General features: G+C 47.5%; 2 protein-coding genes across 5 annotated transcripts; one reads left to right on the forward strand and one right to left on the reverse strand.

The window, feature by feature from the left end:
• Window positions 1-12,045: 12,045 nt before the first annotated feature.
• On the reverse strand, window positions 12,046-18,218 carry LOC128415483 (beta-1,4-galactosyltransferase 3-like). The gene is made up of 2 exons (XM_053391722.1): window positions 18,215-18,218; window positions 12,046-12,536 (listed from the first exon to the last, which is right to left on the reverse strand). The coding sequence occupies exons 1-2, from the start codon at window positions 18,216-18,218 to the stop codon at window positions 12,046-12,048; spliced, it is 495 nt and encodes a 164-aa protein (XP_053247697.1).
• A 23,572-nt stretch (window positions 18,219-41,790) lies between these two features.
• LOC128416591 (ammonium transporter Rh type A-like) lies at window positions 41,791-52,124 on the forward strand. Of its 4 annotated transcripts, none has more exons than XM_053394526.1 (3): window positions 41,791-41,909; window positions 46,920-46,994; window positions 49,431-52,124. In XM_053394526.1, the coding sequence occupies exons 1-3, from the start codon at window positions 41,814-41,816 to the stop codon at window positions 50,877-50,879; spliced, it is 1,620 nt and encodes a 539-aa protein (XP_053250501.1). In that variant the 5' UTR covers window positions 41,791-41,813; the 3' UTR covers window positions 50,880-52,124. The 4 variants fall into 4 exon arrangements, with proteins under 4 accessions (XP_053250501.1, XP_053250504.1, XP_053250502.1 ...); XM_053394527.1 differs by lacking the exon at window positions 41,791-41,909 and adding an exon at window positions 43,937-44,160; XM_053394528.1 differs by lacking the exon at window positions 41,791-41,909 and adding an exon at window positions 46,408-46,833.
• Window positions 52,125-60,948: the final 8,824 nt, after the last annotated feature.

Genomic DNA, 60,948 nt, shown 5'->3' on the forward strand with positions numbered 1-60,948 from the left:
CCCTTCTCCCAAGAAGCAGGCGTCTTTTAATTTCGTGGCTGCTGTCACCATCTGCAGTGATCATGGAGCCCAAGAAAGTAAAATCTCTCACTGCCTCCATTTCTTCCCCTTATATTTGCCAGGAGGTGATGGGACCAGTGGCCATGATCTTCGTTTTTTTGATGTTGAGCTTCAGACCATATTTTGCGCTCTCCTCTTTCACCCTCATTAAAAGGTTCTTTAATTCCTCCTCACTTTCTGCCATCAAGGTTGTGTCATCTGCATATCTGAGGTTGTTGATATTTCTTCCGGCAATCTTAATTCCAGCTTGGGATTCATCCAGCCCAGCCTTTCGCATGATGTATTCTGCATATAAATTAAATAAGCAGGGAGACAAAATACAGCCTTGTCGTACTCCTTTCCCAATTTTGAACCAATCAGTTGTTCCATATCCAGTTCTAACTGTAGCTTCTTGTCCCACATAGAGATTTCTCAGGAGACAGATGAGGTGATCAGGCACTCCCATTTCTTTAAGAACTTGCCATAGTTTGCTGTGGTTGACACAGTCAAAGGCTTTTGCATAGTCAATGAAGCAGAAGTAGATGTCTTTCTGGAACTCTCTAGCTTTCTCCATAATCCAGCGCATGTTTGCAATTTGGTCTCTGGTTCCTCTGCCTCTTCTAAATCCAGCTTGCACTTCTGGGAGTTCTCGATCCATATACTGCTTGAGCCTTCCTTGTAGAATTTTAAGCATAACCTTGCTAGCGTGTGAAATGAGTGCAATTGTGCGGTAGTTGGTATCAAAATTACAAATACCCAAATACAGACGGTCATTTACCCTTGCTAGATTCACCATGCTGCCATCTGCCTTATAGCAGGGCAGATTCGAGGGTAAACCGTACGTGGAATGAGTCTGCCCCTGCGGCTTGATGGAGGTAGAAACTGTCTCTCATGTCTTGTTATGCTGCCGTTTCTGCGGGGATATACGCTTGGTATTTATCACTCCTGTTATACAAAAATCTCCAAATGGGTCCGAACTTCAGTGTCTAAAACTCCTGGTAGAGGACAAGGATCCAGAGATCACGCTAAGGGTGGCCAAATTCTGTGCGACTGCCATAAAACTTAGGAAACAAGCTGTACCACCAAAATGATTAAGGTTTCAAAAGACAATTTTAGGTTATATTTTAGTGATCAAGATTTAATATATATTTTTAACTGCCGCTATATCTGAGTTGCCTCTGTTATACCCAATTGCAATTCAATGTATTCCTGTTGTGTTTTATGATTTTCCTGATACAGTGGTGCCCCACAAGACGAATGCCTCGCAAGACGAAAAACTCGCTAGACGAAAGGGTTTTCCGTTTTTTGAGTCGTTCCGCAAGACGAATTTCCCTATGGGCTTGCTTCGCAAGACGAAACGTCTTGCGAGTTCTTGCGAGTTTGTTTCCTTTTTCTTAAAGCCGCTAAGCCGCTAAGCCGTTAATAGCCGCTAAACCGCTAATAGCCGCTAAACCGCTAATAGCCGCTAAGCCGCTAATAGCCGTGCTTCGCAAGACGAAAAAACCGCAAGACGAAGAGACTCGCGGAACGGATTAATTTCGTCTTGCGAGGCACCACTGTATTGTAAGTGAGCCGGAACTGGTCTGTGACCGTAATAAAAAAATTCAATTCAAGTTCAGGACCGCCATACCTCAAGGACTACCTCTTTCCATATGAACCTACCCAGACCCTGAGATCATCTTCTGAGGCCCTCCTTCGTGTGTCCCTTCCTTGAGAGGTCTGGAGGGTGGAAACACAAGAACGGGGCCTTCTCTACAGTGGCTCCCCATCTGTGGAATTATCTCCCCAGGGAGGTTTGCCTGGCGCTTTCATTATAAACCTTTAGGCACCAGGCAAAAATGTTTCTTTTCAACCAGGCCTTTGGCTGATCCGATTTACATCCTATGCCCTTTAAAATGTGTTTTTTTGGGGGGGCTATTGGGCTGTTGTTCTATTTTTATTTGTTATCTTGTGGTTTTATATCTTGATTTTATTCTGTGAACCGCCCTGAGACCCCCGGGTATAGGGCGGTATATTCAATCAATCAATCAATCAATCAATCTATGGCCCTCCAGATGTTGTTGAACCGCAGCTGCCATCAGGCTCAGTCAGAATGGCCAATGGCCATGGCTGGGAATGCGGGGAGGGGCATTCAATTTCACTTACATCCAAAGGCAAATCTATAAAATCCACACTTTCTGAAATAATACGTTACTGAAACGAAGCTATCCTTCGAAATTTGCACTCATCTGAATTTAGCGATGCAGTTCTCCAGCCAAAATATATTTTATATTGGGGAAAAGTGTGCTTAAAAATGAATATCTTAGTGACAAAAAGCATGTTGTTGTTGTTTAGTCGTTTAGTCATGCCCGCCTCTTCGTGACCCCATGGACCAGAGGATGCCAGGCACTCCTGTCTTCCACTGCCTCCCACAGTTCGGTCAAACTCATGCTGGTAGCTTCGAGAACACTGTCCAACCATCTCGTCCTCTGTCATCCCCTTCTCCTTGTGCCCTCCATCTTTCCCAACATCAGTGTCTTCTCCAGGGAGTCTTCTCTTCTCATGAGGTGGCCAAAGTATTGAAGCCTCAGCTTCAGGATCTGTCCTTCTAGTGAGCACTCAGGGCTGATTTCCTTAAGAATGGATACGTTTGATCTTCTTGCAGTCCATGGGACTCTCAAGAGTCTCCTCCAGCACCATAATTCAAAAGCATCAAATCTTCAGCGATCAGCCTTCTTTATGGTCCAGCTTTCACTTCCATACATCACTAGTGGGGAAACCATGGCTTTAACTAAAAAGCATACTAAAGCATACAAAAGGCATACAAAAGACATATCTGGGGAAACTGCTTGCAAAATTGTGCGTATTATTAGTCAGAAGTGAATACCAAAATGTGTTTATTAGGCGAAATGAGCGCTAAAACCCTGGTGAATTTTCATAAGTAGGAATCACAGAATGGTAGAGTTGGAAGAGACCTCAAGGGTCATCTAGTCCAACGCCCTGAAACTTCCAAAAAAAGTCACAAATTGTTGCAGAAATCTGGAAGGAAGAATTGTTGGAGGAAATGTGGAGTGATGGGAACGTACAGTCATATGTGGTAGGATTGTCCGCTAGTTAATGAATTTTGGGAACAGATTGGTATAGAAATATCGGGAATTGTGGGTAGGATGGTGGGAATATCTAAATTAATGGTTCATAAAAGTCTGAGTAGCACAGAGTTAAAAACAAAAGAGGAATGTAAATGGGTAAAATTGATGGTAACTGCAGCCAGACAGGTTATAGCAAGTAACTGGAAAAATGCAGAAGAGTTAGGGGTGAAGCAATGGAGGAAAAAACTGAATAATATTATAATTTTAGAATATCTAACTGTGAAGATACACAGAATGAAAGGGTTTGAGGTCAGTGAGAAAGAGGAGGATTGGTTTGAGAAGATATTGAATTATTTGGGCAGGTTTGAACAATTTGGGGCAATTAAAATGTTAAAAATTAAATAAACCTTGTGGACGGAGGCGTGTTAACGTATATAAAATTGTACATGTGGTTGATTTGAATATGTTATTATTGATTATATATACCCAATGTATCAGCCGCCTGGGGGGGGGGTTCACTGTTTGTGTTTTGGTTGATGCTAAAAAATAAAATTTTTAAACATTAAAAAAACCAAAAAAACAAATTGTTGCAGAAATGTGAAGCACTGAATTCAAGATTGGAAACAGAGCACCAGATTGGCTGAGAGAACCAGAACTGCGTCCATCCTAAATTAGGGACTATGGGATTTGTAGTCCGGCAAGAGATGAAGAGTCACAAATATTCCTCTGTAGGTCACCTCTGTCCAAACAACTTTGGCAGGCTTTTGAAACAGAGATCTGAGCAATATAGGAAAGCCTGCTGTTTCTCCATCCGGCCCCATATTGTCTACTCTGGCTGGCAATGGCTCTCTGGAGTGCCTGGGAGGGAAAAAAGGAGGTTTTTCCCACCACCTGCTACCTGACCCTTTTAACGAGAGATGCCGGGAACTGAACCCGGGACCTTCGGCTCACAAAACCTCGCCCTTTGCCACTGAGCTATAGTTCTCCCCCCAAAACCCCCATAGATGGAGTCTTGACACTGTGCAAGATGGATCTCTCACGCTAAGGGGTTCCATTAACGTGGGACCTGAGGTATGGGAGGAACGAAACATTCCAGAGACTTTTATCGCGCCCTCCGCAATCACAGCCCCAATCGGTTTGATTTGCCCCTAGAGACGGAGTCAGTTCCCTTTTGGGTTTGCTTAACCTATAAAGGATGCCATGTCAGGATGGAGGTTTAACACTTCCTGTTTTCCTGGAGGACAGGATGTTCTGCTGCAGCGATGGCTTTTGTGTGGAGGCTGCTGTTCCCAGTTGCTAAAATAATTTCATTTCCCTCCCCGTTGTGTCTCATGTAATGATCTCATGCTTTGTACTAGGGTTGAGAGGGACCCCCCCTTCCCCACCCCCCCTACCCCGCTTTGGGTAATATCTCTCACTTTTCTTAGGTACGGACGGATCTTTCCATTTTGGTTTCTCTCTGTTTCTCATCTTTCCCAGTTATCCACATTCCAGCATCAGTTTGCAATTTCGTTTTCCAATTGCCGCTTTCCCCTAATAGACAACCCCCCACGCAATTCTGCGAAACATGCGTGTCTGCAAAACATTTTCCCCAATGCAATGCATTTTTGTATTCTGTTTCCACCAACGCATGCACCTTACGCAGACTTTCCCTGATCTTACACCTTTTTGGGTCAGAGAGCTACGTCACAAAATTCGGAGCAGTACACCTTTCGAAGGCTAGCTGTGTTTTAGTTCATGTGTCGTTTCAGGAAGTGTAAATGAAAGGGATCCAAATTTCTCTCTCGTGACTACTTTCCACTGAAGAAAGATCAAAAGCTCAATAAATTCATGTTTCGGAAACACAAAGAACTCTTCCTATTCCCAGATCATTGATCTGTCTCTGGACTAGGAACTGATCTCTCATTTTCCCAGGGTTAAATTCGGTTTTCCATGTTTTGCAGCAATTTCCTGTTTGTTTTTAAAAAAATCATTGTGAAAACTCACCAGGATTTTGCTGCAAATTTCTCCAAATAAACCCAATTTTATATGCAGTTTTAATTAACCTTCACATTTTTGCAAGCATTTTCCCCTAATGAAATGCATTTTTCTATGTTCTTTTCACCCATCTCTCCAGTTTTATGCACACTAAACAGATGCATTTTTGCGCACGTTACTTGGCCGGAGAACTGCATTGCAAAATTTGAAGAAATGTAAATTCTGAAACCGACCTGAGTTTTGGTTCTCATGTTGTTTTGGAAGGTGCAAGTTGGATAGGTTCTCTATTAAATGTGAATGGAATTCACCCATCCCTACGCCCTTAGAGATAAAACCTTCTCTAGGTGGCTTGATCTGTCACAATCAGTGGCATACCTTGGGGTCTCAAATTTCAGCGGCACCTCTGCTTGAAACCAAAATTTAATGCCTTCCCACACCTCTCACTTCCCATTCTGCATCATAGTTATGGCGCCCCCTATGGCGCCTCTAAAGCTCTGCACCCAGTGTGATTGAACTGGTCACCCCGCCCCCCCAAATCCACCTCTGGTCTGAATCAGCAGGTTAATAGTTTAGTTTAATGGTTTATTATTTATACCCTGGGACGCTGGTGGTGCTGTGGTCTAAATCACAGAGCCTAGGGCTTGCCGATCAGAAGGTTGACGGTTCAAATCCCTGCAACGGGGTGAGCTCCCGTTGCTCAGTCCCAGCTCCTGCCAACCTAGCAGTTCAAAAGCACGTCAAAGTGCAAGTAGATAAATTGGTTCCGCTCCGGCAGGAAGGTAAACGGCGTTTCCGTGTGCTGCTCTGGTTTCACCAGAAGTGGCTTAGTCATGCTGGCCACATGACCCAGAAGCTGTATGCCTGGCTCCCTCGGCCAATAAAGTAAGATGAGCGCTGCAAACCCAGAGTCGTCTGTGACTGGACCTAACGGTCAGGGGTCCCTTTACTTTTATTTATACCCTACCCATCTGGCTGGGTTTCCCCAGCCACTCTGGGCGGCTCCCAACAGAATATTAAAAACCCAATAAAACATCAAACATTAAAAACTTCTCCAAACAGGGTTGCCTTCAGATGTCTTCTAAAAGTCAGATAGTTGTTTGTTTCCTTGACATCTGCTGGGAGGGCATTCCACAAGGCGGGTGTCACTACCGAGAAGGCCCTTGCCTGGTTTCCTGCAACCTCACTTCTCACATGGAGAGAACTACCAGAAGACCCTTGGCACTGGACCTCAGCGTCTGGGCAGAACGATGGGGGTGGAGACGCTCCTTCAGATATAGTGGGCCAAGGCTGTTTAGAGCTTTAAAGGTCAGCACCAACACTTTGATTTGAGCTCAGAAACGTTCTGGGTTCCTGCCTATCAAAGCACGGGGCAGGTGAAGACTTCTCCCACTGATAAGTTGGCAGCTGGAAAGAGAGGGGGGTCTCTTCTGGAAATAGATGGAGGGAGGGAGAAAGCAGGCAGGCAGGTGTGGAGGAGGGACTGTTAAGCGGGAAAACCCATTTTATGACAGTGCCTGGGATTCTGGGAACAGGCCTGCCTTTTTTGGTATTATTATTGTTATTGTTTTCGGTAATAACTCTTGAGTGGTGATCAGGTGCAAAGAGGGGACGTGTGGAAAGGGACGGCGCAGAGTAGTTTGCGGGCGATTTAACTGCCATTACGGTCCTACCTGCAGCTGTTATGGGACAGAATCTCTCCTGGTTTTATGACTTGAGTACTCTGAAGCTGAGCACCTGATGGGCTAATGCAGGCAGTATGACTGCATTCAGCTCTTAACAGGTCGTTACTGCGGAAAGATGGAGAAGGTATTTGACAGGTACCTTTTTTTTAAAAAAAAGCACAGATCCATTCTGTCAACTGTTTTAGGGGATGGCTAAGGCGTAGGCTTAAAAAGAGTGGATGGATGGAAATCTATTTGGCTGAAAGGGCATCTGGTTCTTCTCAGAACTTGTTGACAACCCAGAAAGCCTTTGCAAGAGCATCCAAAAAGGTGAGCTATCTTTTCTCCGTAAACGATGACCGCATCTGCCTGGCTTCATCTCTTGATGCCCGCTTTCAAAGCACCTCTGACACTGAGCTTTTCACCCAATGGGCTGGCACACAAAACCCAGCAAGCCCTGATTTGGAGAGGGATTGGTTGCACCATCACGCTTCCGCCTGGGAATTCCAAACCGCAGCCGATCCCCGAGAGGCTTGTCGGAAGCACTGGTCAACTGATCTGCGCTTACAGCAAGCCCTGCTTTCGGCAGAGGTCAGCTTCACGAGGGCAGCCGGTTCCAGCAGGGCTTGCTGTCAACCTTGCTTGCCAAGGTGCAACCAGGGGTGCATTTCAGTGCATGTCCCTTTGCTACCGTGTCTTGGCTTCAGGTGTGAGGCAGGTCAGTGTCATCTGGGTGAAATGGCCCTGTTGACAGGAGCGAGTCAGCAGTAGATCACTCCGAGCAAGTCGCAGTTAACTCTTCATTGGCAAAAACGAGATCGGCACAGGAGTGTCGCGCCTAATGAGAGCAGCAACACTTCTTCCGCAGGTCTTGCCTGTGTGAAGCAGTTGCTGAGATTGAAGGTCTCTGCCAAGTCCCCTCCTTGCCTAGGGTTTCCCCCAACGAATCTGAGACTGTGCCTGTGTGACACTAACATCTCCTAGGCCCTCTTCATACCTCTCCTGGTTCTGAGAGACCAGGGGAGAGGAAAGCTTGTCACAGCAGGATTGAGAAACACCCATTCCTCTTCACCAGCCTGTGGGAAGCCGGCCAGCGTTGTGGAAGGCAGTCCCCGCTCTGCTCCATGCTGGTTTAGCATGGCGCACGGAAGCTGACCTAGCAGGCAGCGGGGGTCCCCGAGTGGGTGGTGGGGGTCCATGGGCTGGTTAAATGCCCCCCATGGGCCGCTTGTGGCCCATGGGCCTTAGGTTGCCGACTCCTGAAGAAGAGCATCCAAAAATGCTTATAGTAGGGTAAAGTCTTGATTTAAAAAATGCATGTATTGGGGGAGGGGATAAAAAATGCATTATATCAGGGGAAAGAGCTTTGCATATAATAATAATAATAATAATAATAATAATAATAATAATAATAATAATAATTTATTATTTGTACCCCACCCATCTGGCTGGGTTTCCCCAGCCACTCTGGGCGGCTTCCAACAAAGATGAAAAATACACTAAAATGTCACATATTAAAAACTTCCCTGAACAGGGCTGCCTTCAGATGTCTTCTGAATGTCAGGTAGATGTTTATCGCTTTGACATCTGATGGGAGGGCGTTCCACAGGGCGGGCGCCACTACCGAAAAGGCCCTCTGTCTGGTTCCCTATAACTTGGCCTCTCGCAGTGAGGGAACCGCCAGAAGGCCCTCGGAGCTGGACCTCAGTGGCCGGGCAGAACGATGGGGGAGGAGACGCTCCTTCAGATATACTGGACCGAGGCCGTTTAGGGCTTTAAAGGTCAGCACCAACACTTTGAATTGTGCTCGGAAACGTACTGGGAGCCAATGTAGGTCTTTCAAGACCAGTGTTATAAGGTCTCTGCGGCCAATCCCAGTCACCAGTCTAGCTGCCGCATTCTGGATTAGTTGTAGTTTCCGGGTCACCTTCAAAGGTAGCCCCACATAGAGCGCATTGCAGTAGTCCAAGCGGGAGATAACCATATTATATATTTGCATATATTTGCAAATCTGGAAAAACTGCATACGAAAATGTGAAAAATGCATATATTATGAGAAATTAAAAGGCTAGTGAATATTTAAAGCAATATTGCAAAGTCATATAAAAATGTGGAGAATTGAACGAAAGGTTGGAAAATTGAGACAATGAGAGAAAATGAAATTTACCAATCAATCCATCCTTAGTTCAGGCACCTTAGTTGTGGAAATGCCACATCGCCTGCTCTTTCCGTAGGAACAAATAAGTGCTGGTCTCCCCATCTTTTATCTGGTGGATTCTTGGAAAGGAGAGGGCTTTCATTAGTCCACTGCAACCAGAAGACCCCCTTCTCCTCCCTGTCCTCACGTCTATTATAGGCCCATTACTCTGGCATCTGGCACGGAAGGTTTTCCATGAAATGCACACTCCGGTATTCATAGAATCATAGAATCCTAGAGTTGGAAGAGACCACAAGGGCCATCGAGTCCAACCCCCTGCCAAGCAGGAAACACCATCAGAGCACTCCTGACATATGGTTGTCAAGCCTCTGCTTAAAGACCTCCAAAAAAGGAGACTCCACCACACTCCTTGGCAGCAAATTCCACTGTCGAACAGCTCTTACTGTCAGGAAGTTCTTCCTAATGTTTAGGTGGAATCTTCTTTCCTGCAGTTTGGATCCATTGCTCCGTGTCCGCTTCTCTGGAGCAGCAGAAAACAACCTTTCTCCCTCCTCTATGTGACATCCTTTTATATATTTGAACATGGCTATCATATCACCCCTTAACCTCCTTTTCTCCAGGCTAAACATGCCCAGCTCCCTTAGCCGTTCCTCATAAGGCATCGTTTCCAGGCCTTTGACCATTTTGGTTGCCCTCCTCTGGACACGTTCCAGTTTGTCAGTGTCCTTCTTGAACTGTGGCGCCCAGAACTGGACACAGTACTCCAGGTGAGGTCTGACCAGAGCAGAATACAGTGGCACTATTACTTCCCTTGATCTAGATGCTATACTCCTATTGATGCAGCCCAGAATTGCATTGGCTTTTTTAGCTGCCGCATCACACTGTTGGCTCATGTCAAGTTTGTGGTCAACCAAGACTCCTAGATCCTTTTCACATGTACTGCTCTCAAGCCAGGTGTCACCCATCTTGTATTTGTGCCTCTCATTTTTTTTGCCCAAGTGCAATACTTTACATTTTTCCCTGTTAAAATTCATCTTGTTTGTTTTGGCCCAGTTCTCCAATCTGTCAAGGTCATTTTGAAGTGTGATCCTGTCCTCTGGGGTGTTAGCCACCCCTCCCAGTTTGGTGTCATCTGCAAATTTGATCAGGATGCCCTTGAGTCCATCATCCAAGTCGTTGATAAAGATGTTGAATAAGACCGGGCCCAAGACAGAACCCTGTGGCACCCCACTAGTCACTCTTCTCCAGGATGAAGAGGAACCATTGATGAGCACCCTTTGGGTTCGGTCAGTCAGCCAGTTACAAATCCACTGAGTGGTAGCAAAGTCAAGACCGCATTTTACCAGCTTCTTTACAAGAATATCATGGGGCACCTTGTCAAATGCCTTGCTGAAATCAAGGTAGGCTACATCCACTGCGTTCCCTTCATCTACCAGGCTTGTAATTCTGTCAAAAAACGAGATCAGGTTAGTCTGACATGACTTATTTTTCAGAAATCTATGCTGACTATTGGTGATCACAGCATTCCTTTCTAGGTGCTCACAGACTGTTTGCTTAATGATCTGCTCCAGAATCTTCCCTGGTATTGATGTCAGACTGACTGGGCGGTAATTATTTGGGTCCTCTCTTTTCCCCTTTTTGAAAATAGGGACAACATTTGCCCTCCTCCAGTCTTGATGGGGACCTCCCAGCTACTTCGCTGGGTCTGAAAATAAAATGCACGCACGCACATCCATGCATGCACATGGGTTGGATTCCTTGAGGAGCTGCGGTGATTTTAATGGGGTCTGCTGAGACTGTCTGTCTGCCTGCCTGCCTGTCTCTCCAGACGGCCAGGGAGGTTTCATTGCACCTGCACAATGGCTGTAGGTGAGAGCATGGTGGTATCAGCTGAGGCTGCAAAGCCGCTACCACCTAAGGAGGAGGTGGGGTTGCAGCCCCGTGCGATTGGGGGGATTCCCGGCCGTGTTACCCTCTGGCCAGCCAATCGGCTGGCTCGGGGGTGTGGCCTGCCATATTTAAGGCAGGACACGGCCTGGGATCTCCCTCTTTGCTGCCTGCCAACTGTTCCTGCACTAGAACTTGTGAAACTGAACGTCAGGAGGTGCAGGGTAGATAAATGTAAAAGTAAAGGGACCCCTGACCATTACGTCCAGTCGCGGACGACTCTGGGGTTGCAAACTTTTAGAAGACATCTGAAGGCAACCCTGTTTGGGGAAGTTTTTAATGTTTGATATTTTATTGTATTTTTAATATTCTGTTGGGAGCCACCCAGATGGCTGGGGAAACCCAGCCAGATGGGTGGGGTATAAATAAAGGTAAAGGTACCCCTGACCTGACGGTCCAGTCGCAGATGACTCTGGGGTTGCGGTGCTCATCTCGCTTTACTGGCCGACGGAGCCGGCGTACAGCTTCTGGGTCATGTGGCCAGCATGACTAAGCCACTTCTGGCGAACCAGAGCAGTGCACGGAAACGCCGTTTACCTTCCCGCTGAACCGGTACCGATTTATCTACTTGCACTTTGACGTGCTTTTGAACTGCTCGGTTGGCAGGAGCAGGGACCGAGCAACGGGAGCTCACCCCGTCGCGGGGACTCGAACCGCCGACCTTCTGATCGGCAAGTCCTAGGCTCTGTGGTTTAACCCACAGTGCCACCTGCGTACCAACTGGATCCTCCTAAATTGGATCCTCCTTAATTAGAATCCTGGTTGCGCACAGGCCCCTAAGGCACCCCTGCAGGGTGAGTTGTTTCTGGGCTTGTCCCAAGCCTTAATAGTCGGGCCCTGGGATCGCGCCAAGCTGTTTGGGCCAATCAGGATGGATTGTGTGATTCCTGGGGCCTATAAAAGCGGCAGTGCGATGTAATTGGGGGCACTTGCTTCGGGCTGCCGAACACCCACCCTCCCTCCCTAATTTTAGGTGGTGGTGCTTTGGCCTTGGTTTGGATTGGGCCAGCTGACGCAGCCCTTTGCAGGCACATCCCCCCCAGTGCTGGCCAGGTGGCCATTCAGGGAGGGGGCTGGTGGTGCAGTGGCAAGGCCAACCTGGCTCCAGGGCCCAGACACCCCTGGCGGTGGGCAGAGCAGAGATCTCTTCATGGGGGCACCTAGCTTGCACTCCCTCAAAATTATGTAACCAGGACTATGGCCCCCCTGGCTCTCCCCACGCTACACCCCGATGCGTACTGATCAGCAGGTCAAACCTGTGTGGATTCTCCCCGTTGCCTTTATCTCCCTTATGCTTCACCATCTTGTAGTGGCCGACAGAGACAGGAGGCCATGAGATCTTCATGCCGACCAGGCGCACCCTAGTGGCGATGTCGTCGTCCTCACCTCCCCAGCCCCAGTACACATTGGGGAAGCCGTTGATCTTTAGGTACTGGTCCGGGGTAAGGGCCGACACACCGCCAAAGTATTGCAAATATGGGAGGTTGTAGCCAAATTTGTTCATGGTGACAGAGACGTGCTTGGGACTCCACGGGCCACAGATGTAGAGATTGTGGTCATTCTTGGGAATGAGGTCAACATTGTGGAGGAAGAGGCAGTTCCATTCCTCATCCTTTAGGGCTTCCTTCACGCCCACATTCAGCAGCTTGGCTACACCCCTAGAAAAGGCTGCCAGTGGCTGCTTGCCTGGATGGCTATGTTTTGCTTTTATGATGGGAGGCAGTAATGCTTCTTTGCACCGGTTGTGCAAAGTGCAGGATGGGAGAGTGGCTCTTGAGCTCAAATTCCGCTTTGCAGGTTCCCCTAGGCATCTTGTTGGCCACTATTGCAGATATTAATATCATGCAGTTTGAAGCAACTGGATGCATAAGAACGGACTCCTTTAGGAAGAAATCGTTGTTCAGGCCCATAAAAGTATCATTCAAAGTCTTACTTGCAGAATTCGTCAAAAAACTGAACATAAGCATTGAAGATACATCCAATGTAGTCATGCAAAGTCCTGTGCTGTCCAGCACAAGCTCAGCATCTTAGAAAATATGAAATAACCCAAGCGGGCCTAGAAGCCGAGGTCTGCCTCTCCCCACAGTCTGCGTTCCAGCCTCCATTGGCCTTAGGCTGTTTACTCCCCCTTCAGGAGATCTTCCTGGACATCATGGACTTTTGAGAGACAAAAGACTCAAAGGCAACTCACTTCTAAATGGAGATTTGCAAGCAAATACCTTTCCCACCTGATCTAAGGTTACAACAGTTGAGAGTAACAGAAAACAATAATCAGGTAATCATTAACTCATTTAGGAGCTTAGAGTCCCTTAGAAAACTCCTGTGAAAACCCCCCATTGTTAGCAATACACAGTTTGCCATTTTGCATTTTAAGCCGTCATCAATACACATGCATTTTTCATTTCTGTGTCAATTAGATCTGTTATAATTAACAACTACTGTAAGACCCCTACCCTCACCCCTGGAACCCTCATGCCAATTTCTTGGCAACAATATCTTGAGAGGCATCTGAACTCATAGAGAACAGACAGACAGACAAACCACTTTCCAAATTATATAGATGAGTGTTACTCAAAACCATCAAAAATAAAGAATATCATTTTTAAGAAGGAATTGTTGTTGTTGTTGTTTAGTCGTTTAGTCGTGTCCGACTCTTCATGACCCCATGGACCAGAGCACGCCAGGCACTTCTGTCCTCCACTACCTCCCGCAGTTTGATCAAACTCATGCAGGTAGCTTCAAGAACACCATCCAACCATCTCATCCTCTGTCGTCCCCTTCTCCTTGTGCCCTCCATCTTCCCCAACATCAGGGTCTTTTCCAGGGAGTCTTCTCTTCTCATGAGGTGGCCAAAGTATTGGAGCCTCAGCTTCACGATCTGTCCTTCCTGTGAGCACTCAGGGCTGATTTCCTTCAGAATGGATAGGTTTGATCTTCTTGCAGTCCATGGGACTCTCAAGAGTCTCCTTAAGAAGGAATAGTAACATGCAAATATTAAATCGAGTCAAGTCCCCCTGGTATTTTGCAGTCTGCTTTTGAGGGTCAATGTCTCCATCCCCTCCAACATTTCTCCGATGAAAATAGGGGCGTCCTATTCCATCATCATCATCATCATCATCATCATCATCATCATCATCATTTTCTTATTTAAACCCCACCCATCTGGCTGGGTTGCCGCAGCCACTCTGGGCAGCTTCCAACATATACAAAAACATAATAAAACATTAAACTTTTAAAAATCTTTCCTATACGGGGCTGTTGTCTTTGTCCATGGAGTTTTCTTGGCAGAGATACTGGAGTGGCTTGCCGGTTCCTGCTCCAGGTGGATCACGTTTGGTCAAAACTCTCCACTATGACCTGTCCATCTTGGGTGGCCCTGCACGGCATAGCTCATAGCTTCTCTGAGTTATTCAAGCCCCTTCGCCACAGCAAGGGGTGGGACCAAACTGCGGGAGGCAGTGGAAGACAGGAGTGCCTGGTGTGCTCTGGTCCATGGGGTCACAAAGTTGGACACAACTAAACAACAACAATACCGGGCTGCTTTCAGATGTCCTCTAGAGGTTGCACAGTTTCTTATTTCCTTGACTCAGAGGTCACATAACTCCATACCCTCCAACATTTCTCCAGTGAAAATAGGGACGTCCTAAGGAAAAGCAGGACATTCTGGGAGCAAAACAGAAACTGGGACGGCTTCCGTAAATCCGGGACTGTCCCTGGAAAAGAGGGACACCTGGAGGGTCTGTGTCTCCCGCCTTGCCCTAGGCACATCGCTCCTGGTGGTGATTGTGAGAGAATGTGGGATCTGGCTGGGGCGACATGACCTTCTCTTCTTTGAGCGCTGTGGGGGTAAACCCTGGCAAAGGTTTGTGTTCCTGCTGGAGCCAAAACCTTGCCGACTGCCTGAAACCTATCAAGGAAAGCTGGTCGAGGCTACAATGGGACCATTCTGGGAAGAGATCCAGCCAACAGTTTTGAGGAACGTGGCTTAAAAAAAATAATAACCCCCCCTCTCTCTTTCTCACTTTGGCTGCTGTCCACTGGCCAAACCTCCCATATGGAACACATGTACATTTTCCAGCCGTTGTTTGTGTGTGCGTTTTTGCGCTTTCGAAATATCCCCCTTTCATTAAATTAAAAAAGAAAACCAATTTTGTGCTATGCGGACGCAGGAGATACTCATCGCGGAGGCGTCGCGGCCGTCGGAGAGAAGGGATAGGCCTTTGGCATTCAAGGTGCTCGGACGTATGGTATGCGGCAAATAAATGTGAAGTGTTTTGACATATCTGGTGGTCCCGGCCTCACTCATCGCAAATGTTTGTCCACGTTACACAATAACCGCACAACTCAAGAGTCTTGGCAAACGCTAGCCGGAGGGGGGAAGTGATAGGAACTTGGAGGTCCTGTGCCAAGACGCATGTGTGTAGACAGAAAAGGGTGTGATCCAAGGCTGGAAGAACAAGGAAATGATGACACATGTGCCAGAAGTTGAGGCTCTCGCAGTTGGGCCTCTGCTATTATTAATCATTTCAATAGCACCAACAACGCACAAGGCAATTAAAAACAAACGTTCATTACCCCGTTTAGCTGTGCAACAGCTGTGCGCGCCGGGCCACTGCAGGCCCACACCAGACGTGGCCTGGCATCTGCTCAGTTGCCAGACATGGGGTCCACTCTGAGAATTGTAGAATTGTAGAGTTGGAAGGGACCCCAAGGGTCATCTAGTCCAGCCCCCTACAATGCAGGAATCTCAGCTAAAGCATCCCTGATAGATGCCACCCAACCTCCAATGAAGGAGATTCTGCAACCTCCTGAGGGAGTCCTTTCCACTGTTGAACAGCTCTGACTGTCAAAAAGTTCTTCCTGGTGTTTCGTCAGAATCTCCTTTCTTGTAATTTGAAGCCGGGGGTTCGAGTCCTACCCTCCAGAGCAGGGGGAAACAAGCTTTCTCCATCTTCCATCTGGCAGCCCTTGAGATATCTGAAGATGGCTATCATATCTCCTCTCAGTCTCTTCTTCTCCAGATGAAACATACCCAGCTCCTTCAACCATTCCTCATAAGGCTTGGTTTCCAGACCCATGATCATCTTGGTTTCCCTCCTCTGCAGATTATCAACACCCTTCTTAAATTGTGGTGCCCAGAATTGGACACAGTATTCCAGGTGTGGTCTGGCCAATGCAGGTTTGTTGTTTCATTGTTTAGTCGTGTCCGACTCTTCGTGACTCCATGGACCAGAGCATGTCAGGCACTCCTGTCTTCTACTGCCTCCCACAGTTTGGTCAAACTCATGCTGGTAGCTTCGAGAACACTGTCCAACCATCTCGTCCTCTGTCATCCCCTTCTCCTTGTGTGATGATATCTTTCCCAACATCAGGGTCTTTTCCAGGGAGTCTTCTCTTCTCATGAGGTGGCCAAAGTATTGGAGCCTCAGCTTCAGGATCTGTCCTTCCAGTGAGCACTCAGGGCTGATTTCCTCTAGAATGGATCAGTTTGTTCTTCTTGCAGTCCATGGGACTCTCAAGAGTCTCCTCCAGCACCATAATTAAAAAGCATCAATTCTTCGGCGATCAGCTTTCTTTATGGTCCAACTCTCATTTCAATACATCACTACTGGGAAAACCATAGCTTTGACTATATGGACCTTTGTTGGCAAGATGATGTCTCTGCTTTTTAAGATGCTGTCTAGGTTAAAGTGGGACTATTACTTCCCTTGATCTTCTGTTGATGCAGCCTAGAATAGCATCAAGTTCTTCTTCTTTTGCTGCTGTTACTGCTGAGATTGGGGCTGGCTGGACAACCTCTTGAAATCCCTTACAACTCAGTGATCCTTGACTCTGATAGTGGAGGAGAACCTGAGGTCCCCAGAATAATTCCATGCAGCCATCCGGACATGGCAGCCCCATTTTTGTTCACTGGGCTGCCCGACTGCAAACTGCTTCCTCTACAAATTTTGTGTGCGTGTGTGTTTGTGTGAAAGTAAGGAGGGGGGTTGGGAGGGTAGAGAAGGGGACGCACCTGCCATGCGGTGAGTTTAGGGGTGAGCTGTGGGTGACAGGGGTGTGGGGAGAAAGAAGTGGGTGCAAAGGCAGGGAAGCTAAATAATAATAATAATAATAATAATAATAATAATAATAATAATAATTTATTTATACCCCGCCTATCTGGCTGGGTTTCCCCAGCTACTCTGGGCAGCTTCCAGCACAATATTAAAATACAGTACAGTGGTGCCCCGCAAGACGAATGCCTCGCAAGACGAAAAACCCGCTAGACGAAAGGGTTTTCCGTTTTTGAGTTGCTTCGCAAGACGATTTTCCCTATGGGCTTGCTTCCCTATGAGTCTTGCGATTTTTTTCCGCTCCCCCCCCTTTTTCTAAGCCGCCAAGCCGCTAATAGCCTTTTAGCTGCTAAGCCTTTAATAGCCGCTAAGCCGCTAAACTGCTAATAGCGCTAATCCGCTAAGCCGCTAATAGGGTTGCTTCGCAAGACGAAAAAACCGCTAGACGAAGAGACTCGCGGAACAGATTATTTTCGTCTTGCGAGGCACCACTGTAATGCATCAAACATTAAAAGCTTCCCTAAACAGGGCTGCCTTCAGATGTCGTCTAAAAGTCAGGTAGTTGTTTTTCTCTTTGACATCTGGTGGGAGGGAGTTCCACAGGGCAGGTGCCACTACCGAGAAGGCCCTCTGCCTGGTTCCCTGTAACTTGGCTTCTCATAGCAAGGGAAGCGCCAGAAGGCCCTCGGCACTGGACCTCAGTGTCTGGGCTGAACAATGGGAGTGGAGACGCTCCTTCAGGTATACTGGACCGAGGCCGTTTAGGGCTTTAAAGGTCAGCACCAACACTTTGAATTGTGCTCGGAAACGTACTGGGAGCCAATGTAGGTCTTTCAAGACCGGTGTTGTGTGGTCTCGGTGGCCGCTCCCAGTCACCAGTCTAGCTGCCACATTCTGGATTAATTGCAGTTTCCGGGTCACCTTCAAAGGTAGCCCCACGTAGAGCGCATTGCAGTAGTCCAAGCGGGAGATAACTAGAGCATGCACCACTTTGGCAAGACAGTCTTTGGGCAGGTAGGGTCTCAGCCTGCGTACCAGATGGAGCTGATAAACAGCTGCCCTGGACACAGAATTGACCTGCGCCTCCATGGACAGCTGTGAGTCCAAAATGACTCCCAGGCTGTGCACCTGGTCCTTCATGGGCACAGTTACCCCTTTCAGGACCAGGGAGTCCTCCACACCTGCCCGCCTCCTGTCCCCCAAGAACAGTACTTCTACTCATGTAAAAACACGCTGATTCACGGACCATCTGCAGGCTGGATTGAGAAGGTGATTGGGCCGGATCCGGCCCCCGGGCCTTATTTTACCTACCCATGGTCTACCCCAAGGACTTTGCCCTCCATGTTCCAGCATCCCTTCTCAGGCCACTGAGACATGTGGGGTGGCAAATGCGAGAAGCTCACGTTTGCTACGGGGAGGGCTATACGTCAAAGCTTCAAAGCGGGAGACGGGGGGAGGCATCTTTCAGACCCCCCTGGATGCGGCTCGCTCAGTCTCTCCACGGCTCTTACGAGCTGCAGGCATTCTTAATAAAGACACAAAGGGAATGCAGCCTCGCCACACTCATTCATTAGCATTATTACAATGATGAAACATTTATGTGGAACCCATCGTATTCCAAGCCCCGCTTCTATGAAAGCATCTAGCATGTGTTTCAGGGTTCTACGGGAGTGACGTCGCTTGGCCCCACTCCACAGGACTGGGTGGTTTAGAAACAGATTCAGCGCGAGGGGGGTCTGCAACAAAATGTTGCAGCGTATTCTCCCTCCTTAGATAGGTAGATAATTTATTACGGTCAAAGACCAGCTCACATAACATAACACAATAAAAACAGTGTTCGTAAAGATAAAATACTGTATTGTTTGCTCTATAAGACTCACTTTTTCCCTCCTAAAAAGTAAGGGGAAATGTGTGTGCGTCTTATGGAGCAAATGCAGGCTGTGCAGCTGTCCCAGAAGCCAGAACAACAAGAGGGATTGCTGCTTTCACCGCGCAGCGATCCCTCTTGCTGTTCTGGCTTCTGAGATTCAGAATATTTGTTTTCTTGTTTTCCTCCTCCAAAAACTAGGTGCGTCTTCTGGTCTGGTGCGTCTTATAGAGCGAAAAATATGGTATACAATCGGAGCAGATTGCTGCAATAGCTCATGATTTAAAATTGAGATATATATACATACACCCGTACAACTGAGATTTGGGCTACCATAAAAAATTGACCCCCAAGGCGCCCGAAAGGGCAACTTCAGCATTTCCCTAGTGAGCTATTTTATTCTAGAGGATGATCTGTGCCTACAAATCTGGGTGCAGAATCTGGCTACCAGCCAGGTCGTCTTATGATCGTTGCCTAAGAGGAGAGAATTCAGTTTAGACTTGTCTGAAAGATCAGCAAGCCTCTTCAGCAAAGGATCAATGGTGTCTCTACGAATCTCAAAATAAAAGGACATCTAAAAAATATATGTTCGAGGCGTCCTATTCCCCCTAATGGGCAGGCGCAAAGTCTCTGTGCGTACGGGACCCTTGTATAGGAGCCTTCTAGAACCGGTGAGGGCAAGGCCGAGCTTCTAGCAAGAGTGAAAGCCCGTCTTGCGTTTCTGGACGTGAGGAAATAGAGATATGCTGCTGGAGCGGCTACGTATCTCCTGTTTTTTATGATTTTATAACCAGGGACCCTTGTACAGTCCTGTTGTCTCTCTATGTCCACGATTCTTTGCCTAACCACAGATCTAGCTTGGCCCAGGCCCATAGTTATGAGGGTTTGGGGAGCAAGACCCTCCTTTTCTGGTTTCCAGCCAGCCATTTCCACACACACACCCCAGGGTATTTGAAATATACTCAGAGTTGAGTGTGGATTTCATGCTCTTTATTCAGCTCAGAGTAGTGAGGAATGGAAGTTCCCCCGAAATGTCTGCTTTATATACATTATTTACACAATGGGCCCCACGTGATTGGCTAATTCTGGGATTCTCCTGTAGGCCAATCAGGTTGCGGATTCACTTCCACCTGGAGCTGGATTGGGTGGCTCCTGCGGACCAGTCAGACTGCTGCATTCTGGGTCCTATTGTTCTAGGACCAATCAGACTGCTGCATTCTGGATCCTATTGTTCTAGGACCAATCAGACTGCTGCATTCTGGATCCTATTCAACTCAGTACATAACAGTATTCCACTGTGATCCTCCTTCCTCCATTTTTCTGTTCCTACTGCCACTCTGTTTTGCACGGCTACTGAGGATGTACACCAAGTTGTCTTTTGGGGAGGGGAGGGGTTGTCCCCTTGGTTTCTATTCTGTTTTGTACTTATGCAAACTCCAGAGCCCGCCTCCTAGCCAGGCTGCTGAATCTCCCCTCTTGATTCCCAGTGCCCATGTTTTGGCTACAAGCCCCGGCGTCACTCCCCAGCTGAGTTCGCTATGAGGAGGAGTGGCGCCTTGTTCCACATCTGAAAGTCTCACTGAGCTGCCTACTTCCTGTGCAACCACTTCACTGCGCTGAATTTGAAAGCCATTGTTGGGGGACTTGAAAGGGGTGTGTGATGGGGGAGGTCGTATCCTGTCTTTGCTGCAGTCGTCACCACCCAGAGATGGGAAGGTCGCTCCCAAATGACTGGTACCCACTGCAAAGTGTGTGGGGTGGACTGGGGGGGGGCAGCCTTCCTCCCCCTGCTTTCCACAATGGGGAGAAGGAACTTGAAATATACTCGGAGTCGAGAGCGGATTTCATGCTCTTTATTCAGCCAATGGGGTGATGAGGAATGGATGTTCCCCCGGAATGTCTGCTTTATACACATTATATACACAATGGGCCCCACGTGATTGGCTAATTCTGGGATTCTCCTGTAGGCCAATCAGGTTGCGGATTAGGTGGCTCCTGTGGACCAATCAGACTGCTGCATTCTATTGTATGTCTATTGGTAGACCTTCATCTTGACATTGGTCATTAGCATCAGAATCTGCCATACTCTTTTGGAGAGGCGGACCACTGCCATAGCTGGCTTGCCAATATGTTTCTCCAGCTCAGCATTGATGGGTACATGTTTATGGTAAACTGGGTAAGACAAAGTAATCGACCACCTCAAGCAGGTGGTCACCATTGCTGATGCTTGGAGTGCTGGCGATGTCCTGATCCAAGATGTTGGTTTTTGTCAGGCTGATGGGTGTATTTATAGATTGAATGAACTCCTTCAGAAGGTAGCAAACTCCTCTTCATTGGGGACTTTTAAGCAGAGGTTGGGTAGCCACCTGTCAAGGAGTCTTTAGCTGAGATTCCAGCATTGCAGGGGGTTGGGCTAGATGACCGCTGGGGTCCCTTCCAACTCTACAATTCTATGATTCTTTGACCTGATCAGCCTGATCCAGCTTCTTAATGTTCTTAAGTGGCTACCTGCCCTGGTTAAGAAACAATAGTTTAACATGCCCTTGTGGTCTATTCCAACTCTATGATTCTATGATTCTATGGCTTTGCAATGATGGTTTCTCTCCCAGAGCAAAGAGCAACTTCTGGGAGTGGATGTGTGATTTTTCACCCCACAGGGCAAGGAGAAGTTTAACCCCCCCATTCTCCCCTATCCCTTGTGGTCCCGATCCTGATTGCCCCCGTCCCCACCCGTGGCTGCTGTCAAAAGAGCAAAATAAAGTAACCCTACCAAACCGTATAGTAAAAGCTATGGTTTTCTCAGTAGTGATGTATGGAAGTGAGAGCTGGACCATAAAGAAGGCTGATTGCCGAAGAATTGATGCTTTTGAATTATGGTGCTGGAGGAGACTCTTGAGAGTCCCATGGACTGCAAGAAGATCAAACCCCTCCATTCTTAAGAAAATGAGCCCTGAGTGCTCACTGGAAGGACAGATCCTGAAGCTGAGGCTCCAATACTTTGGCCACCTCATGAGAAGAGAAGACTCCCTGGAAAAGACCCTGATGTTGGGAAAGATGGAGGGCTCAAGGAGAAGGGGACGACAGAGGACTAGATGGTTGGACAGTGTTCTCGAAGCTACCAGCATGAGTTTGACCAAACTGCAGGAGGCAGTGGAAGACAGGAGTGCCTGGTGTGCTCTGGTCCAGGGGGTCACGAAGAGTTGGACACGACTAAACGACTAAACAACATCACCACCACCAAACCACACCGATTTGTTAAATGCAGTCATGCACTTAACATAAAATGTCTCTTATCTTTCGGAAGACGAAATGGGCAGCCTCTGGGAGCGGGCGTACTACCAATCCTGTCCCTTTAGAAATCCCAGAAATTTACAAGCACGGTGGTTACAATTTAACCTTTAATATAGCAAAGCAGAGGAGGAGTCGATGGGGGCGATATCTGCCATTTGGAGGCTCCGGCTATAAAAGCCACCACCACATGGCCCTCCTAAGTGAAACCTCGTAGACCGGGTATATGCTATGGTGCGGCTGTTTGCCTGCTCTCCCATTGTTAATCTGCAGCATTTCTGCAATCCTCTCCCCCACCCACCCACCCCCAACCCCAAACCCTTGCTATTTCTTTAGCTGCAATGGGAACCCGAGATCTCTGGTGTCCTGGCACTGGGAAGAGAGACAGAGTGTAACCATTCCAGATTGCAAAGGGGGCCTCGGAGGCCCCCCGTCCATCTTTCTCCTAGCTTGGCTGTTCCTGCTGAGCTCTCCCTGCCCCCCCCCATAAAAAAAATGTAAAGCAGACCTAGCAGGATCCAAAAGATGGACAGAAATATGGTGTTTTGGCTATGTTCTCTCCTACTCGCCCCCCTTCCTTCTGAACATTCAGAACCGATTAAGTGTGGTGGGGGTACAACAAAGCAGCTGGTTTTAATATCGTGCTCTTCTAGTTGTATTTTATATATATATTATCCCTTCTCTTGAGCCCTTTAAGTGACATGGTTACATGTATTTGATTAAAAAGCTGTAATTCAGCAAGTGCATTCCCTCGTACTGTACGGAACGTCTTAAAGACGCAGGGTTCCTTTGTGGCGGCCTGCCACGGTTTGCGCGATGCGGTGGTGCGGCTTCGAGGGAGGCCGGGGGCCTGTCTGAGGGGGACCTCAGGGGTCATGTAGCTCAACCCTCCTGCGGGATGGAACGTCAGCATCCCTGAAAGATGGACGCTCAGCCTCCGCTTATGCACCTGGGAATTCTCCGCTCAAGCCGGGGCAGAAAAATTGGGAGGAACATTTCACCAAATTTTGCTGGGGAGAGGAGAAATTCTCCAGCCAGGGGTGCCAACTTGGAAAAAATATTGGGGGAGGCGGGTAAGTCCCTCCCTGCATAATCAATCACATGATGCTGTGCATGCGCACCATTTGAATGGCAATTCCCATTCACTTTGGGGAGGCCCGGTCCCCTCAAATATTTTATATTTGATCCCATAGCCCCTAGGAGTTGGCTTCTATGTCCCCAGCAGTGTTTCGAGGGTGGGGCTGACCGTTGGCAATGGCAGCAGAACAGATTGTTTCATTTTCCCCCTGACGGCTTTTTTTAAATTTTAAAAAACAAAATAAAATGCTGTTGCGATGGCAACTGTGTTGGCAGATCGGCCGCCATTTTGCCTCCTCCTCCAACAGGCCCCCAAACCTGGCACAGTTCTTGGGCATTTTACGTATCTCATTTCACCGATGACTCACTTCCCCTACAACATCCCAAAGTGATTTAACAATAAAAATGTCCACAATGTTTACTATTGATTTAATGTATTTATATCGCGCGCGCCCCCGACCCAAGTTGGGTTCAAGGCAGGCTTGGAATATTTAAAAACAGCCTCATGAAATACAAAGTAATAAAAGAAATAGTTAAAATACCATTTAAAACCAGCTTCAAAATCCCGTTTGCCCTGACAGCAGCCTAGTAATCAGAACAGGAAATTCCACAATATGGGGGCCACCACAGAAAAGGCTCTCTCTTGTGTCTCCACCAAGCATGCCTCCAGTGTTTATGGGGAGAGGGAAGGTGCTCACCTGAGGATCTTAACATCTAGGTAGGCAGGTAGGTAGGTGGGAAGGCGTGTTTGTGTGTTACCACCACCTTTGTTCCGGATTCACGGTTTCTGTCGGGGTCTTTACTTATCAGATTTTCCATGGAAACAGTTAATCCAGATTAAATAATAATATGAGACACAATAGTATGAGGCAGCAACTCAACGCAGACAATATCACAACAGATGCCCTGAAAAACATGCCTGCCTGGGCAGAGCTCCACATCCACTGTATGAGTTATTTATTTCATAAAATTTACATACCACTTGATTGTAAAAAAGAAAGGAAAGGAAAGAAACCTGCAAAGCAGTTTGCAAAAAAGATTTTTTAAATAGCCAAATCACATAGAAGATAAAAATACTAAAAACAGATATAAATTGCCTCAACTTTCTAAGCATCATCTAGGTAGGCATGTCTAATCAAACATATTTTTAGCAGGCACTGAAATGAGTACAATGAAGGTAGGGTTGCCATATGTCCTCTTTTTCTAGGACATGTCCTCTGTTTTAGGGTTAACATTTCTGTCCAGGTAGATTTTTAAAATTTGGCAAAATGTCCGGGGTTTTTTGTTTATAGTAACCCAAGAAATTTGTTCTAGCACATTAGACTCAGATCTAAGGCACCCAGCTAAGCTAGTCTGCAGCAGAGAATCGCAACAGAGCAGCATCTTAAACGGGCTACATGCTGCATAAATCCCTTCTCTTGTGGCTGAACTAAAAAGACACTGGCTCAGTTACAAGATTTTGGAGAAGAAGCCTGGAAGGGCGAGAGTTAACATCCCCCTGCCCTTATGAAGAGTCCATATGTACATGTTAAACAGTTTAATAAATTGTTCTGTGCACACTTATGTTCACAAAGATATGAACATGAGTCCAAATACTTTCATGTGGCAAGCGAGGGAGCAATATGTATTATTATTGTTGTTGTTGTTGTTGTTGTTGTTTTGTTGTTGAAAGTTAAGAACATTGCTACTAGCAATATGTCACAGCTTCTATAGCCTACATAGAGTTGGGGTATTTTAAATGAGAGTCGTCATAGTGATCCGTAGTTAAAAGCAGAAGTCAGCAAATGTGTCCTCTTTTTTTGCTCTTCAAAATATGGCAACCCTAAGAAGGCCCCGTGTGATATCAATAGGCAGGGAGTTCCATAGTGCCACACTAAATGATCAGGTTCTTACCAAAGTGGAACTGGTATTAAGTGGTACCTGCATAAAACTGCATAAAGTGGAGGAAGTGGTACTTGCATAAAGTTGCATTAAGTGAAAGAACCATTCACTGTTGGCTCTCTGAAGAAGAAGAGTTTGGATTTGATATCCCGCTTTATCACGACCCGAAGGAGTCTCAAAGCGGCTCACATTCTCCTTTCCCTTCCTCCTCCACAACAAACACTCTGTGAGGTGAGTGGGGCTGAGAGACTTCAGCGAAGTGTGACTAGCCCAAGGTCACCCAGCAGCTGCATGTGGAGGAGCGGAGACGCGAACCCAGTTCCCCAGATTACAAGACTACCGCTCTTAACCACTACACCACACTGGCTCTCAACCAGTATCCTGACTCATACATGCGGAGCTGTGAATTGCAAGCAGAGCATAGTTACGGTATATCGGCAACCAGTGAAACCTGCCCCTGTTGCAAATTCTGCCCAGGAGCCTCTTGGAGGGGCTACAGATGGATTTGGGCCTGGGTTTTCAGGATTGGGCCACAAGGCCAAGCTGAATGAAGGTGTGGAATAGATGTTTCTCCTTCCCCCATCACACACTCTCTGTTATGTACTGAGTTGAATAGGATTCAAACTGCAGCAGTCTGATTGGTCCTAGAACAATAGGATCCAAAAGGCAGCAGTCTGATTGGTCCTAGAACAATAGGATTCAGAATGCAGCAGTCTGATTGGTCCTAGAACAATGCAGCAGTATGATTGGTTGGCAGGAACCACCCAATCATGCTCCAGATAGAAGTGAATCCACAACCTGATTGGCTTACAGTAGAATTCCGGAATTAGCCAATCATGTGCAGCCCACTGTGTAAATAATGTATATAAAGCTTATATAAATATAAGCTTTAAATAATGTATATTATTTAAATTTTATTTAAAAGCTATAATTATTTATTTATTATTTATTATAATTATTATTTAAAAGCTATAAATAATGTATATAATGTATAAAACCTTGAGGGGACTTTCATTCATTCCTCCTCACCACTATGAGCTGAATAAAGAGCATGAAATCACTTTGCGACTCTGAGTATATTTCACTCTCACCTCTCCCTTTAGAACGACTCTTTTTGGGGATTTTACGCTGACATAAATTCCTCCTTCTGAGCCCCGGCTGACTAGGGATGATGGACTTGTGTCAGTTTAGCCCTAGCTCAGCTAGGAAAACCCAAGATTCAGCAAATCTAAGCTCTCTCGTCACCACTGATGTTGAGTTTGAGTTGCACTGTAAGGAAACCTTCATTCTTGAAAATTCCCATGTCCCCCATCTTTTCTCAGATTAAGGTAGGGATGTTGCAATAATAATTTTACTATTTATACCCCACATGTCTTACCGGCCCCAGCCACTCTGAGCAGCTTCCAACACATTTGTTTAGTTGTTTAGTCCATGGAAAATAGAAACAATTGGTGGGTCTGAATTTCTTGTATTAAAAAAAACAAATTTCAGTCCATTGCTTCCATGACCCCTGAAATATACTCGGAGTCGAGAGTGGATTTCATGCTCTTTATTCCGCTCATAGTGGTGAGGAGGAATGGAAGTTCCCCCAAAATGTCTGCTTTATATACATTATTTACACAGCGGGCCCCACGTGATTGGCTAATTCCGGGATTCTCCTGTAGGCCAATCAAGTTGCGGATTCACTTCCACCTGGAGCTGGATTGGGTGGCTCCTGTGGACCAATCAGACTGCTGCATTCTGGACCCTGTTGTTCTAGGACCAATCAGACTGCTGCATTCTGAATCCTATTGTTCTAGGACCAATCAGACTGCTGCATTCTGGATCCTATTCACTCAGTATATAACCCCCTTCCTCCCCACCATAGGAGCCAACTCTTAGGGGCCGAGGTCCCTTTAGCCCCCTCAATAAAATAGTTGAGGGCCCCCCCCCAGCTGATGGGCATTGCCATTTGAGTGGTGTTTATGCGCCGCAACTTGTCATCGATTATTCAGGGCAGGGCTTATTTGCCCCCCAATATTTTATTCAAGTTGCCATCCCTGTACCCCACCCCACAATGATTCTGAAATGTTCAAAAAGGCATATGGGAGACTCAGGGACATGGCTGGTGTGTGGCACTTCTCTCGCAGCCAGGATTACGACTGTGTCAAGCGCATGTTGCGCATGAGCCGAATTGTCCCCTCGTGGGGGAGAAATCCAGGCAGGAGAGCCTTCTGTTCATCGTCCCGAAGCCATTTGGTAATTAACTAGCTTCCCACCCACAACACAAGGAGAAGATCCTCATGTTATGCGGAAAGAGAGAGAGAGCCTGTGGAACAGATGAGGAATCACCCAGGGAGACTAAAATAAAATTGAGCAACCCCACAAGCACTGGAGCCACGACCTCAATTGCACCAGACCTCATGCTAACTGAGCCACATCAAGAAACTGTCACTGGGAATGCTGAGCCCAGCAGATTCAGGGTAGGAGCAGGGAAATTTGCAAACTCCCCTCTGTGCTGCTGACTCCGTTGGGGATCATTTTATAATCTCTTATAAGCTCCTAAATTCTGAGAATATCAGCATTTCAATTGAATTGTTTTATATTTTTTAAAAGGCTTCAGGTTTCTAGCCTTTATCTTTGGGGACCGTATTACCTCAAGGACCGCCCCTCTCCATATGAACCGACCCAGATCTGTGAACATCCTCCTCCACATGAGGTCCGGAGGGTGGCAACATGAGAACAGGGCCTTTTCAGTAGTGGCTCCCTGTTTGTAGAATATTTTCCCCTGGGAGACTCGCCTGGCACCTTCATTACATATCTTTGGCCGCCAGGCAAAGCTGAACACTGGGGCAATTCGGTACTCAGTTTACACTGATCTAGTGATTCACTTCTTAAGTAAAGGGTAAAGGGACCCCTGACCATTAGGTCCAGTCATGGCTGACTCTGAGGTTGCGGCGCTCATCTCGCTTTATTGGCCGAGGGAGCCGGCGTACAGCTTCCGGGTCATGTGGCCAGCATGACTGAGCCGCTTCTGGCGAACCAGAGCAGAGCACGAAAATGCCGTTTACCTTCCTGGCGGAATGGTACCTATTTATCTACTTGCACTTTGACGTGCTTTCGAACTGCTAGGTTGGCAGGAGCAGGGACTGAGCAATGGGAGCTCACCCCCTCGCAGGGATTCGAACCGCCGACCTTCTGATCGGCAAGTCCTAGGCTCTGTGGTTTAACCCACAGCGCCACCCGTGTCCCTCTGATTCACTTCTTACACTTCTATAAATACTCATTTATCACTCTTTTGGAAGAACTGGTGTCATGGAGGGATTACTCACAATCCTCCTTTTTAAAAGAAAATAGAGGAAAGAGGGGGAAGGATCTTTGTGCTTTGCAGCACTGATTCAAGACACTTTCTTCTCTTTTCGTCCCCTCTCCAGCATCTGAGCCATCGGCAACCCAGAGGCATCCCTGTTCTGCTAAGAGGCAGGCACAGAAACCCATCTCTTTCCCCCCAGCTGTTCCTTGGCCTGTTTTTGAAGAGCTCCTCTCTGCCGAGACTTTGGCTAGCTCCAGGGATCACCTGCAGTTCATTTGATTTATGAACGGAGAATTTCTTTATTATTATTTTTTTTCAAAAGTTAAAAAAAAAAGAGAGGGTCTTTGTTTTCTTTTTATTGTTGTTTCAGTTGCTGCCTCTGCTTCCTTCCCGGCTTTGAACACCTCCGGCCCGGCTGAAAATGATGAGAATCGCTGGGGATAAACACTCACACTCCATCATGGAATCTTGGCACACCGGGGAGGAGGTGCCGAAAGGGACGAGCGGCGCTGGCATCTACCCCCTCTGCACAAACATCTGCTCCATCGCTGCTGCTGCCGCAATTGCCACCATTTCCCCCTCCCGTTGCCCAGTGTTTAATTTCCTAAAACAAGACTTCCAGGGGCAGTTGTGCTCCCTAAGCTCCAAACCGCTGGACTACAACTCCCATCATCCCTAACCACTGGTCTTGCTGGCTGGTGGGAATTGTAGTCCAACAACATAAGAAAAGTCTTCTATAATGGCCCACCTGGTCTAGCAACCTTTTCTCCCAGTGGCCAACCAGATTTATATTATGGTTACTAATTGTTTTATTGCATGTATATCCCACTTTTTCCTCCAAGGAGCTCAAGGTTGTGTACATGGGTCTCCCACTCCACATTTAAACCCCACAACAACCCTGTGAGGTAGGATGGGCTGAGAGGCAGTGATGGGCCCAAGGTGCATACCAGCATAGAAAATTGCCTTAGTCTGAATGTGACCATTGGTCCATCTAGTTTAATATTGTCTACACTGACTGGCAGCACCTCTCTGGGATTTCAAGTAGGGTTCTCTCCCATCCCTACGTGGAGATGTCAGTGGGAATTCTTGTGCATGCAAGACAGACACTTCTAACTGTTAAGCATAATTGTTTACTTGTACACTGAGATGGAGAAATGTTTGTATGTATATTGCTAAGAGTTTAACTTCTAACTGTTAAGCATCATTGTTTACTTGCACACTGAAATGGATAAATGTTTGTATGTGTATTGCTAAGGGTTTAGCATCAGGAAATTCCATTGAAGCATATTGAAGCTCTCTGAGCTTCTAGCTGAGTTAATAACGAACTGTTGATGTTCTCTGCTCTTTCAAGTGAGTGTGTAACCTTAAGTCACACGACTAAGGTAGTCAGTTGCAAATCTTCATTTTGAAGGGAGTTAGTCTGTTGTTCTCCAAGCACCATGGGAGAACGATGTGATAATGACGCCACTCCAGGAGGGCTAAGCCTTAGGATGGATACAGGCTATGGGAGAGACAGAGCTTTGATTTTTGCTCTGATCGCAATTATGCTATATATTTATGAAGATGAACCTAGGCTTTAATATGCGTATGTTTTTACAACTTTCAGGGTGTACCCTTGGTTGTTTTGGTATCTGTTTTGAAGAAATTCTGGTTAGTGAAGCTTTGGATGATATTTATAGGCCTGGACCATTGCTTTTCCAAAAAGAGCCAGTGTTTGTGCACCCAATTGCTTCGTGCTGCACAATGTTAATGTCTACAGCACTGCCCCAGAGCTATGACCCTTCCCCAGTGAGTCACCCAGCAAGTTTCAAGGCCAAGTGAGCTGCCTTTGCAATGGTTTCATTTTATTGGAAGTTGGTTCTAGGTTTTTTGCGCTTTGTTTACTAAAGTAAGCTGCCTTGGCGAGGGCTTCGCCCTGAAAGACGGCAAAGAAATATTTAAAAATAGATAAAATTAATATGAATGGCAGGACACCTAGAAACAGACAGACAAATGGAAATCTTGCCTGCAGAGAGAAAGCTAGGCGATCAGGGAGAAAAGCTGTAACCCAGCCCTTGGCCTAGTACTGGCTTTCTGCTTGCAAGGAGTTCAAACTTCTGAAATGCCAACATTTCTGCCTGAAATTGGGTGGGGTTGGAGGGGTGGAGAGAGAAAGAGGGGGGCATCTGTCAGCCATGATCCCTGCATTTCAGCGGGTTGGACTACATGACCCCTTAGGTCCTTTCCAACTCCACAGTTCTAGGATTATGAAACCAGCTGCCTTTTTTCAGCTTTGAAGGGTAGAGAGCAACAGTCGCAACTGCTCCGCCAGCCTTCCTGCTTCCAACTTCTCCATTGTTATTTCCCCCTGAAACTTTCCTAGTGCCGCTATGGAAGGAAGAGGAAATAGCAGCCGCCACCGTCCCTGCCTCTTAGTAACGCTGGCTGGCGCTGCTGGGAGTTGTAGCACAGCCGGAGGGCACCAGGGTGGTGAATTGCTGAGCTTGGCAAACCCTAGGCTAGCCAGGCTGGCAGTTTGGCTCAGGTTTCGTCTGCTGAAAACCCTTCTGTCGTCGGAGGTTTTCAGCAAGAGTGGCCAATTCCATGATTTCTGCACCATTCCTTTGCTGCGGAAACCTACGTTAGCCAGACAGGAAACAGGACGTGACTGCGGCAACCGGCATGGAAAGGAGAATATTTTGCTGGAACGAGCAGGGAAAGTCTGGACCTGCAATGAGTAATGAGAGAGAAGAGAACAAAAGTGTGGGGTGTCCATTGAGAGCCACACACACAAAATACCATATTTTTTGCTCTACAAGACTCACTTTTTCCCTCCTAAAAAGTAAGGGGAAATGTGTGTGCGTCTTATGGAGCGAATGCAGGCTGCGCAGCTATCACAGAAGCCAGAACAGCAAGAGGGATTGCTGCTTTCACTGCGCAGCGATCCCTCTTGCTGTTCTGGCTTCTGAGATTCAGATTTATTTTTTTCTTGTTTTCCTCCTCCAAAAACTAGGTGCGTCTTGTGGTCTGGTGCATCTTATAGAGCGAAAAATACAGTAGATTTGCAGCTCTTCCAATAAGCTTTTTTCCGATAAGTTGAGGGATGCTGGCTAAAGGATGACTGAACAGCCATGACCTGTTTGCTAGTACAGTGGTACCTCGGGTTAAGTACTTAATTCATTCCGGAGGTCCGTTCTTAACCTGAAACTGTTCTTAACCTGAAGCACCACCTCAGTGGGGGTCTCCTGCTGCCGCCGCACCGCTGGAGCACGATTTCTGTTCTCACCCTGAAGCAAAGTTCTTAACCTGAGGTACTATTTCTGGGTTAGCAGAGTCTGTAACCTGAAGCATCTGTAACCTGAAGCGTATGTAACCAGAGGTACCACTGTAAATGCAAAGATCTGAGGGCACCAGCCTAGGCTTGAGTCTGCACATAACATCCGCCTGATGACCCCTTCTGCGTTCACCCAGTGGGCAAAGGAGCCTGGGGAGGAGAACGGCAAGCGGTGGGGAGGTGGGGGACGGGTGAAGCAAATGCTTAACCCTTCTCCCACCAGCCAAATTCTCTCAGACACGCCCCTCTCTTTCTGCCTACGTTTACATCACAAAAACAGATTTCTTATCCCATGGGGAGAAGCACCTAGGAAGGAATTTGGGAGCAAGATTATTTTCTGAAGAGGGGGAAGTTGGTATGCTTTTCGTACCAAATTTCTTCCCGTTTGATTGAGGTTTGTTGTTGTTTTAATTGGGGGATTGGAAGGCACTTATTGCAATGCGTTGTTCTTTTTTCTGATCTGCGTAATGCTTTGTGCGTTGTTGTTTTTTAATTTTTGAAGTAGCTTGGAGGCGCCTCATGTGTCAAAGAACCAACAAATTGAAATAATTATAATATAATATGCTCCCGTCTCCCAGCCACTAGCAGTGCACTTGAAAAGGATGCTCAGTAACAGACCTTCTGCAAAATTAAAAGGGTGGCAAGGTTCAGCTGCCTGGCATTGCTTGGAGCGCCAGGTGATTAAATAAAAAATTAAGATGGGGTCAGGGAGCTGTGGGATCTTCCAAGGCCCTGGCAGTTGTCCAAGGCTGGGGGTTGCTGTTGCTGGCCTAGTGCAAGTAATAGGCAGCAGTTGCTTCGTGGTAAAGGAAAAACACTCTGCACATGCTCAGAACTTAGTATACAGTCATATTGCATGTGTAAAGGAGAGAATTAGCTGGGGTGATACTAAATGGGTGTGGCTAAAGGAGAAGGGGTGGAGCTACTGACCAACAGGAAACCCCACCCCCACCAAATGATCAAAAACAGGTAGTTTGGTTGGTCTGTAACAATTGTCCCAAAAATCTGTGGTTGGATTACCTGGATGGGTGTAAACAATTATCAGACTTTCAGAAGCTGGTTTCTCTGGTTTCATCTATTTCGTTGAAACAGTGAAACCGAATAGTTTTAATTGGATTCGGAATAAACGTGCAAGCCATTGTCACTATATTTTCTTTCTCAGTGAGTCGTGCAAACTGCTATTCTTTTTATAATTTTTATAGGGTAGCAGGCACCGGGGATGAGTTTATGGAACCAAGAGGACAGCGGCCCAGAAAAAATCTGGGAATGAGAACCAGATCCAATCTGCTGGCTTTGTATTTACAACTGAGGTGTCAGGGACGAGAGTCTCTGCTGGTTCTGTGTTCTGTTTAGTGTTTTTTTGGGGGGTGGTTTGGATGATGCCCCAAGTCCCTTCCAGTTCTTGAGATCCTGTATTTGTGAGGGAATGTATGACAGCAAGCTTGCCAAGCCAAGTCCTTTTGTCTGACTAATGGTTTTGGCTGACTGGTTAAGCACCAGGATTAACATAACCTAACAAGTCACTCTGTGCCTTAGATTAATGCATGGTTGAGCTGAAAAGCAGACTGGAAGCTGGAGGCACAGAGATCTGCTTGCTCTGTGCTGAATCCAAAGCTGAGATGAATGAAGAAGCAAGCTCTTTTGGGATGTTAACGCTGCAGGCCTCTCCACCTTATCCCCAGGTTGTACGTATGTGTAACTAAAACCACGTACAGTCATGCCTCGGGTTAAATATGCTTCAGGTTGAGCGTTTTCAAGTTACGCTCCACGGCGACCCGGAAGTAACGGAGCGCGTTACTTCCAGGTTTTGCCGCTTGCGCATGCGCTGAAGCTCAAAATGATGTCACGCGCACGCACAGAAGCGGTGAAACGCGACCCGTGTATGCGCAGACACACAGTCACGTGTTACGTTCTACTCAGGATGCGAACAGGGCTCCGGAACGGATCTCGTTCGCATCCAGAGGTACCATTGTATCCTAAAGACATCACAGTCTCTGCGGACCTTTATTTCGAGGAAACCAAACCTGGGGTAAGTGATTGGAACGCCTGGAGTCACTCACAACAAATGTGGTCCTGCATGTGAACAAAACCAGCACAATCTATGCATGGGTAGCATGCATCGGCAGGTTTGGTGGAAGAAACCATCTGGGATAGAGTATACATTATCCTGGAAGAAGCCACACTGGACAGAAGCACTTCATGCTGCAACATTTTGTTGCTGACCTCACTTGCCTATGCTTCCATGCACGTCTGTGTGGGCTCCAAAGGCAAGATCAGTGTGCAAAGGTGGGCTCTCTGGTGGGCTCTCTGGATCTTGCCTTTGCTTCTGCTCCCATCTGAGTCCAAATCCAGCCTTGAAACCAGGTGTGCCTGCTTGGAAATGTGCAATCTATTTAAAACAGCAAGCCCTCAGCTGCTGGTGCTCCTTTGAGGCGAGTGTGACCCTCTTGGAACCGCTCACCCCGATTGCACCTCCTCTCTCCAGGCCCCTGGTGTTACCCCAGTCTCTTGGCACTGCTCCCACCCTGCTCCCACCCTCCTTTCTTCTGAGGGTCTTCTGCAGAAGCCACTCTGGGATTTGCGGCTAGAAAACAGGAAGGCCTCCGCAGCGTGATACAGCGGAAATTAGACAAACGAAATGAAGCGGCCGCAAGGAAACAAGCGGAAGCTGGCAGGATATTTGGAACCGGACCCGTGAATTCTTGAGCTTATCTCTGTCCTGCAGAAGCCCAGAATTCCTTGCAAAACAGCAAGCAGCTGGAGAGCAGCCCACAGCAGCGGAGTGGGGACGTTGCAGCCCCGATGGGCCATGAAAGGCTGAAGCTTTTCCCTAACATGTGCCACAGGCAGGACTTCGCCAGTGCGCGCACAAGCGCTCCTGGAAGGACCTCGCTGCTGCCCTCAAGCTTCCAGATGGAGAAGGAGCAGCGCGTTTCGCTTTTGGGTGAGGGTGGAAGAATTGGGTCCAAGGCTATTCAGTGCTTTAGAAAGGAACAACAACAACCTTATTATCTGTACCCTGCCCATCTGGCTGGGTTTCCCCAGCCACTTCGGGCGGCTTCCAACAAAGATTAAAAATACATTAAAATGTCACACATTAAAAACTTCCCTGAACAGGGCTGCCTTCAGATGTCTTCTAAAAGTCTGGTAGTTGTTTATCTCTTTGACATCTGGTGGGAGGGCGTTTCACAGAGTGGGTGCCACTACCGAGAAGGCCCTGTGCCTGGTTCCCTGTAGCTTTGCTTCTCGCAGTGAGGGAACCGCCAGAAGGCCCTCGGGCCCTGGACTTCAGTGTCTGGGCAGAACGATGGGGGTGGAGACGCTCCTTCAGGTATATTGGGCCGAGGCCGTTTAGGCACCTGTCTCTGCAACAGGGCGTTCATTTACGCATGGTCAAAAAGAGGTTTGCATGCTATTTGCATGCGCATGGATGCAAATTTGGAAATGATTGCTGTAAGCTATATCGAAATTAGGACAGGGACGACAACTTGATGCAGCTCACATTAAAAGGCAAGCCTACCGAATTATTATTATTATTATTATTATTATTATTTTCTGAAACAGTAGGCAAATCAGCTGGAATTTTGTTTAATCACCTCTCCCCCATCAAAAGTAACAGATCATTTCAGCTGATGAAGTCAAAGCCGTTTGTGAGGTCTATGAAGACGATGTACAAGGACACGGGTGGCGCTGTGGTCTAAACCACCGAGCCTCTTGGGCTTGCTGATCGGAAGGTCCCTGGTTCAAATCCCCGTGATGGGGTGAGCTCCCATTGCTCTGTCCCAGCTCCTGCCCACCTGTAAGTTCAAAATCACACCAGTGGGAGTAGATAAACAGGCACCGCTGTGGCAGGAAGGTAAATGGTGTTTCCGTGCGCTCTGGCATTCGTCACAGTGTCCCGTTGCACCAGAAGCAGTTTAGTCCTGCTGCCACATGACTTGGAAAGCTGTCTGTGGACAAACGCCAGCGCCCTCAGCCTGAAAGCAAGATGAGCGCTGCACCCCATAGTCGCCTTTGACTGGACTTAATCATCCAGGGGTCCTTTACCTTTTTTCACCTTTTTTAAAACGGGCACCTCTTCTCTACACATTTCTCCTGCAGCAGTGACAAATTCATGTTGACTCTCGACCTCTGAGCTCTAAAGCCACATTGTGACTCAGGATAGATCCCCGTCAGCGAGTGACTGTAACCTGTTGAGATCTACACAGGCAAAGGCTTTCCCCACACTAAGCAGGGAGATTCCATGGTGGTTCTTACATTCAAAGGAGTACGTCCCATTATAAAAGACACTTCCTCCCGAGTAGACATGTTGACTGCGTGTGCACCTTACATTTAAAAGCACATCCACCCAGCCCCAAGAATCTTGGGAACTATAGTTTATCCTTTACAGAACTATATTTCCCAGCACCCTTAACAAAATACAATTCCCAGTATTCTTTGAGGGGGGGGACATACAGTCATACCTCGGGTTACAGCCGCTTCAGGTTGCGTTTTTTCAGGTTACGTACCGCCGAAACCCAGAAGTACCAGAACAGGTTAATTCCAGGTTTCGGCGGCCGCGCATGTGCAGAAGCGCTAAATTGTGCTTTGCGCATGCGCAGAAGCGCCAAATCGCAACCCGTGCGTGCGCAGACGCTGCAGGTTGCGAATGTGCATCCCGCACGGATCACTTTCACAACCTGAGCATCTGCTGTACTTAAATGTATGGTGTGTACTTAGCTATTATAGTTGCGCTTTTTAATTTATCTATTTTGGGGAAATATGCCAGGACTATCCAAGGAATAATCAAGTGAGTAAATTGGGAGTGGGAAGGACCTTTACCCCACCTGTAAAAGGGAATGTTTTGGGACTTCTGGCCTCCCTCCCTTCCCACAAGGTCTATCCGAGTCAATCCCTGCCTGCCTGCCCTGCAAAAGTCTTAGAGTTTGTTTATTACAAAGGAAATGTGCAGACCTTGCTTTGTTTTCCTCTCTCTCTCTCTCTCTCTCTCTCTCTCTCTCTCTCTCTCCATTAGAGAAAGGATGCAGCACATCTGGGGATGGAAGGGAGAAAAAAATAAAGATTCTATGCAGACGCTTCCGGGGGAGACCATAGCTGGAGATGGGGGACCTTGGCAGGTGCAATTCAAGGGAGGACAATTTTTATTTTTATTTTTATTATTTTTTAGAGGCCTGGGAGAGGAAGAAAGGTGGAGAAGAGGGAGAATCAAAATGTAAATCATCCTTGTATTATTGTGGTTGGTAGTATTGTCTGATACCTCAGGAGATGGCTGGGCTCAGCATCCGGTTGTTGTTTTTCCCACAGTCGGCATCAGGAAAAAGCTGGGGTTTCGTAAATACAAAACAACAAAAACACCGACACCCCCCTCCTCAATTTAATGCTCTTTCCTGGCCTCCCCCCGCAACAATCCGTCCCTCTAAACCACCTGCTTCAAGGGAAGCGGGGATTGGGTTTTTTTAACATAGAAAGGAAATGGGGGGGTGTCAATTGAAATCCTAGGTCGAAACCATAAAGGGAGTAAAAGGGAATTCTGCCCCATTTTCTGTCCCTCCCGAACATGAAGGAGGGTGGTTCATAAGGTCACGCCTCTAGGGACTTCCTTAGGGAGCTGTTGCACCTGGGATGCAAATGGTTTGAGCCTCCCTCTGTGTGTGATTATATATATATATATAATATCACATCCTGGAGAAATGGTGTGGACAGGTGCCATCAATGGACAGAAGCTTGAGGAAAGGAAGCCGTGCTGTTGATTTCCATTTGTCTGTTGAGTCATGGTTGACATTTCCTTTTGATTTCAAGGTGTCTTCGGTGACAAACAAGATGAATTTTAACAGGGAGAAATGTAAAGTATTGCACTTGGGCAAAAAAAATGAGAGGCACAATTACAAGATGGGTGACACCTGGCTTGAGAGCACTACATGTGAAAAGGATCTAGGAGTCTTGGTTGACCACAAACTTGACATGAGCCAACAGTGTGACGCGGCAGCTAAAAAAGCCAATGCAATTCTGGGCTGCATCAATAGGAGTATAGCATCTAGATCAAGGGAAGTAATAGTGCCACTGTATTCTGCTCTGGTCAGACCTCACCTGGACTACTGTGTCCAGTTCTGGGCACCACAGTTCAAGAAGGACACTGAGAAACTGGAACGTGTCCAGAGGAGGGCAACCAAAATGGTCAAAGGCCTGGAAACGATGCCTTATGAGGAACGGCTAAGGGAGCTGGGCATGTTTAGCCTGGAGAAGAGGAGGTTAAGGGGTGATATGATAGCCATGTTCAAATATATAAAAGGATGTCACATAGAGGAGGGAGAAAGGTTGTTTTCTGCTGCTCCAGAGAAGCGGACACGGAGCAATGGATCCAAACTACAAGAAAGAAGATTTCACCTAAACATTAGGAAGAACTTCCTGACAGTAAGAGCTGTTCGACAGTGGAATTTGCTGCCAAGGAGTGTGGTGGAGTCTCCTTCTTTGGAGGTCTTTAAGCAGAGGCTTGACAACCATATGTCAGGAGTGCTCTGATGGTGTTTCCTGCTTGGCAGGGGGTTGGACTCGATGGCTCTTGTGGTCTCTTCCAACTCTATAGTTCTATGATTCTATGATTCTATGACTGCAGATAGATGCTGTTGTCTCCCTCCTCCCACCACAAAATTCAGAGGGCATGTGAGAAACAGCCCCTGGTCTCAGTGCCGGGTTTAAAGGTAAAGGTAAATGGACCCCTGAACATTAGGTCCAGTCGCGGACGACTCTGGGATTGCGGCGCTCATCTCGCTTTATTGGCCGAGGGAGCTGGCGTACAGCTTCCGGGTCATGTGGCCAGCATGACTAAGCCACTTCTGGAGAACCAGAGCAGCGCACGGAAATGCCATTTACCTTTCCACCAGACCTATTGATCTACTTGCACTTTGATGTGCTTTCAAACTGCTAGGTTGGCAGGAGCAGGGACCGAGCAACGGGAGCTCACCCCATCGCGGGGATTCAAACCGCCGACCTTCTGATCGGCAAGTCCTAGGCTCTGTGGTTTAACCCACAGCGCCACCCGCATCCCTAGTGCCAGATTTACGTATAAGCTGAACAAGCTATAGCTTAGGGCCCCACTCTTTTGGGGGCCCCAAAAAAACCTGGATGTACATTTCTAATTGTATTTCAGTTCAACAATTACTTTGATAAAATATACATTTTGTTATGTGTGAATGGCTTTAGATACATATTAGGTCCATAAATTACCATGTAGCATATATTCGACACAAAAAACAGCGACAATTTGTTGTTGACAAAGCTGGACATATAAAGGGCCCCATTACCTGAGGGCTTCATCAAACCTAAATCTGGTCCTGCCAGTATACCTGAAGGAGCGTCTCCACCTCCATTGTTCTGCCCGGACAATGAGGTCCAGCTCTGAGGGTCTTCTGCCGGTTCCCTCACTGTGAGAAGTCAAGTTACAGGGAACCAGACAGAGGGCCTTCTCGGTAGTGACACCCGCCCTGTGGAACGCCCTCCCACCAGATGTCAAAGAGATAACAACTACCTGACATTTAGAAGACATCTGAAGGCAGCCCTGTTCAGGGAGGTTTTTAATGTGTGATATTTTAATGTATTTTTAATCTTTGTTGGAAGCTGCCCAGAGTGGCTGGGGAAACCAGATGGGCAGGGTATAAATAATAAATTATTATTATTATTATTATTATTATTATTATTATTACTGTATTATTATTATGCCTGGTCTGGTCACACTTGTTGCATTATCACTATCCAGCAATAGCAGAACTTCCAAGTTCCCCTATTTTCCAGGGACAGACCCGGATTTACAGAAGTCGTCCCGGTTTCTGATTTTATCCTGGAAAAATAGGACATCCCTATTTTCATCCCTATTTATCATCCCTATTATTATTATTATTTCATCCCTATTTATCATTTATTTTTCATCCTAGGACATCCCTATTTTTAATGAGGGTGAAAGAGGAGAGCGCAAAATATGGTCTGAAGCTCAACATCAAAAAAACAAAGATCATGGCCACTGGTCCCATCACCTCCTGGCAAATAGAAGGGGAAGAAATGGAGGCAGTGAGAGATTTTACTTTCTTGGGCTCCATGATCACTGCAGATGGTGACAGCAGTCACGAAATTAAAAGACGCCTGCTTCTTGGGAGAAGGGCAATGACAAACCTAGACAGCATCTTAAAAAGTAGAGACATCACCTTGCCAACAAAGGTCCGTATAGTTAAAGCTATGGTTTTCCCAGTAGTGATGTATGGAAGTGAAAGCTGGACCATAAAGAAGGCTGATTGCCGAAGAATTGATGCTTTTGAATTATGGTGCTGGAGGAGACTCTTGAGAGTCCCATGGACTGCAAGAAGATCAAACCTATCCATTCTGAAGGAAATCTGCCCTGAGTGCTCACTGGAAGGACAGATCCTGAAGCTGAGGCTCCAAGACTTTGGCCACCTCAGGAGAAGAGAAGACTCCCTGGAAAAGACCCTGATGTTGGGAAAGATGGAGGGCACAAGGAGAAGGGGACGACGGAGGACAAGATGGTTGGATAGTGTTGTCGAAGCTACCAGCATGAGTTTGACCAAACTGCGGGAGGCAGTGGAGGACAGAGGTGCCTGGCGTGCTCTGGTCCATGGGGTCACGAAGAATCGGACACGACTGAACGACTAAACAACAACAACAACATTTTCATAGGAGAAATGTTGGAGGGGTTCGAGTTATCTCATCCTAGAGCCATCTGATGGAAGCTCTGTATAGGTATTTTTTTTTTAATGTTTAAAGTTCTATTGTGCTTTTATATATGTTGGAAGCTACCCAGGGTGGCTGGGGCAACCCAAATATAAAACTATTATTATTATTATTATTATGGAATAAGACGTCCCCATTTTCATCCAAGAAATGTTGGAGGGTATGCAAATGTAATAAAACCGAACTCTGTCGAGAAATGATATATAATGAAATAAAAAAATGATTTTCTTTTTTTAAAAAAGTCAGAAGTCTTTCTTTTAGGAATAATAGGTGTAGAAGTACCAAAAGATTGAAATAATTTATTTATGTATGCAACCACAGCAGCTCGGATGCTATCTGCTCCGTTGCTGTTGCTTAAGTAACATTGTTATATTTATAGTACTAAAATGTGTTTTATTGTATGTTGTTATATTTGCTGTTGTTTTGCTGTGTTATAATAAAGCTGTTACTATGTTGACATTGTTTTTGTAGTGTTTGAAATGTATTTCAGCTTTTGCATTTTAAGCTGCTTTGAACATGATTTTCTTTTTGTGGAAAAGCAGCATACAAATAAAATGAATGAATGAAATGGAAGGAAGGAAGGAAGGAAGGAAGGAAGGAAGGAAGGAAGGAAGGAAGGAGCAGTCCCAGCAAAAGATAAATGTCAGATTTGTGGGAATATTCAGATTTGTGGGAATATTCTGAAATGGTGGAACTAACAAGCAGAATTTGAGACCAAGAGGAGGAAGAGTTTAAGAAAGAATGGGAAAAATTTGTGGAATCATTGCAAACACCTTTAAATGTTAGCAAGATTTGAATAATTGGAAAAGAGAAAATGAAATGAAATGGAATAGGGTGGAAATAGAAGGGAAAATAGAAGGGAAAATAGTATTTTGAATATGCAGTTGAATAGGGGAGAGAATAATGAATCGTGAAAGGATGGAAAGGGAAGTTGATGTTAATGAGATGATTTAAATAAATATATATATATATATATATATAATTGAAAATGATAAAATAGGGTTGCCATAATGCCCGGTATTTGGCCTTGGTAAACAGTGTATGGGTAAAAATGGCTGAAACGTCTGGTAAAATCCAGACATATGGCAGCCCATATTAGAAGTGTATCTTGGCAAATTTCATTTAAAAGCAGCTCAATATCTATTTTTTTAATGTTGAGATGTAGCCAAAACAACAACAGCGAGGGGGGGGGGGAACCTCAACAACTTGGCAAAAAACAAAAGAGCTCAGCAATTTTTGTGTCCGGATCTTCACTTTTTGAAATACAGCAACCCTAAACACACACACACACACGAGACACACACACACACAGAGTCAGGCCCCTGAAGACAATTTCCACCTCTTTGATGGGCAAGGTCTGAAGCAGTTAGACAGGCCACAGGATCAACTGTCAACCCAGTCAATCTGTCAATCACAGTTTGTGACACTTGCAAGTAATCGGGACGCTTAAGAGAAGATGCGAAAACTTGGAGCGACCCCACTCAGGGGCAAACGAGTGACTTCAGTGCCGTGCGTCGGAGGAGGGCTGTGGAACACACAAAACGCCCAGGAGGTGGGCAGGATTCGTCTTGAGGATTATGTTTTCATTAACCCAAGTTTCTTCCAGATGTCGTGCTCCTTCCACCCTGAGCTTCAAAGGCCCCCTTGGCGGGTTCTGACGAAGCCACGAGGGAGCGTGGGACAAAAAGAACGAGGGTGGCGGGGTTTCAAAAAAATTAAGTGCTCCTTTTCTGAGCCTCGCTTCCCGGCTCTGCAAATGAGCCCCGTCTTTGCGCACGTGTGTGCAAAATCCTATTGCCCCCCCCCATGCTTAAATAATGTGAAACGAAATGTGCTAACAACATGGAGCATGTGGGGGGCATTTATTTGTTTATTTCGTGCATCATAGTGAGGGTGTGTGGATTTGGTGTGTGGGTGTGTGCAAAGGAACATCGTTCCGGGCTGTTTTGTAACATCTTCTTGGCCGCCTGCCCACCATCTTGGCAGCAGCCAAGGGTTCCTTCTCTCTAGACAGCCGCGCCATTTGGAGCCCAGGGATCCCTGCTTGCAGCGGGGGGTGTTCCTTGGAGTGCCAGGGGGGCCTGCCCTGAGAGGCGAGACCGGTTGCCAGAGAGGGACATCCTGTGCGGCCCAAGAGGAAACTGGTTACACGAACCCGTGCTCATGCGCAGAGCCAGATTTACATACAGTGGTACCTCGGGTTAAGTACTTAATTCGTTCCGGAGGTCTGTTCTTAACCTGAAACTGTTCTTAACCTGAGCACCACTTTAGCTAATGGGGCCTCCCGCTGCCGCCGTGTGATTTCTGTTCTCATCCTGAAGCAAAGTTCTTAACCCGAGGTAAAAGACACCTGCTTCTTGGGAGAAAAGCAATGACAAACCTAGATAGCATCTTAAAAAGTAGAGACATCACCTTGCCAACAAAGGTCCGTATAGTTAAAGCTATGGTTATCCCAGTAGTGATGTATGGAAGTGAGAGCTGGACCAGAAAGAAGACTGATCGCCGAAGAATTGATGCTTTTGAGTTATGGTGCTGGAGGAGACTCTTGAGAGTCCCATGGACTGCAAGAAGATCAAAGCTCTCCATTCTGAAGGAAATCAGCCCTGAGTGCTCACTGGAAGGACAGATCCTGAAGCTGAGGCTCCAATACTTTGGCCACCTCATGAGAAGAGAAGACTTCCTGGAAAAGACCCTGATGTTGGGAAAGATGGAGGGCTCAAGGAGAAGAGGACGACAGAGGACGAGATGGTTGGACAGTGTTCTCGAAGCTACCAGCATGAGTTTGACCAAGTTGTGGGAGGCAGTGGAAGACAGGAGTGCCTGGCTTGCTCTGGTCCATGGGGTCACAAAGAGTCGGACACGACTAAACAACAACAACAAATGGAGTTATCCGGCCCGTGAGCCGTCTGAAGGCAATCCTGTATAGGGAAAGGTTTTTTTTAATGTTTAATGTTTTATTATGTTTTTATATATGTTGGAACCTGCCCAGAGTGGCTGGAGCAACCCAGTAAGATGTGTGGGGTATAAATAGTAAAATTACCATTATGGAATGGGACGTCCGTATTTTCATTGGGGAAAAGTTGGAGGTTATCCTGTGCACACCCAGCATCTTGTACAATCTGGACCCTCGGGCAATGGGTATGCAAAGCGAGTGAGTTAGTCCTGTGACCTCTCCAGGCCACCAACCCTTGGCATGCAGAAACATCTTGAGCCCAGAAACATCTGGAAGGCACCAGGTTGACAGAAACTGGTCTTCTCTAACCAGCAATGTCTCTCCAGGGCTTCAGAAAGGGCCTTTTCCCCTAGCCCTATAATCATAGCTCCCCTTTCAAAATGAAAATCTGAAAAGGCAAGGATCTGAAACTGGCCCCTTCTGCACGCAGAGCGCATTTTCGACCAGCGACAGATCCTCTTAATTTTCGAAATGCCAGGCTGCTTTGGCCAGGCTGCAATTGCAGAGCATTCCATCCCAATTATGATTTACAATGCTAATATAAACGAGTCCCTGACAACAGCATTCATATTTGAATTGCGGTCAGGGTGGGGAGATTATTTCTGCCAACTTCTAAGTGGTACTAACATCCCTGAAGCGCATTCCGGAGACAAACCGGCTCTGGAGTGCTCTCACTAATGACTGGCAATAGGTCAGAAGGAACCTGTTTAACCTGATGGGACGTTTATAAAAGGCCCCAGAGGAGCTGAAAGCATTCAGAACAAGGCTGGCTCGGTTGAGGCTTTAAGTCCCAAGACTTACTTCCCCATCCCTCTGGGAGAAGGCAAGAAGCTCATGAGGGCAGCGGCCGGTATGTATCTCTGGAGAGTTTGATGATCTGCCTTTGGAATAGACACCAGAATTGAGTGGCAAGGGATTAGGGACATCAAAAGCAAATTTGGCCCTCAACACTGTCTCCAAGTGTCTTGATTTTCCAGGGACAGTCCCGGAATTACAAAGCCATTCCAGCTTTTGATTTGGTCCCAGAAAAAAAATATAGAAGTAACTTTTTTAAACAACCAAAAACTTCAAGGAAAGGCTCAGAAAATAAATATCCCACTGATGTAGTTCAGAAGTGTCAACAAACCTAGGTTAAAACTTTATAATAGTATTACAGTGGTGCCTCGCAAGACGAAATTAATTCGTTCCGCAAGTTTTTTCTTCTTGCGAGTTTTTTGTCTTGCGAAGCACGGTTTCCCATAGGAATGCATTGAAAATCAATCAATGCGTTCCTATGGAAACCGCCTTCAGACCAGGTCCGGGGGCAGTCTGTCCCCCGACCTCTTCTGAAGGCTGGGGGGGGACAAGGGCTTTTCTTCCCACCGCCAGCCTTCACAAGGCTGTTCTGAAGGCTGGCGGTGGGAAGAAAAGCCCTTCTCCCCACCTCCCACCCCGCAAGCTCCGGGGACAGGAGGGCTTTCCTCCTGACTGCCAGCATTTTAAAAGCCCCCAGGACAGCGGAGACTTCTCCGCTGTCCCGGGGGCTTTTAAAATGCTGGCGGGCGGCAGCGCAGCGTCCGCTGCCGCCCGCCAGCAATTTCAGATCGCCCGGGACAGCGGAGAAGTCTCCGCTGTCCCGGGAAGGCAGGCGGGGGGAGCAAAGACTTTTGCCCCCCGCCGGCCTTCAGAAGAGGTCCAGGACTTCTTCTGAAGGCCGGCGGAGATTTCCCTATGGGCTTTCTTCTTGCGAAGCAAGCCCATAGGGAAATTCGTTTTGCGAAGCACCTCCAAAACGGAAAACTCTTTCGTCTTGCGAGTTTTTCGTTTTGTGAGGCGTTCGTCTTGCGAGGCACCACTGTAATTCTTCAGTAGTGTTGATTTCTGCATTGCAGGGGGTTGGACTAGATGACCCGCAGGCCCCTTCCAACTCGGCAATTCTGTGTCATAGTAAATGTAGACCATATGAGAGATTCCGAACCCTTATTGGATTATTGGGAAACACATATTATGCTCCATCCCATAGAACTGAGGTTCTATCCTATAGTCAGTCTCAGACTCTCTTTCTGAGGAGAGCGGGTGGCGCTGTGGTCTAATCCACTGAGCCTCTTGGGCTTGCTGATCAGAAGGTTGGCAGTTCAAATCCCCACAATGGGCTGAGCTCCCGTTGCTCTGTCCCAGCTTCTGTCAACCTAGCAGTTCGAAAGCACGCCAGTGCAAGTAGATAAATAGGTACCACTGCGGCGGGAAGGTAAACGGCCTTTCTGGGCGCTCTGGTTTCCGTCACGGTGTCCTGTTGTGCCAGAAGCGGTTTAGTTCAGCTGGCCACATGACCTGGAAAGCTGTCTGTGGATAAACGCTGGCGAGATGAGCGCTGCAACCCCATAGTCGCCTTTACCAGAGAGCCAGTGTGGTGTAGTGGTTAAGAGCGGTAGTCTCATAATCTGGTGAACCAGGTTCGTGTCTCCGCTCCTCCACGTGCAGCTGCTGGGTGACCTTGGGCTAGTCATATTTATTTGAAGTCTCTCAGCCCCACTCACCTCACAGAGTGTTTGTTGTGGGGGAGGAAGGGAAAGGAGATTGTTGGCCGTTTGAGACTCCTTAAAGGTAAAGGAATCCCTGACCATTAGGTCCAGTCGTGACCGACTCTGGGGTTGCGGCGCTCATCTTGCTTTATTGGCCGAGGGAGCCGGCGTACAGCTTCCGGGTCATGTGGCCAGCATGACTAAGCTGCTTCTGGAGAACCAGAGCAGTGCATGGAAATGCTGTTTACCTTCCCGCCAGAGCGATACTATTTATCTATTTGCACTATGATGTGTTTTCGAACTGCTAGGTTGGCAGGAGCAGGGACCGAGCAATGGGAGCTCATCCCGTCGTGGGGATTCAAACCGCCGACCTTCTGATCGGCAAGTCCTAGGCTCTGTGGTTTAACCCACAGCACCACCCGCGTCCCACAGCACCACCCGCGGGATATCCAATCCAAACTCTTCTTCTTCTTCTTTTACCTCTCTCTCGCTCCCTCCCTCTCTCCCTCCCCTATCCTCCTGAGGGAGGGCACATGCTGCAACTTGCAGGGGTATATATCTGACAGTGGTTCCCAAGAGTTTTCCCCAACCCTAGCAAGCATTGCACAGGACTGAACCTGGCTGATGTTCACCCACTGAGCCACAGCTCTTCCCATTTCTGTGAGATAAGTAAACCAGTGCAGGCCTGCTGGAGATGAAAGGGTTATGCTCCCTCTCTCAGCTGTATGTCTATGCTGGATCGTTATCACCACGAATAGACACAAGCGGAGACTTTGCCCTCTGGGGCTTGCAAGGCGGAGAACAGATGAGGACAAATCATTTCTCAGTCCTTGGATGGGTTCGGTCGCACCTGTTCAGCGATCGCTTGTAGGCTTTATCCCGGAGATCCAACCATCACATGGAAGTGGGATAGACAGTCAGAATCCCTCTCCCCTTTCCACCCATTGGCTATTCCCGGAAAACAGGGATCAGGTGCCGAGTGTCCATATCAGCAGGCATGTCCTATTTATTACGAATCTGAGGTAAGCACTGTCTGTGTCCTTTCAAACCTTGTCAGAGCACTCTTTCTCCTCAAGACGTAACGGGTCCTTTCCTCTTTCTGCAACAGGTGAAGCAAACCCCAAACTGGTTTAGAAGAGAGAACTGCCCGGAAGCTTCTGAATTTGCAAATTCCTGCTGTCAGGCAAGTAATAATAATAATAATAATAATAATAATAATAATAATAATTTATTATTTGTACCCCACCCATCTGGCTCGGTTTCCCCAGCCACTCTGGGCGGCTTCCAACAAAGATTAAAAATACATCAAAATGTCACACATAAAAAACTTCCCTGAACAGGGCTGCCTTCAGATGTCTTCTAAAAGTCTGGTAGTTGTATTTCTCTTTGACATCTGGTGGGAGGGCATTCCACAGGGCGGGCGCCACTACTGAGAAGGCCCTCCGCCTGGTTCCCTGTAGCCTTGCTTCTTGCAGTGAGGGAACTGCCAGAAGGCCCTCGCGCTGGACCTCAGTGTCCAGGCAGAATGATGGGGGAGTCACAAAGGGTCACCTTCCCCACCCCTAGCGCTCTCGAGAATTTTCTGGGCCACGGTTCCCATCCTACCTAGCCATTGATGCTGCTGCCTGGGGCTGATGGGAGTTGCAGTCCAGTAATGTATGATGGTGACCGAAATTCCCCGCCAAGATGATAGAAATTCTGTCACAATAACAGCTGGATTTGGCAAGGGTGCATATCATTTGTTTCCTTATACCCTGCAGGAAACTCTGGATTTGCAGTCTTAGAAAGAGAGAGAATTGTACTTTTGCATCCCTGTACTTTTCCGTGCATAAGACGCCACCATGTATAAGATGCCCCCAATTTTGGGGGACTAAATTTAAAGAAAATGAGGGGAGATGATCCAAAGAAGTTATGAGCTTTTTTTAGGGGGAATTGCACGCAGCTTCCCCTCCACGCCACTATCCATGTATAGGACAAACCCGATTTTATTGACATGATTTTTGAGACAAAAAACCTTGTCTAATACACAGGAAAATACGGGGAAAGCCTTTCAGCGTTTTAGTGTGCTTTAGTCCTAATTTTGTATGCAATTTTGCTTAATGTGTACATTTACGCAAGCCGCTCCACCTAAAAGAGTGTGTTTCATGTGCTACTTTCATTTGCATAAGCATTTTTATACACACTATCCCTAATGCATTCATTTATGTGCACATTGCCGGCTTGGAGAATTGCACTGCAGCATTGAAAGGACTACAAATATTGAAGGATAGATGCGTTTCAGTATATGTTATTGTTTCGAGAAGTGGGAATTGGACATGAGATTGCTGTTGCGCTCAGGTCCTGCTTGCGTCTGCTTGAACCCTGTGAGGACAGGATTCGGAACAAGTCGGGCTTTAAGCCAGGACACACCCCGCCCCCAGGATTTTCTTAGGTCCTTAGGTTTATTTGCCATTTGTCAGTAACGCCAGAAGCCCATGCAACAGTGCACACACGCATCCTGGTGGCAGCCTTGGCAGCCGGCAATGTTTGTATTTGCACACGTGTCTTTTAATGGTTCAAGAAATCGAAAAACACGTGCAGTTTGGGAGTGCTGCAGAAAAAGAAGCTCAGTTGCCAAACAGGTCTGAATCTATCTCTGGTTAATGTTTAATGCCACTAATAAAAGATAAGCAGTGACAGTACCGTAAGCACAGCGTTTAGACCAGAGCATCAGATGTGGAAGTTATCAGTCTATTTTTCCCCCATGGGCCTTCCCATATGGTGGTTAAAAAAAGAAGAAAGATTTAATGTCCTATTGTGTTGCGTAGTGCTATCTCCAATCTGCCCTTGAAGCTGACCCAGGAACTCCAGTGGGTGCAGAATGCCATGGCGAGGCTCCTTACGGGGTCCTTACAGCAGGATCACATTCACCCAGTGCTTTACCAACTGCACTGGCTCCCGGTGGAGGACAGAGTCAGGCTTAAGGTGATGGTTTTGACCTTTAAAGCCCTATGCAGCCTAGGACCCTCGTACCTACGGGACCGCCTCTCCTGGTATGCCATGTGGCGGACCTTAAGGTCCACAAATGACAACATTTTTGAGGTCCCAGGTCGCAAGGTGGTTAGATTGGTCTCAACTAGAGCCAGGGCCTTTTCAGTACTGGCCCCGACTTGATGGAACGCTCTGTCACAAGAGACTAGGGCCTTGACATCTTTCCGCAGGGCCTGCAAGACAGAGCTGTTCCGCCTGGCCTTTGGTTTGGACTCAGTCTGACCCTTACGTTTCCCTCCCCTTATGGTTTTGATCTATCAGCTACTTTTAAAATGAGGCTGCATTTTAAATTGCATTTTAACCTGTATTTTAAATTGGTCCCCCTCCCCATTATGCTTTTACTGTGATTTTATTGGTGGCCGGGGAGGGCGGGGTATAAATAAAATTATTTATTTTTATTTTTATTTTTATTTTTATTTTTATTTTTATTTTTATTTATTATTATTATTATTATTATTATTATTATTATTATTATTATTATTATTATCTGAAGCCAACAAGAATATGGCAGGCATTTTTAATTACTTCTGACTACAGCACTTGCCAATGAACTGGCTGACCTTGTGGTTTTGCGTTCCCCTTTCTGCAGGATCTTCTTGGCGTCTCCTGCTGGAAGATGTCCAAAGTGTTCTCCACCAGCCTCCGCTGTCGGTTGCCTGCCTTGCTGTTCCTCTTCCAGGGAGCTGTGCTGGTGATCTTCATCCTCTTTGTGACATACGATGAGCACACGGACGCCGCCAGCCAGCCTGCTGATGCTGACCCATCCGCCAACCAGGTCTATGCCACCTTCCCCCTCTTCCAGGACATCCAGCTGATGCTGTTGGTGGGGCTGGGCCTGCTGCTGGCTTTCATGAAGGGCTACGGAGTCAGCGCCGTGGCCTGCAACTTCCTGCTGGCCAACTTCTCTACCCAGTGGGCTCTGGTCGTCCAGGGCTTCGTACACTACGGCCAACATGGGAGAGTCCACCTCGGCCTCTACAACATCCTCACGGCCGAGTTTGCAGCCGTGACGGTCCTCATCTCTGCTGGGGCTATCCTGGGGCGAACAAGCCCCATCCAGCTTCTTCTCATGAGCTTGTGCGAAATCCCTCTCTACGTGGCCTGCGAGTGGCTCATCGTGAGTTATTTCCAGGCAGTGGATGTCGGAGGAACCATAACCCTCCACGTCTTTGCTTGCTATTTCGGGCTGGGCACTTCCATCGCTCTCTACCGGCCGGGATTGCAGCTGGGGCACCCAATGGAGACTCCATCTTACATCTCCGACCTTCTGTCCTTGGTGGGGACCATGTTTCTTTGGGTGTTCTGGCCCAGTTTCGTGGCTGTCCTCGCCCACCAAGGAGATGCTCAGCACAGGGCTGTGCTTCACACGTGGCTTACTCTCAGTGCCAGCGCCCTGACCTCCTTTGCCACCTCCAGCCTCCTGGAGAAGAAGGGGAAACTGAACCTGTGCCACCTGCAGAACGCTACGTTGGCCGGAGGTGTGGCCATTGGCGCAGTAGCAGACATGGTCATTTCACCAGCTGGGGCATTCACCCTGGGCATTGTTTCCTCGCTAGCCTGCATCCTTGGGTTCAAGTACATGTCACCCTTCTTGGCCACTAGAGTTCGCCTCCAGGACCAGTGTGGAATCCACAACCTTCACGGCTTACCAGGCCTCATTGGCGCTGTGGGTGGAATCATAGCCATCTTGTTGGTGCCGGATGAGGCCTACGGACCTCGCCTTCACCAGGTCTTCCCTCAGCGTGGCCTCCTGCCATGGAACATCACTCTGGAGGCAACCTTGGCGGGGGAGAACGTGGGAAGAAGCGCCACGCAGCAAGCTCTCCACCAGGCTGCAGGTCTCGGTGTCTCCATACTCGTGTCCCTTGTGGGTGGCTACTTCACCGGGTTGGTTTTGAAACTGCCTTTTTTAGCACAGCCGCCTGACCAGCTCTGCTTTGACGACGCTCTTTACTTCAAGATCCAAGAATCAACGGAGAACTCAAGTGTGGAGCAGGCTAGAGGGGACCTCCTGGTGCCCCTGAAGGACAAAGCTTGAGGGTCTATCTGCTTCTGCCTTCAAAGCAGAAATAAAACAACAGGGCATCGCTGAGTGGGAGAGTAACTTTTGTCATGGTTTTCCTGGAGTGCCGTGCTGTCGGGGCTGGAAGATCTGAAATAGGACTGTGTCTCCTGCTTGGAGGCAGATGGGACAATTGACCCAAACACAGAGGTAGCTTCTGAAGTGAGGGCAGCGAAAATTCAGCTAAGAAGCTCAAATCATATATATGACTGACACCTTTCTTTGGAAATTAAATCACTGTCCAGACTTTAACATTCAAAAACTTTACTTGCAGAAACTTATAGATGAATTACAACATAATATTTACAGTCACATGCTTCTCCAAGCATGGGTTTACAGTCTCTTCTTCTAACTTCCAAAACAACTGCATTTCCCTTTCTTTCCAGAGCTCAGCACTCAGTTTTCTGCATCTCAGTTAGGCCACGCCGTGCAGCTCCTATGAAATATTTCTGCTTTCACCTTCTCCTGCAGCTTAGCTCTCTTTTCTTCCAAGCAGAGAATAAGCGCTCCAACACTCTATTCAACTTAGCAGTGTTCACAGTGGATTCTAAAACACAGTCATCTTGCTTCACATAAAAAGGGAGTCTCTCCTTCACTAGATACCTCCCATGTGACCAGTGTTAGCCAATCACATGAGAACGTCTAGAGAACTCTCTAGAATTCAGCTACCAACCCATCAGATTCAAACACATAGTAATGCATGCAAGCATTTACAATTTCGGTGAATTAAATCACAATACTAAACAGTAGCACAGAGTTGTCAGCTGCTGGGGCATCTAGGTTGATTTCCCCTGACCATTTTAGCAGCTCCAAGATGAGTTGCTTTGGCCTCCCCTTCTCTTGGACTAGATAGAATTACTAGGCCAGGGATTGGTAGCAGATACAGGTGGGCAACTTTTAGTTACCGCGGACATTTTCCTGGACATTTTTACTGTATTGGACTTGAAATTGCATACACACATACACACACACCTGCCCAGGTGTTAAGCGCTTTCTCTCGTCCCATCGACATCAGAGGCATGGTTGGTGGTGGGACAAGAGAGAGCCTTGGACCACATCAGAGAGGCTGAGAATCTTGTCACCTGGGCAGCCCAGGACCTCCATCCACACTGCCCAGACTAGTGCCCCAGGGAGCTCATTTCGGTGCTGCAAATGCAGGGGTTTGACTTCACCCCTGGAGGCATACTCCATTGTATCTCAAGACAGACGGATGCCAACATGCACATAGTCATACCTTGGGTTACAGACGCTTTGGGTTGCGTGATTTCGGGTTGTGCACCATGCCGAATCCAGAAGTACCGGACCAGGTTACTTCCGGGTTTCAGTGCACAGAAGCGCCGAATCGCAATCTGCGCATGCGCAGACACACGGGTTATGGGCTGTGAACACTGCAGGTTGCGAATGTGCCTCCTGCACCTATCACGTTCGCAACCCAAGCGTCCACTGTATATGCATCAGAGGGTGAGGAGAGTTGGGCGCAGTGTGTTGCGGATACTGAAAATTTGGCATGTGGCGCTTTGTTGCATGAGCGAGGAGGTCTTTGCAAGGGAGTGAAGCTTCCCACACTTGCGAGGCACCCCAGGGACTGGCCTGAGGACGCGTTGGCGCCCTGTCAGCGCTCTGGGAGATGCCGGGACGTTCCAGGTCCTCCTCGTGGAGCCAGAAGCCACCACCAAAAAGCAGAAGAGCTTCTGGAAGACGTACTCGACAACGGCGTCCCCCTCCGCTTGGCGCAGGGCCACTCGTGAGAGAAGGCCCGAGAGCGAGGCTGGGGAATCGTTAAGGCAAATAATCGCAAACAGACCCGAGAGCGGCCTGTGTTTGTTTTGTTAATTGTCAGCGTAAAATGCTGTGCAGAGCCTGACAAAGGAACACCAGCGCTGACTCCTCCACTTGGGGAAAAGAAAAAAGCATCGTTCTCTTGAAAAACAATCCCGTCTCCTTTCGAGGCAGGAGGCAACGGAGGGGGGGTGCAATGCCATGGGGAGGCCTAGGGGGAGCGAACCTCAGGAGTCTGTGTGGTATATGGAGAGTACCAGAGGTTATGGAGTTGGTGCGTCAGAGGAAGATGAAGAGTTTGGATTTGATATCCTGCTTTATCACTACCCTAAGGAGTCTCAAAGGGATGCGGGTGGCGCTGTGGGTTAAACCACAGAGCCTAAGACTTGCCGATCAGAAGGTCGGCGGTTTGAATCCCCGCGACGGGGTGAGCTCCCGTTGCTCGGTCCCTGCTCCTGCCAACCTAGCAGTTCGAAAGCACGTCAAAGTGCAAGTAGATAAATAGGTACCACTCTGGCGGGAAGGTAAACGGCATTTCCATGCGCTGCTCTGGTTCGCCAGAGGCGGCTTAGTCATGCTGGCCACATGACCCGGAAGCTGTATGCCGGCTCCCTTGGCCAATAAAGCGAGATGAGCACTGCAACCCCAGAGTCGGCCACAACTGGACCTAATGGTCAGGGGTCCCTTTACCTTTAAGGAGTCTCAAAGCGGCTAACATTCTCCTTTCCCTTCCTCCCCCACAACAAACACTCTGTGAGGTGAGTGAGACTGAGAGACTTCAGAGAAGTGTGACTGGCCCAAGGTCACCCAGCAGCTGCATGTGGAGGAGCGGAAACGCAAACCCGGTTCACCAGATTACGAGTCTACTGCTCTTAACCACTACACCACACTGGCTCACGCCAACTGGAATGGAACTGGTATCTATAGCACATTGTTTTACATGTTAAAGGCCCCCGATGTGATGCTCAAGGCTGCCAAGCAGAGATCAGAAAGACCCGTGTCTCAAATCCTGGAGAGACACGGCTGGTCAGTGGTGTCACATGGAAGAGGGAGCAAGCTTGCTTTCTCCTGCTCCTGAGGATAGGACTCAAACCCATGGCTTCAAGTTACAAGAAAGGAGATTCCGACTAAACCTAAGGAAGAACTTTCTGACAGTACTAGCTGTTTGGCAGTGGAACAGACTCCCACGAGAGGCGATGGACTTTCCTTCCTGGGAGGTTTTTAAGCAGAGGTCCATGCTATAGGTCGAGAGTCCGCTGTGGAATCCCTTACATTAGGATGCTATGTCTTTTCACACTTTTCTTCACCCTGTGTGGGATGCGGGAGAAATTCAAAGCCAAACCCATAAAACCCACGCTTTCCAAAATAGTGCACATCTTGAAATACAGCTATCCTTCGAAAATTCGCACTGCTCTGAATTCTGCAAGGCAGTTTTCTGGCCAAAGAAGGTGTGCTAAAATGCAATATACTAGGGTCAAGTGTGCATGAAAAAAACATACGTATTAATGAAAATAAACTACAAAAATGCATTATATTGGGAGAAATCGCTTTGCCAACACTGGTATATTTGACAAAATTGTATGCAAAAAAAACAACAAGGTGTATATTAAGAGAAATTTGCACTAGATTGCTGGTGATTTTTTTTCAGGAGGAACTTTAAAAAAGGGGAAAGCAGGCAGCTGTGGGAAAATGTAGAGAACTGAAATATCAGAAACTGAAAGAAACCAGAATAGACAGCTTCACCCTTCGACCTATGTCACATAGCTATATCTCTATTTTGCCACTTGAGGACACATGTTTATTGGATTACATGTTTATGCAAATATCAAAAAGTATTGTGTTGAAAGTGGGCAGAAAAATAAAACAACAACAAAATAAAAACCCTTCACTTGGGCACAAGACAGCCCAGCTTAATAATAATAATAATAATAATAATAATAATAATAATAATAATAATTTATTATTTATATCCCGCCCATCTGGCTGAGTTTCCCCAGCCACTCTGGGCGGCTCCCAATCGAGTGTTAAAAACAATACAGCATTAAATATTAAAAACTTCCCTAAACAGGGCTGCCTTCAGATGCCTTCTAAAAGTCTGGTAGTTGTTGTTCTCTTTGACATCTGGTGGGAGGGCGTTCCACAGGGTGGGCGCCACTACCAAGAAGGCCTGGTTCCCTGTAGCCTCACTTCTCACAATGAGGGAACTGCCAGAAGGCCCTTGGCACTGGACCTCAGTGTCCGGGCAGAACAATGGGGGTGGAGACGCTCCTTCAGGTATACAGGACCATAGTGGTCAGAGACCAGGAGGATAGATTACAAGTTACACCTAATAATCCACAGTCGCTGGTCTTCATATCTGGCTGATGGCTGTCCTGGGAAGAAAGAAAACAAACATATCAACTAACACTTTTGTTGATCCATGCCTGGTGGTTAGGAATAGAAAGTGCCATTGCAGGAGGCAAGGATGTAGACATCTACATGCAGATAGGTAGCAGTGTTGGCCTGCCAGTCAAAACAAAATAATAAAATTCATTCCAGTAGCACCTTAGAGAGCAACTAAGTTTGTTATTGGTATGAGCTTTTGTGTGCATGCACACTTCTACAGATACCCATTTTTTAAATCTTATTTTCACCTCTACATGCTCCTTGTTCAGGCATGGTGTGAACTGTGCAAAAGGTAAAGCTAAAGGGACCCCTGACCATTAGGTCTAGTCGCGGACGACTCTGGGGTTGCGGCGCTCATCTCGCTTTATTGGCTGAGGGAGTCAGCGTACAGCTTCCGGGTCATGTGGCCAGCATGACTAAGCCGCTTCTGCCAAACCAGAGCAGCGCATGAAACGCCGTTTACCTTCCCGGCAGAGCGGTACCTATTTATCTACTTGCACTTTGATGTGCTTTCGAACTGCTAGGTTGGCAGGAGCAGGCACCGAACAACGGGAGCTCACCCCGTCATGGGGATTCGAACCGCCGACCTTCTGATCGGCAAGTCCTAGGCTCTGTGGTTTAGACCACAGCCCCACCTGCGTCCCTCATGAACTGTGTAGCTCCCTCCTCAATATAAGCTTCCCCCACTCCCTCTTGGCCTTCTCTTTGGTCTAGGAGACAACCTGTCGCAGACCTGGATTAACAGGCTTATTAACAGGGTTTTATACAGCTCCCTTGCAGGGAGCCCTGCAAGGGAGCTGTATAAAACCCTGTTAATAAGCCTGTTAAGCCAGAGAGACTGTGGAACTCACACCCACAAGAAGGAGTGAGGGCTGCCAGTTGCTGGAAACTATAGAAAAATGTCCTAGTGCTCGAATCCTGCTTGCAGATTCCACACAGGAATCTGGTTGGCCACTGTGAAAATGGGATGCTGGAATAGATGGACCACTGGTTCAATCCAGCAGGCTCTTAACTTCGTCTTCTTCGGCAATCGCTAATAGCCAAGTAAGATTGCCTTCCATGAGCACAGCCTTAGCCTACTATATCAGGCTTCCTCAACCTCGGCCCTCCAGATGTTTTGAGACTACAATTCCCATCCTCCCTGACCACTGGTCCTGCTAGCTAGGGATCATGGGAGTTGTAGGCCAAAAACATCTGGAGGGCCAGGTTTGAGGAAGCCTGTACTATATGAAGCTTGAATTGGATCTGGAAGGTTCGGTGGCCAGGATACCTATTTAAAAACGCTGGGCAGGGCAGTTAATGGGAGCTGCTCATGAGCTCCAGGCAGTCATCCCTTATCCAAAGTTTCTCTCTTCACACACATACACACCCAAGGGATTCTTGATCCCCTTTGTTCTGCACTTCACACACCTGCCTGCCTGCCCTCTCTCGGCCTGTCCCATCCCGTCGCATCCTGAACGGAATTCCTCTTGTCTGTCTGGAGCCAGCGAGAGGACCCTCCCTAAATGGCTCCAAAAAATCAGGACTGTCTGCTGAAAGTCTGGCCCACGAATTCTTATTAACCACAATCACCGGGCCGTGCGCTTACAGAACTGCAAAGCTGGAAGAGGATATTTATTTTTTATTTAATTGGAAATGCATGTACATGCTGCCCCTTCAGTTCAGGACCTGCAACAATGATTCAGGGTGGCTAACGAGCCTCTATTTTATCATGTGAGTAAATCATTCCAGCAAATATGAAAAATAAACAATAAAAATCACACATGAGCCGGGGAAACAGAAGCATAAAAACATCGAGTCGTGGCAAATGGAATAAAATAAATTCAGCCAGAGCAGGATTTGCAACACAAGATGCAACTACAATCTCTGCGGCAGATGAGCATCTGTTCTCTGCTTAAATACCCAGTCCTGAGGCAGCCTGTGCTGCTGCTTTTGCTGTTAGGAGTCCAGCTCTTTCCGTTATAAAGGTTCCCCTGATGTTTAGCCCCAAACTGCTTCCCTCCAATTTACATCCCTTGGCTCTAAGTCCTGCACTCGGGACGTCTGCCCAATCTGCTCCGAAACAGCCCTTCGGATATTTGCAGGCAGCTATCAAGCATTCCTCATCGGACGCAATTTCCAGATTCCTCACCGCGTTTGCAAAACTCGCCAGTATCATTCCTTCCCCTTGTCTGCTTTCTCACCTAAGAAAAAACCCCAGATGCTTCAGTCTCTCCTTGCAGGGAAAAACTCCACTTTCGTTCTCATCCCATCATTTCAGTTGCCCTGTTCTCCACAATCATGGGCTCGGAGAAAGTGCAATATAAGTACAATATAATATATTTTTCCAAGGCGCAATCAGAACTGTATGCAGTATTCCAGCCGGGCGCAGGTGTGTGCGGAGAGGCCTTGAAGGCTTTCCTGGGCCTTCCTCAGGAACCCCAGCCCCTCACTTGCCCCCCATGGCTGCTCTGGGAGGAAACCTCCCTCGCCTCCTTTTCCCCCCCTCTCCGCTGCTATTTTGGTGAGACTCTCCTGTCCCCGTTTCCTTCTTCCGGTTGTTTTGCTCTGATCCCTTCTCCCTGCCTCTCCTCTCTCTCTCTCTCCTGCCCCCTCCACTCTTTCCTTCCTTCCGTCCTGAGTTTCCATGCCATCATCCCTCTGAGGACATTTGGTGACATTGTTTTTGCTATGAGGAAATCCATCCCTGCTTTCTCCACCCTTTCAGGACTAAGCTAGCAACTTGCAACTCCCATACTCCCCTCCTACTGAGCACAAAAGAGCAAAGGCTGCAATTGGGAGCGGAATAGCATTGGGCTTGGGGGAGATTCCCTTCCCTTCCTGGTCTTCTTCCAGTCCCCACCGCCGATTTTGAGAAATGGTGGAAAGGGTTAAGCATCCTCCCTCCCTCTGCCCTCAGCTGAAATTGGCAACCTCCCACGCCTGCTTTTCAACGACATAATAATTTGTAAAAATCAAAACAGAAGATGGAAAGAAGATGTGCATTTTCATGCATGAATGTTCTTACAGCCAAGAATCACATCACAACATTTGGAGAGCTGTGATATCTGACTGATTGCTGGGATATATTTTGCACAATGGTTTGGGGGGGGGGTGTCAGTGTACATGTGAATTGGCTTGGTCTGCCTCAAAATGCAGGCCAAACAAAATCCTAAAGCATCCCTGGGCTGGAAAACACCCTCATCTGCCTTCATGGCCACTAAAATCAGGTAGTTTTTAAAGGCATGTGTGTCTTTCATGGAAGATAAAGGCTACGAATGAATACCCCCTAAGAAAACGCCAAGATCAGAGGGAGGATATCTCCGAACACCGGATGTCCGGGATCTCGAGTGCTCAGGTTCTGTTTGCAGGTTTCCCAAAATAATAATAATAATAATAATAATAATAATAATAATAATAATAATAAAGGTAAAGGTACCCTTGCCCATATGGGCCAGTCGTGTCCGACTCTAGGGTTGTGCGCCCATCTCACTTAAGAGGCCGGGGGCCAGCGCTGTCCGGAGACACTTCCGGGTCATGTGGCCAGCGTGACGAAGCTGCTCTGGCGAGCCGGCACCAGCGCAGCACACGGAAACGCCATTTACCTTCCTGCTAGAAAGCGGTACCTATTTATCTACTTGTACTTAGGGGTGCTTTCAAACTGCTAGGTGGGCAGGAGCTGGGACCGAAAGACGGGAGCTCACCCTGCCGCGGGGATTCGAACCGCCGACCATGCGATCAGCAGCTCTAGGTGCTGAGGTTTTACCCACAGCACCACCCGCGTCCCTAATAATAATAATAATATAAAAGCATGTTATCGGCCACTGAAGGAGGATTGGACAAGGTGGGCTGTTGGCCTGATCCTGTCAGGTTCCTTCTCACGCTCATCTGTGCTGCACACGCAAAGCAAGGTCTCTTTTTAAGGAAGCATTTTGATGCTTGGGCAACGCAGCGGGAAGGGGGAACAGAAGGCTGCCTGTCTATGGAGCGTTCATCCTGATTTGTTTTCAGAAAGATTAGGCAACGTTGGTTATTCAGTGGGCATTCATGCTGATCCGATTGCAGAGAGATTCGATGCCGTTGCAGAAAAGTCTTATCCTGCACTGCAGGGGGTTGGACTAGATGAACCTTTCAATTATTCTCTCCCACACTTACAGGTGCATTTCCCCACCACGGTCCCCTTTCTAAATCAGCTTTGAATTCTGTTGTAGTTGAGCTACTTTTTTTGCTGTGTTTTTAACTATCTGTGCTTTATCTGTGTTCGTTTTAAATTTTGTGAGCTGTCTCCTGTCCCAGTTCTGGGGAAAAGACACAATACACACACACACACACACACACACACACACACACACACACGGATGAATGAATTTTGGGAAATCAGGTTTGCAGCACTAATTGCACAACCTGGATTTGCCATGATGTGTCTGAATGGCACCCTAAGAGCACGACAGTCTTGAAGTGCCCCGAGTTTCTGGTTCAGACACTTTTCCAGTATGCATTTTAACACTCCAGAGCGCTCTTGCTTATCTGCTTTAGTGATAGATTCCTCACTTCTTCTTTTAACGGACTGTGCCTGTTTTTCTTTTTTTAAAAAGTGGATAGTTGTGGAAATTTAGCAGGGGAATTTTTTGACAACCGTCGTTTCCTTGCCAGGAAAATTAACACCGTACCAAACCTTCCCCTGCTAAAATGTCTCTGTGCTGGGCTGCTGTGAAAGGCACAGGAGGGGAACTAGTAAAATAAATAGAATTAAATATATAGCAATTGTCGGAAAGTGCTGCCTTTTAGGGTCTGGGTATGAGTGAGAGTAGGGACGCGGGTGGCGCTGTGGGTAAAAGCCTCAGCGCCTAGGGCTTGCCGATCGAAAGGTCGGCGGTTCGAATCCCCGCGGCGGGGTGCGCTCCCGTTGCTCGGTCCCAGCGCCTGCCAACCTAGCAGTTCGAAAGCACCCCCGGGTGCAAGTAGATAAATAGGGACCGCTTTCTAACGGGAAGGTAAACGGCGTTTCCGTGTGCGGCTCTTGCTCGCCAGAGCAGCTTTGTCACGCTGGCCACATGACCCGGAAGTGTCTCCGGACAGCGCTGGCCCCCGGCCTCTTGAGTGAGATGGGCGCACAACCCTAGAGTCTGTCAAGACTGGCCCGTACGGGCAGGGGTACCTTTACCTTTTATGAGTGAGAGTCTTTCCTCACGCACCATTTTCACCTTTCTGATTTGGCTAGAGTGCAGAGACTTCCAACCGAAGCAAAACACAGCAGCAGGTAAGGTATCAGGTTTCCGCCTTGCTCTCTGTATGATTTGTGGATGGTTCTCACGCCAATTTTCAGTGTGTTATTCAAAATACGCTCAAAAAAGAGCGGGGAGACTCTCACTATTTAAAGTGAAACCTTGGCAAAACAACCGTTTTTACCAACTGCACATTCCCCTTTCATGCTCACTGGGCAGGATCCATACCTGTGCGTGTCCTGTCCCCCAACCCCCAATTATCCTGCAAAAAAGTGAACAAAGGGGTACAGAAAGCCCACTTCCACTGAGTCAGACCACTGGTTCCATCTGCCTCAATACTGTCCACCCGGAGTGGCAGCAGCAATCTGGGGTTGCGGACAGAGGGACAACACACCTTGTCCTCCCCGTAGAGGCCATTGGGTATTGAACCCGCAACCTTCTGCACACAGAGCGGGTGCTGTAACCACTGAGCTACGGCCTGCCCTCTTTCGCAGCCGCCAGACCTTTTCCTGTGGGGTTAAGCAACCCCAGTGAAGCTCATCTGCCGGGCACACCTCAGTTTCGCCAAGTATCGCTTGTGTTCCTCTTTTGAGTTCGCCTGGACTCCAACCCCTCACTGAATACAGTCACATAAATAGGGCACTGTTTGAATTGACCATAGGGAGGCTCTGACTTTA

This window comes from Podarcis raffonei, chromosome 6 (assembly GCF_027172205.1).
Source record: "Podarcis raffonei isolate rPodRaf1 chromosome 6, rPodRaf1.pri, whole genome shotgun sequence".
Lineage (NCBI taxonomy): Eukaryota > Metazoa > Chordata > Lepidosauria > Squamata > Lacertidae > Podarcis > Podarcis raffonei.

Excerpts from the sequence above, each read along its gene's own strand:
- LOC128416591 (XM_053394526.1), top strand. The coding sequence starts at position 41,814 with ATGCGAAAACTTGGAGCGACCCCACTCAGGGGCAAACGAGTGACTTCA. Across the intron at positions 41,910-46,919 it reads ACACACAAAACGCCCAGGAG|GTGAAGCAAACCCCAAACTG; the intron begins GTGGGCAGGATT and ends TTTCTGCAACAG. Across the intron at positions 46,995-49,430 it reads TTGCAAATTCCTGCTGTCAG|GATCTTCTTGGCGTCTCCTG; the intron begins GCAAGTAATAAT and ends CCCTTTCTGCAG.